Source organism: Brassica napus, chromosome C4 (genome assembly GCF_020379485.1).
Source record: "Brassica napus cultivar Da-Ae chromosome C4, Da-Ae, whole genome shotgun sequence".
NCBI classification, from domain to species: Eukaryota; Viridiplantae; Streptophyta; class Magnoliopsida; order Brassicales; family Brassicaceae; genus Brassica; species Brassica napus.
This window is the reverse complement of record NC_063447.1, coordinates 4,120,211-4,190,186: the sequence shown is the minus strand read 5'-3', so window position 1 is coordinate 4,190,186 and position 69,976 is coordinate 4,120,211. Positions and strand designations below refer to the sequence as shown.

At 34.7% G+C, this 69,976-nt stretch overlaps 8 protein-coding genes, 1 long non-coding RNA gene and 1 other non-coding gene across 12 annotated transcripts; 5 read left to right on the top strand and 5 right to left on the bottom strand.

The window, feature by feature from the left end:
- Window positions 1–9,425: 9,425 nt before the first annotated feature.
- On the top strand, window positions 9,426–9,995 carry LOC125585044. The gene is made up of 3 exons (XR_007321904.1): window positions 9,426–9,525; window positions 9,605–9,817; window positions 9,898–9,995. It is a non-coding gene; the product is annotated as an uncharacterized LOC125585044 (long non-coding RNA).
- Window positions 9,996–21,072: 11,077 nt separating this feature from the next.
- LOC106392555 (UPF0725 protein At1g19060-like) lies at window positions 21,073–23,396 on the bottom strand. Its single transcript, XM_048754080.1, has 6 exons — window positions 23,362–23,396; window positions 22,773–22,932; window positions 22,618–22,684; window positions 21,906–22,030; window positions 21,734–21,826; window positions 21,073–21,646 (listed from the first exon to the last, which is right to left on the bottom strand). The coding sequence occupies exons 1-6, from the start codon at window positions 23,394–23,396 to the stop codon at window positions 21,389–21,391; spliced, it is 738 nt and encodes a 245-aa protein (XP_048610037.1). The 3' UTR covers window positions 21,073–21,388.
- Window positions 23,397–24,373: 977 nt separating this feature from the next.
- LOC106395804 (VQ motif-containing protein 18) lies at window positions 24,374–25,982 on the bottom strand. The gene has a single exon (XM_013836156.3). The coding sequence runs from the start codon at window positions 25,925–25,927 to the stop codon at window positions 25,385–25,387; it is 543 nt and encodes a 180-aa protein (XP_013691610.1). The 5' UTR covers window positions 25,928–25,982; the 3' UTR covers window positions 24,374–25,384.
- A 6,360-nt stretch (window positions 25,983–32,342) lies between these two features.
- Window positions 32,343–32,424, top strand: TRNAS-GCU. The gene has a single exon. It is a non-coding gene; the product is annotated as a tRNA-Ser (tRNA).
- Window positions 32,425–34,566: 2,142 nt separating this feature from the next.
- On the top strand, window positions 34,567–37,315 carry LOC106396192 (non-specific lipid transfer protein GPI-anchored 14-like). Its single transcript, XM_013836524.3, has 2 exons — window positions 34,567–34,955; window positions 36,893–37,315. The coding sequence occupies exons 1-2, from the start codon at window positions 34,619–34,621 to the stop codon at window positions 37,147–37,149; spliced, it is 594 nt and encodes a 197-aa protein (XP_013691978.2). The 5' UTR covers window positions 34,567–34,618; the 3' UTR covers window positions 37,150–37,315.
- Window positions 37,316–37,729: 414 nt separating this feature from the next.
- On the top strand, window positions 37,730–41,221 carry LOC106396191 (major facilitator superfamily domain-containing protein 12). 3 transcript variants are annotated; one of them, XM_013836523.3, is made up of 12 exons: window positions 37,730–38,303; window positions 38,454–38,664; window positions 38,768–38,837; window positions 39,007–39,203; window positions 39,303–39,378; window positions 39,450–39,613; window positions 39,701–39,827; window positions 39,894–39,953; window positions 40,031–40,081; window positions 40,165–40,323; window positions 40,627–40,759; window positions 40,850–41,221. In XM_013836523.3, exons 2-12 carry the CDS (start codon window positions 38,495–38,497, stop codon window positions 41,026–41,028), a joined length of 1,386 nt encoding a protein of 461 aa, XP_013691977.1. In that variant the 5' UTR covers window positions 37,730–38,303; window positions 38,454–38,494; the 3' UTR covers window positions 41,029–41,221. The 3 variants fall into 3 exon arrangements, with proteins under 3 accessions (XP_013691977.1, XP_022557916.1, XP_022557917.1); XM_022702195.2 differs by having other exon boundaries at window positions 37,742–38,303; window positions 40,835–41,221; XM_022702196.2 differs by lacking the exon at window positions 37,730–38,303 and adding an exon at window positions 38,345–38,368 and having other exon boundaries at window positions 40,835–41,221.
- A 400-nt stretch (window positions 41,222–41,621) lies between these two features.
- On the top strand, window positions 41,622–44,061 carry LOC106391227 (cytoplasmic tRNA 2-thiolation protein 1). The gene is made up of 10 exons (XM_013831836.3): window positions 41,622–41,845; window positions 42,032–42,146; window positions 42,215–42,357; window positions 42,678–42,797; window positions 42,876–42,988; window positions 43,074–43,166; window positions 43,273–43,313; window positions 43,426–43,492; window positions 43,563–43,674; window positions 43,766–44,061. The coding sequence occupies exons 1-10, from the start codon at window positions 41,741–41,743 to the stop codon at window positions 43,934–43,936; spliced, it is 1,080 nt and encodes a 359-aa protein (XP_013687290.1). The 5' UTR covers window positions 41,622–41,740; the 3' UTR covers window positions 43,937–44,061.
- Window positions 44,062–47,234: 3,173 nt separating this feature from the next.
- On the bottom strand, window positions 47,235–49,765 carry LOC106395217. The gene is made up of 7 exons (XM_013835728.3): window positions 49,333–49,765; window positions 49,153–49,239; window positions 48,785–49,027; window positions 48,539–48,700; window positions 48,404–48,457; window positions 47,942–48,088; window positions 47,235–47,787 (listed from the first exon to the last, which is right to left on the bottom strand). Exons 1-7 carry the CDS (start codon window positions 49,480–49,482, stop codon window positions 47,416–47,418), a joined length of 1,215 nt encoding a protein of 404 aa, XP_013691182.2. The 5' UTR covers window positions 49,483–49,765; the 3' UTR covers window positions 47,235–47,415.
- A 10,684-nt stretch (window positions 49,766–60,449) lies between these two features.
- LOC106392552 lies at window positions 60,450–64,491 on the bottom strand. The gene is made up of 7 exons (XM_048753368.1): window positions 62,459–64,491; window positions 62,015–62,101; window positions 61,664–61,891; window positions 61,359–61,523; window positions 61,224–61,277; window positions 60,993–61,139; window positions 60,450–60,911 (listed from the first exon to the last, which is right to left on the bottom strand). The coding sequence occupies exons 1-7, from the start codon at window positions 62,615–62,617 to the stop codon at window positions 60,528–60,530; spliced, it is 1,224 nt and encodes a 407-aa protein (XP_048609325.1). The 5' UTR covers window positions 62,618–64,491; the 3' UTR covers window positions 60,450–60,527.
- Window positions 64,492–65,290: 799 nt separating this feature from the next.
- LOC106392385 lies at window positions 65,291–67,717 on the bottom strand. Its single transcript, XM_013833201.3, has 7 exons — window positions 67,506–67,717; window positions 67,314–67,400; window positions 67,005–67,229; window positions 66,749–66,910; window positions 66,583–66,636; window positions 65,920–66,066; window positions 65,291–65,790 (listed from the first exon to the last, which is right to left on the bottom strand). The coding sequence occupies exons 1-7, from the start codon at window positions 67,653–67,655 to the stop codon at window positions 65,419–65,421; spliced, it is 1,197 nt and encodes a 398-aa protein (XP_013688655.1). The 5' UTR covers window positions 67,656–67,717; the 3' UTR covers window positions 65,291–65,418.
- Window positions 67,718–69,976: the final 2,259 nt, after the last annotated feature.

The window sequence follows — 69,976 nt, the reverse complement described above, 5'->3', positions numbered from 1 at the left end:
CCATGAACACTCACCAGACTCGCCAGCAAGGATTTCTACCTGGAAAATCTGACCAAAACCCCAAGGAGGCCAAAGCTATCACCCTTAGGAGTGGTAAGCAGTTACCTCCTACAACCCTCACCAGGGATGCTGAGAAACTAGGTGAAGAGGTGGCCATCAACTTAGATGATGAAGTGGTGATTGTTGATGAGAAAATCAATGATGAAATATTGGAGAAGATTGTGGAAGCCAAGGGTAAAGGAAAGGTTGGGGAAGTGAAGAAAACAGTGAAATATGGTGAAGTTCTTGCTCCAGCAAGTGAGAAGTCTTTTGTTCCTCCTCCCTATGAACCCAAACTACCATTCCCTGGTAGATTCAAGAGGCAGCTGCTAGAGAAGTACAAGGCTTTGTTTGAGAAGCAAATGAGAAGCTCAGGTTGCAATGCCCATCATCGATGCTTTCATGTTGATTCCTCAATACAACAAGTTCCTGAAAGGTGTTGTAGCTGCAAAGAAGAAGGAAATGGAAAGCATGATGATTCTTACCCATGAGTGCAGTGCCATCATCCAAAGGCTTGATGTTCCAGAGAAGTTAGAGGATCCAGGATGCTTTACACTACCTTGTGCTCTTGGACCTATGGTATTTGAGAAATGTCTCTGCGATTTGGGAGCTAGGGTCAGCGTGATGCCTTTGTCTGTTGCAAATAAGCTTGGATTCACTCAGTACAAGAAGTGTAAACTCTCTCTGGTGTTAGCTGATCGTTCAATGAAGTACCATGTGGGCATCTTAGAGGACCTACCTGTGAAGATTGGAAGGTATGAGATACCTACAGATTTTGTGGTGCTTGAGATGGGTGAGGAGGCTCAGGACCCATTGATTCTTGGAAGGCCATTCTTAGCTACAGCAGGAGCAATTGTTAAGGTGAAAGAGGGCACGATTGATCTCCATTTAGGTAAAGGGCATGTTCTCCACTTTGACATCAAGGAGAAAATGAAGAAACCAACTGTGTTCGGGCAAGCCTTCTACATTGAAGAGATGGGCACTCTTACTGATGAGCACCATGAAGAGTTACCACCTGAGGACGACGAGGAGGGAGCATCTCCCTCTACTCATTCTCCATAGAAGGTAACCCACTACTTTCCCTTGTATATACCATTTCGTTTTTGCATATTAGTTTTCTCTTTTTGGGTATCTCTCTCTCCTTGACAACACAGAGACTGTGTCATTTAAGTTTGGGGGAGGTACCAAGTATTTGATCACGTTTTCTTTGATGATTTTGAGTCTCATGCATTGCATTATACATATATATTTGCATAAAAAAAAATCATTTAGTTTGCATCATTGATATTTCTAGGAGAGTCTAGAGCATATAGGTTGCATTGGGAGCAATGATTTGAAATGCCTTGTAAAGAACATTACTTTGCACCTGAATAGCTTATGCACCTCTCAAAAAACACTTGTATGCTTCGAGCCTTGAAGACTCTTCCTGAAACTTGTTGATTGCCGAAACTCAGTCTTTGAAGCCAACTACAACCTTATTTGAACTGAACGAACTTAATACTTCTTGCTCATGGTCCCTTGTGTACTGAGTCATGGCTATACACACTTGAGTTGTCACATCCTTTATGCCAATCTTATTTTGACAAACTCTAGTGGTAGACCACTCCCAAAACCTTTCCCTTCTTTTATGCTTTCATTGTTTGATGAGTGAGGCCTTCTTCGGAAAGTCTTACATGTGCATAATGTTGAGAGTATCGGGAACGACAATGCTTGATCTTCATTCTTCCTAGATTGGGCACTCTATTGTCTAACTATAGGTGGGGGGTGAGAGTTGTGATTATGATTTGGGAGCAATGAAAAAGGAAAAGAAATGACATTTTGTGTTTAAGTGAATTGTCTTATTGGGATAAGTAGAAAAACCTCTATCTCAAGTTATGAAAAGTCTTGGCCCCCATCTAAAAAAAAATAAAAAAATAAAATATAAAAAGAAAAGAAAAAGAAAGAAAAAGGAGGCTAGCAAAGTTGTTAGGAGCTAAGTAATGTTTTGAGGTTGTGGAAAATCCCTTGTAGATTTCAAAGAGAAGGAGTTAAAGTTCTTAGGATCTTTTGGTGAGAGATGTGAGTTGGGTTTGACATTTGGGAATGATTGTGTAATTGTATGATTGAGAAAAGGGTAGAACAATGGAGATTGAGCATTGTATGCATGAGTTGATCCATTTCTTAGATATATTATGTGCAATGTCAAGACTACTTGTTTTGAGAGTAAACCACTTTAAAAGATCATGGATTTTGAACCTCTTGACCCACTTGAATAAAAGCTTTCCCTTACTCAACCAAATGATTTGGACCAATTGACCATTTGCAAGAATTCACTTGATGCTATGCTTAATGAACTTGAGAGTTGGCTGATTTGCATGTGTGAATGCATGATGATGAGTGTAGGGATGAAAAGAGTTGAATAAGCCTAGAGAAGCTAGAGTATAATAAGAGAGGGTGTACTAATGCTGAATTTAGATGTTGGTTTGAGTGCTTTGTGTGTTTCTTTTGGCTATGAGCTCTCACCTTCAAACCTCTCTCCCTATGAGTTCTAGAAAGTTCACTTGTGGACAAGTAAAAGAACAAGTTTGGGGGAGTTGATATCTTGCATATTTCCATTATCTTATCCATTCGTCCATGTGCATTTTGATCATATAGACTAGGATTTAGCCATGTTTAGGTTGCATTTTGCATACATGAGTCTCTATTAGGTACTGGAGTACCACATGAGGTTATTGGAGACATTCGAGTGCATTTGGAGCTCAAAAGAGGTGAAAAGGTGACCATTGGACTAACCGAGCATGGGAGCGACCTCCCGGAGCGACATCACGAAGTCGCTGTGTCCCACTTCTCAGAGCGACCTTCCTAAAGCGACGCCATGAAGTCGCTCGCGTTCTCGTTACTCCGAACACACTACAAGAAAACACAGTTTTAGCAAGGAAATTTAACGAGGAAAACTATTCCTCGTGAAATTACGATGACTTAACGATGAAATTGCGAGGAAATAAAGTTTCCTCGTAATGGCCTTGTAAAATACAGAGTAAAGCTTTTCCTCGTAGAATCGTCGTAAGTTGACGTGGTTTTTCCGAGAAAAATGTGTTTCGTCGCAAATTCGTCGTAATTTTAGCATGATTTTTACGAGGAAATTACTTACGAGGAAAGAACGAGAAATCCACCAACTTAACACGTTTTTTTTGCCACCAACCTAATTTTTCGTCGTAAATTCCTAGCAAAATTCAACTACCAGATTCGAAAATTTTCTATATATATGGAGGTTTGAACATAATTTTAAGCACACCAACAAGAAAAAAAACGTGAAAAAAATGTCGGGCTTGGGAAATATTTTCGAGTTGCGGAGGTGGATGTATATGCATAGAGATGCTAACGGGAGAGTGACGAAAGAATATCTTGCTGGGTTGGAGCGTTTTATGCATCAAGCAGATTCTACACCGCTCGCCCAAGAAAGCGGTAAAATATTCTGTCCTTGTAGGAAATGTAACAATTCAAAGTTGGCAAATCGTGAAAATGTTTGGAAGCATTTAGTAAATAGAGGTTTCACGCCAAATTATTATATCTGGTTTCAACATGGAGAAGGTTATAGTTATGATCAGAATGAAGCTAGTAGTAGTAATAGCAACTTTCAAGAAGAACCGGTTGATCATCAATTGCATAATGCACATAGTTACCATCAGGAGGATCAGCCGATGGTAGATTATGATAGGGTTCATGATATGGTAACTGATGCATTCGTAGCTCATGATGATGAAGATGAAGAACCTAACATAGATTCAAAAAAGTTTTATGAAATGTTAGATGCGGCAAATCAACCACTTTACAGTGGTTGTAGAGAAGGTCTCTCTAAATTGTCATTGGCTGCTAGAATGATGAATATTAAAACTGATCACAATCTACCTGAAAGTTGCATGAACGAATGGGCAGATTTATTTAAAGAGTATTTGCCGGAAGACAATGAGTCTGCTGATTCTTATTATGAGATTCAGAAACTGGTTTATAGTCTTGGGTTGCCTTCGGAGATGATAGATGTTTGCATCGACAACTGCATGATCTACTGGGGAGATGATGAGAAGTTGGAAGAATGTCGATTCTGCAAGAAACCACGATTCAAGCCGCAAGGAAGGGGACGTAATAGGGTACCGTACCAAAGGATGTGGTACCTACCAATTACAGATAGATTGAAAAGATTGTACCAATCGGAGCAGACTGCTGGAAAGATGAGGTGGCATGCCGAGCATACTCAGACGGATGGTGAGATGACTCATCCATCAGATGCAAGAGCCTGGAAACATTTTAACAAAGTACATCCGAATTTCGCTAGCAATAGCCGGAATGTGTACCTCGGATTATGCACAGATGGATTTAGTCCATTTGGAATGTCAGGGAGACAATATTCATTGTGGCCTGTCTTTCTTACGCCATACAACCTGCCACCGGAGATGTGCATGCAACAGGAGTTTTTATTCTTGACCATATTAATACCCGGTCCGAAGCATCCAAAAAGGTCACTTGATGTTTTCCTACAACCACTGATAAAAGAGTTGAAGGATTTGTGGTCAACAGGGGTGAGGACGTATGACTGCTCAACGAAGAAGAATTTTACGATGCGAGCTATGCTTTTGTGGACCATAAGTGACTTTCCTGCCTATGGGATGTTGTCTGGATGGACTACACATGGGAGATTAGCTTGTCCATATTGTAATGGAACGACAGATGCATTTCAACTGAAGAATGGTAGAAAGACAAGTTGGTTCGATTGTCACCGTCGATTTCTTCCAGTTGGCCATCCGTACCGAAGAAACAAGAATTTGTTTAGGCACAAAAAGGTTGTGAGAGACACTCCTCCTCCATATCTAACTGGAGAACAAATTGAAGCGCAAATCGACTACTACGGAGCTAACGAAACAGTTCGCTGGGGTGGTAATTGGCATGTCCCTCGTAATATGCCTGATTCTTACGGTGTTCATCACAACTGGCACAAGAAGAGTATATTTTGGGAGTTACCATATTGGAAGGATCTTCTTCTGCGCCACAACCTTGATGTGATGCATATAGAGAAGAATTTCTTTGAGAACATCATGAATACAATATTGAATGTCCCAGGGAAGACAAAAGACAACATAAAATCGAGGTTGGACTTGCCGGATATTTGCTCAAGAAGTGAGTTACATATAAAAAGCAATGGCCAAGTTCCCGTTCCAATTTTTAGATTGTCTTCAGAAAAAAAGTCGGTTTTGTTCAATTGGGTGGCATCAGAAGTGAAGTTCCCTGATGGGTATGTTTCAAATCTTTCAAGATGTGTTGAAAAGGGTCAAAAGTTCTCCGGGATGAAGAGTCATGATTGTCATGTCTTTATGCAACGACTTCTGCCATTTGCATTTGCGGAGCTACTTGCAACAAACGTACATGAAGCACTTGCAGGTAGTTTACAATAGGACAATAATATTAAATTGGTTTAGTTTACAATAATAGTATTTGACTAACAATGTGTTTAATTGTTTTTGGAATAGGCATTGGAGCATTTTTCAGGGATTTGAGCACACGCACTCTTAAAGAAGAAGTCGTAGAACAGCTTCAGGAGAACATTCCTATCTTATTGTGCAACTTGGAGAAGATATTTCCTCCAGGCTTTTTTGACGTGATGGAGCATCTAGCTATCCACCTCCCATATGAGGCATTGCTTCGTGGACCGGTACATTACGGATGGATGTATCAGTACGAGCGAGCCATGAAATATTTGAAGGGAAAAGCAAAGAACCTCGCCAAAGTTGAAGGTTCTATAATTGCTGGAAGTTTGACAGAAGAAGTTTCTCACTTCACATCGTACTACTTTGCGTCAAAAGTACGTACCCGAAGAAGAGCTCCAAGAAGATATGATGATGGTGGCGTTGCGCCCACATATGCAGTTGTTGGTGTTCCAGAAATCTTTAGCCAGATTGGACGACTTGGTGGGAAATCAAAACAGGTTTGGTGGTCGAGTGAAGAAGACGCTCATAGTGCACACACCTATATTCTACTCAATTGCGAGGATCCATTGATGCGTTATTTTGAAAGGTAACTTAAATTGAGTATACATTATATAATTGAGAGAGATTAATTCATGTAAAATGTGAATTTACAGCATGTTTGTTTCACAAGTCAAAGAAACATTTCCTGGTATATCCACAAGTGACGTAGACAAAAGAAAAGATCAACACTTTGTTAAGTGGTTGAAGAATCAGGTATTAATCAAATACTTTTAAAATTTTCATACATGAATGATTTGTATTTCAACGTTCTTTTTATTTTTAAATAGGTTGATTATGACGACGATGCAGATTATCCTAAGTGGTTACACGAAGTAATTCAATCTCCACTTGTAAAGGTCACCACATCACAGATGTATTTCACACGAGGCTATACTTTTCACACATATGAGTATGGTAAACAGCGGGCAACCAGTAACTATGGAATTTGTGTGAAAGGAGAAACAGATTTCTACGGAATCTTGACGGAGATTATTGAAGTCGAATTCCCAGGGATATTGAAGCTAAAATGCGTCCTCTTCAAGTGTGAATGGTTCGACCCCGTCGTCAATAGAGGTGTTCGGTTGAACAAATTCGGTGTAGTAGATGTCAACGGTGGCCGGAGGTACAACAAATTCGAGCCCTTCATCTTAGCTTCACAAGCAGACCAAGTTAGCTTCCTTCCATACCCACGGATGAGAGAGTCGGGTATAAATTGGTTAGCCGTGATCAAAGTTACACCTCGAGGACGAATCATCGTAGGAGAAGAACCACCATTGCAAGAAGAACAAATAAATGAAGTTCATGAACCTGAACAAGAAATTGATGACATCCTTCTCATTGATCCGCATAATCACGAGTATGAAGATCTTACCGAAGATCCCACGGAGGAAGCTGTTGAAGACGAGTTTCATGTAAATGATGATGTTTCAAGTGATGACGAGAATGTCGATGAATCCGATTAATGTATTTCATATTTGTATGAGTTTGATTTATTATATATAATTAAAGATAATGGGAGTTTATTTATAAATAAGATATCGACATTAATTATAAGTAAAGGAATTGTGTTTTTATAATTTTCGGTTTGGATTAGAATGAATTGCTTGAGGTTAAAGGATAGAAGTGTTTGATATATGAAGTAGAAGATAAAGAAGATGTGGTTTGGGATTTGGGGTTTCGTTTTAGGGGTTTAGAGACAGTCGTCGTACTTTCCACGTTATCTCACGGGAATTTTACGACGATTAATAATACATTACCTCGCATATTCCACGGTAACAGTAAACGTCGTAAGAGCCTCGTAACTTACGTGGACTAAGCGACGATTTATAATTAAAAAAGCGGACCTCGCTTATTCCACGTAAGACCAAAACGTCGTAAGAGCCTCGTTAACTTACGTGGAATGAGCGAGGTTAGCTTTTTTATTTTACTTTTCGTCGTTAATTCGTCGGTAAATATAAACCCTAAACTAAAATGAAACCCAAATCCCTAAACCCCAAATGTGCAAACCCTAAAACTCCCCATCCTACTTCATATAAACTAAAAAAAAATTAATTTTCAATTTTATATAAACTTAAAAAAAAAAGAGAAGAAAGATATTGGAAACACATATGACGAGATACGTAAGTGTAGCCCACATAAATCTACATCATTTGTATTCAAATATCTTCTTCTCTTTTTTTTTTGTTTTTAAACCTTTCATATATGATTTGTAGCGTGTGTTTGATTTGTTGTGTGATACGTCAAATTCAAAATTTGTAAAATTGTTTTCCAACGTATTAAACCTTTCAAATTCAAAAAAATATATATATTGAAGTTAAAGGGTTAGAAATATATGAAGTATTAGATAAGAAATATAAGAAAGATAGGGTTTGAGGTTTGGAGATAAGAAAGATAGGGTTTGAGGTTTGGGGTTTAAGATTTTAGGGGTTAGCAAAAAAAGCCTCGCTATTTGCACGTAAAATCGATGATAAAAACAAAAATCGTCGCAAGAACGACGTTAAATAAAACACGGGCCTCTGTATATCCTCGTTAATTTGCTTGGGCCTTGCGACGAAACGAAAGACGGGCCCACGTAAAATCGATGATAAAACAAAAATCATCGCAAGAACGACGTTAAATAAAAGACGGGCCTCTGTATATCCTCGTTAATTTGCTTGGGCCTTGCGACAAAACGAAAGACGGGCCTCTGTCTTTCCTCGTTATTTTGCGACGAATTTTCGACGAACACTAATCCTATATATAGGCGAAACCGCAGCCCTCTTCATTTCCTCTCTAATTCCTCTCTACAGCCTCTCCATTTCCTCTCAACATGGTAACTCTCTTTCCTCTCTAAGTAGTTTAGGGAATTTAGATTAGGTGGTTAGTTTAGGGAATTTAGTTTACGAAATTAGTTTACAAAATTTAGGTTTCCTCATTTTATTAATTACGTAGTTAATACTGTTCATAATTTTTTATTTACTCTTGACTTTAATTTAGAAATTTAAATTTTGCAGACTATTCGTAGACACCAGCGTAGTGCTCACTACTCGCAGATGTTCGGTCCACCGGGTAGTCGGTTAGACCCGCCTTCACTTCCCGGTTCTTCTTCAGCTCCCGGTTCTTCGGGTCAGCAGGAGACCGTCCCCGAGACTCAATCTTCTCAGAGAGTCTCGCCTTCTTCTACGGCATCGCCATCAGTTCCTCATGTGCCTCCTCCGGTAGCTCCTCCTCCGATGCCAGCTCCTCATGTGCCTCCTCAGATGCCCGCCCATCAGGTTCATGCTGATTTGATGGTGCCAGCGAGTTGTCCTTACTCTCAGTACACTGTTGAGGACATTCTCGGTTTGCCAGGCAGAGAAGGCTTACCGATCATAGACCCCGACCGACCTGAAGGAACACTTTGGTATGTATGTTACATTTATTTTTTAAAATTCATTTGTGACTTTAATAAATATTTAAAACTTTGAATTTGTTTTTTTTTTCCAGGTTTGGGGTTGATAACTGCCTTGCAACAGAAGTAACCGAGACGATTAAAGGTTACTTCTCCATGGCACATCCCAACTGGAAATCCACTCCGATCTACATCAGAAGGACGTGGTTCAAGATTTACGCTGTAAGTTTTTACAATTTATTCCTGATTTATATTTTTTTAAATTTTATTTTTCTAAACTAATTATTAATATTTTTTTTTTTTCAGCAAAAATTTAATTGGTCCATGGGGGTCACTGAGAAGGTGCGGAAAGAGTTTATCGACAAGGCGAAGAAACGTTTGTTGGACACGGTCTCCAACTGGAAGGGTGACTGGATCGTGAAGGGCTATGAGCGGGGCAAACCCACAACCATCACCACGGACGTGTGGGATGGCCTCATCCGTTACTGGAGGGATCCTGATGCCATGAGAGTCGCCCAGTCTTGCTCCGCCTCCCGTAACTCGGTAGATGAGCACGGCCACAGGGCGATGCAACATAGTACGGGCCAAAAGCCACACGCCCGCGTCCGTTTGGAAATGGTACGTAATTTAAATATTTAACTTTTTGATTTTTAATATATATATATATATTAATAAAAACTTTCTTAACTATTTTTAGGCCAAGGAGTTGGGACGTTTACCGACTCTTATGGAACTTTTCGATCGGACCCACAAGAACAAGGCGGGCGCATTTGTAGATGAGAAGTCTGAGAAGATCTACAATGATGTGGCAGCTCGTATTGACGAGCGTGAGACCCAGCTGGCGCAGTAGTCCACCGACGGATCACCCGTCGTCTTATCCACAATAGAAGTGGATAGAATTTACGAGGAGGTAAATTTTATATAAATTTTTTATTAATTCCATTTTACATTAAAATTTAAATTTTAATATATATTTAATTGTTTTTTAAGGTCGCTCCCAAGAAAAAGGGACGTGTGTTGGGGATTGGTTCCGTCAACGATGTTCCGAGAGCGACTTCCTCTTATGGCCAGAGACGGGATGATGAAGTCTCTCAGCTGCGCGACGTGTTGGAGACGACACAACATCAGCTGTCGTCGACACAAAACGAGTTGGCCTCGACAAAATCGTCGTTCACAGCTCGTATGACTGGTCTCGAGAACTTCCTTGACGTCATAGCGGCCACAAATCCGGAATGGGAGGCCATGTTCAGGACCATGAGACAACAAAACCCCATTCCAGGCGAGACATCCGTGCAAGTCAACGAGGAAGATCTCTCGAGAAGGAGCGAGGAATTCTACGACGCGGCAATGCAGCATTAGTTTTTTTTTTTGTTATTGTATTTTAAAATTCAAAACTTATTTATATATTATATAATTTCATTTTAATTCGGCCAAAAAAAATTTTTCTATTCGATTTAATTTCAATTAAAATTTTATTAATAAATTAAATAAATATAATTTTTATTTATAAATTCAGTAAATAGAAAACAAAGTAATTGCGTCGCTAATTCCCGATGTATTAACGAGGAAAATTAACGACGAAATATCGAGGAACAATTAACGAGGATTTTACGTGGATTTAGTTACGATTCTATTACGACGAATTGTTTTCGTGTTCCTTACGTTTTTATTACGACGAATTTATTTAGAGGTTTTTGCGGGTCTTTTACGACGAATCATTTACGAGTTTCTTACGAGGAAGCACAACGACCGCGTTACGTGGAAACCCCACGTGGTCTTTACGACGAAAACTTAATTCTTCTTTACGAGGAAAATATAACCTCGCTAATTAACGAGGAAATGGCGACGAATCTTCTCTTACGACAATCATATAACGACGAAACGCCTTTCATCGCCATTTCCTCGTAAGCCTTCTTTTCCGAGGAAATAACGACGATTTTGGCCGTCTTGAAATTTGTGTTTTCTTGTAGTGACAGTCTTAGATGACCCTGGAGCGACCTCTCAGAGCGACCTACCAAGGTCGCTCCTGATCCAGAGCGACACACCAAAGTCGCTCAGGACCTCTCGCCCGGAGACACCAAAAATCGGCCCTGGAGCGACTTTCCGGAGCGACACCTGCAAGTCGCTCCGCGTTATTTTGCTGCCGAAAATCATGATTTCTCAAGGACCTTTTTGCAATTTATTTTGGACGTTTTGCACTTGGAAAAACCTTTGTTTTAAACATCTTTGGTAGCCGGCAGGCAGATGATCTTTGGATCTATGGAGAAATACACAAAAACTCTCTTGAGAAGTTCATCTCTTGGATTTTGATTGTTATGTTCTTGTGTTATTGTTGATTTTTTATCTATTTCTCTACATGATTAATCTGAAATCCAATATGGGTTTAAGAGGAATCATGGGGAATAGTGAGTAATCACCTTTTGAATTCATGGGTTAGGGAGATCAAGGGTGATTAGGTTAGTTCTAGGATGTTTTAGTGTAGATCATTCTTGTTCCTTGCTAGTAGAGTATTCATAATGCATCTTCTGAGTTGGCCACTCAAAAGTTGATCAATAGACATTTCCCACCCAAAAGGTGTTTGATGAAATGCCTGAGACAACTCTCCTAGGCTTTTAGTATACATTGCCAAAGACATTTGTTGTTAAAGGTGCTAAAATAGCTAATAGACTTGTTCATAATGATTGCTTTCATATTATTCAACCAAAGACATTTGATTATTGAGATATGTTAGCAAATGAGCATTCATCTAGACATAGAGCTTGCTTAGAATTGTGTCTAGGCTTAAGGTCGATAGTTTGATTGATCATTTGTCATCCTTAGTTCGAAACTTGATCACCTAAGGTCTAATCCCTATGCCCATGAGTTCTCTTTTCCCTTAGTCAAGAAAGTATCATTCTGTTATTGCTTTTTAGTTTTAGTCATAGCTTAAAACTCATCTAAATCATTGGTTGCACTTAGATTAAGTGAGTACTTGCATTCTCGGTGCTTTGATATCCCTCAGAACTGGTTCGACAATCACTATAGTACAACATTTGTCTTAGGAACCTTGAAAACTCCTAACATCAACAAACAAAATAGACAAAGTGATACTAAAACAATGACATCCAAAAGATCGCACTCACTATTATTGATGATAAAGAACACACCAACCCCCGTGCTTGTGCGGGGTTTAGCCACCTAGTATAGGATACTATCTGGCATATTTTAATACCCTCCCTCAGTCTAATCGTCGGGTGCTCGGACGGAGAGACTGTGTTTGAATTCGTTGAATAATGACGTAGGAAGGCCTTTGGTGAATATGTCGGCATATTGATATGATGATGGTACGTGCAGGACTCGAACCTGTCCCATGGCTACTTTCTCACGGACAAAATGGATGTCAATTTCGACGTGCTTAGTCCTTTAATGCTTAACCGGATTTTTGGACAAGTAAACGGCACTAACGTTGTCACCATACACCAAAGTGGCTGCGGCTATTGGGACTTTGAGCTTGAGCAAAAGATTTCGTATGTAGCAAGTTTCAGCAACAGCATTGGCCACTCCTTTGTATTCCGCCTCTGAGCTCGACCTTGATACCATGTCTTGCCGCTTGGAGGACCATGAGACTAGGTTATCGCCGAGGTAGATGCAGTAACCAGACGTCGATCTTCGTGTGTCAGGGCAGCCGGCCCAGTCCGCATCCGTGTAGGCAATGAGAGACGTCGAGGAGGTCTTTTGGAGTTGCAGGCCATGAGACAAAGTGCCCTGGAGATACCGAAGCACTCGTTTCATAGCAAGAAAATGTGACAGTCTCGGATCATGCATGTACAAGCACAACTGATGAACCGCATATTGAATGTCGGGACGTGTCAGAGTAAGGTATTGGAGAGCGCGGCGATGCTTCTATATAACGTGGGATCTTTAATCTTGTCACCGTCTTCAGCAGAAAGTTTCAACTTCAGGCCTACCGGTGTTGAAATTGGCTTGCAGTCCTGCATACTGGCACGAACTAGAATATCTTTAGCATAAGCCAATTGGCTCAAGAAAAGACATCTCGAACTCCTGTTTTAGAAGAGTAATCTACTTTAGTGCCGAGAAAGTAAGAGAGGCATCCAGCGTCAGACATCTCGAACTCCTGTTTTAGAAGAGACGTTATCGACAGTGAGAAGGATGTCGTCTACGTAAAGAAGAAGATATGCACGTTCTGAACCGTTATCGTACACATAGAGAGAGTTGTCGCTGCTACTCATTTTGAATCCCAGTTTTTGAACGAAGCCAGAGAAGCGTGCGTTCCAAGCTAGCAGTGCTTGTTTGAGACCGTAAATGGCTTTCTCTAGTTTCCATACGTGATGTGGCTTCGTCGAATCCACCATGCCCGGTAGCTGATGCAGATATACCTTCTCGTCTAATTTCCCATGGAGGAAGGAATTCTTGACGTCTAGATGGTGGACCTCCCAACTATTCTGCAATCTGAGATGTAGGACGGATTGGATCGTGACTAGTTTCACCACGGGGCTGAACGTCTCATCGTAATCCAATCCTGCTTCTTGTGACTTCCCATTCGCGACAAGATGCGACTTTTGTCGCATAATCTCACCATCTGCACCTGTCTTATGTTTATAAAGCCACATGGAACGAATAATATTAGCATCAGGAGGCCTAGGTACTAGACTAAACGTCTTATTCTTAATCATGGCACCATACTCATCAGTCATAGAAGGGTTCCAGTTCGGATCAGAGAGAGCTTGAAGATGGCTTTTTGGTAAAGGTGAGATCGTGGAAGTATAAAGAGATAAAACAGATCTTTGTTTCCTTGTGCCATCTTGGCTCCTAGTAGTCATTGGATGTCTTGGAGGACAGACTGGAGCAGCGTATGTTGCGACAATGGGCGGAGTTTGAGCCGGTGTAGGCGACGTTTGAAAAGGAGTTTCCAAAATCTGTTTAAACAGAGGAGATGGCTCAGAATGGTCAAGGAATTTGTAAGTTACCGCCGAGTTTGCTAGAGATTCAGCGGCTGGGAAGATAGATTCGTCAAAGACCACATGACGAGAGATAATTTTCTGGTCTTAAGGTTTAAGCAGCGGTATCCTTTATGATTTGTTGGATAGCCGAGGAAAAGAGATGGTGCGGAGCCGGGTGCTAGTTTGTGAAGGGAAGAGAAGTTGATGTTTGGGTAGCAAAGGCAACCAAAGGTTTTGAGATGATCATAGGTAGACTTTTTGTGGTATAGTTTCTGGAAAGGAATGGCGTTGTTAATGGAGGTTGATGGAAGAATGTTGAGAAGATGGGCTGAGCAGTGGAGCGCTTCAACTCAATATATTGGTGAGAGTTTGGCTTGAAAAAGAAAAGTGCGAATGGTGTTTTTTATGGTTCTTATCATTCGTTCAGAACGGCCGTTCTGCTGAGAGGTGTGAGGACATGAGAAGCGGAAGTTGATACCATTCACAGAGAAGTAGTTTAAGAATTGGTAGTTGTTATATTCTCTGCCGTTGTCGCATTGGAAAGATTGAATTGTTGTTTTGAACTGTGTTTTCACAAAAGGAACAAAATGAGTGAATTTTGCGAAAACTTCAGACTTCTTTCGTAATGGGTAGACCCAAACGAAATGAGTGTGATGATCCAGAAAAAGAACATAATACCGAATACCACTTATGCTTGGAACAGGAGATGTCCAAACGTCTGAATGAATTAGTTCAAAAGGAGCTGAAACAATTCGAGTACTTTCATGAAAAGGAAGTTTACGATGTTTACCCAATTGGCAAGCTTCACAACAAACTGGAAACTCGCTTTTATTACAAGCAATAAATTGAGAAGAAATCAAAGAATGCAAAGAATTATTATTGACGTGGCCAAGTCTTTTGTGCCACAAAGAAGGATTGGCAACGAAAAAACAGAGGGTGAGTTCGTCGGTTTATTCAGAAAACAAGGAATGGAGTAGATATCTCCTTTGCTCTCACTGCGGAGTAGCGTCTTCCTGGTGTTGAGATCCTTAATAGAGAAACCAAAATGATCAAATTCAATCGAACACCAATTATCATTAGTAAACCGACGAACATAGATAAGGTTTTTAATAATGTTAGGAGCAACAAGGACATTATTCAAAGAGAGAGAACGAGATGGTGATGAGAAAGAAGTAGAACCAGTATGAGTGATTGGAATGGATGAACCGTTACCAACTACAACAGAATTTCCGGTGCTATGTTTAAGAACAGAGTCTAGAATACCTGAGGTCGATGCTAGATGAGCTGTGGCCCCTGAGTCCATATACCAGTTTGCGGCAGCCGGGTCTCCAATGGTCATGGTGTTAAAGGCTCTCGCAAAGTCCGTAGTTGGCTGCAGCAGATTGCCAGCAATGTGGGCTTGGTCTGGACGTGTAGGCGCCGGGCCTAGTACTCCGCGAGGGTTGATTTGAGTCCAAGGCGACGGGTAATGCTGCCAGTTCATCAGCGGCGGTGGAAAGAGAGGTAGTTGATACGCTTGATTCTATTGTTGAGACCAGTTGTTCCATGGTCGCTGATTGCCGTAGTTCCCCCTTCCACGTCCTCTATTGTACTGTTTGCGGTTATTTTTGTTGTTGCGAGGCTGAGGTTTCTCTGTGTTGACCGTGAGCGCAGTTGATGAGGATGGAGTGTCATTGTTTGACGGTGTTTTCTGGTTGCGCTTGAGTCTGTTTTCTTCATTGAGAAGCATTGACTTAGCATCGTCGAAAGTAGGGAATGGATCCTTGTGCTTGATCACATTGATGATGTTATCGTACTTCTTGTTGTGGCTGTTGAGAAGATACCGAACAAGTGTGCGATCGTTCACCGGGGCGTCGAGGTTAGCTAGAAGATCCGAGGTTGATTTGAGGGTCTGACAGTAGTCCTGAATAGAGCGATCGCCAATCTTTGTTGTTCTTAGGTCGTGATCGAGCTGAAGAGCCCGTGCCTCTTTGTTGTTTCGGAACTGATTCTCGATGCGTAGCCAAATGTCCCTAGCAGTGCCTCCTGTTTTGAACACACTACGGAACAGCTGTTGCTCTAGAGTTTCGTAAATCCATAGTTCCATCACGTTTTTGCCACGGTGTGTCGTTGTCGTTTGCAGGAACAGAAGTGTCGTCGACATGTCCGAGGACGTCGAAAGCTAAGCAGTGAGTGAGAAGCAATTCTCTCCAAGCATCATAGTTGTGATCTTGGTAATCAAGAGTAACCGGGATGTGATGTTTGATGTTTGTTATCCCAAAAGCACGCTCAACAGGATTTTGAGCAGCCATTGAATCGTAGAAGAGAAAGAAATTTGGAGGAAGAAGAAAGAGAGATTTTCGAGAGAAGAAAAATAGAGAAATGTCTCAGAAGCTTTTAAGCTCTGATACCATGAAAGCAGGTGAATTCCCTTGCCTTTCCATTGATATCATACATCGTATAAATATACAGAGTTTGGTAAACTTGTTACGCTTTACATGGGATTGATCTCTAAGAAGATATACACTCCTAGAATATAGGATAGTATTTGGCATATTCTAATACTTCTCATTATATTCTTTTATATAACTATACAAATATAATAAAGTGAAAATTCCAGGATTAGATTCAGATTTTTCATATCATCTTTATTTAGTTTGAAGTCACATGTACGACACTTACATATTCGGATACAAATGAGCTAATTCATCTACACATGTCTGACGTGTGAACGCATGTATATGCCATGGTTCACTAAACAAAAACAAAAATCTATTTTCTCGTTGATCTATTTTTTAATTATCTGGCTATGAAAAGTTTTTGCACCGAGAAGTTGACCTTTTTTTACAAAAAAAAAAATGACATAAGCAAGCACATAAAATAATAGTTGACTTTTGTTTTGCCAAAGGAGTTAAATAAGGGCGACATGGTAATATCAATTGCTCTCGGTAGTAAAGGCTTTGCAAACGTTTCCCGTTTGTGTTTGTGTGTTTGACAGACGATGAGATTGTACCGGTGTTCCCTCGCTAGGACTCTCATAAGATTGTATACACAACTCCATATGTAACAAAACGTTTGACTTGTAACAAAATAAATCTTAATAGTAAAAAGAAGTATTAGAAAATGGTTACAAGCCGCCATTGAGAGTACAATATATAACCAAATCAAATCCATATTTATCTCAAGTCAAAAGGAGTTCCATTCTCATTACATATGAGTGTGGCATATTCCCAAACTTTCATGTTGAATTTTACAATTTCATTACTGACCTTTTTTTTTTTTTGCTAAATTTCATTACTGACCATTTAGATTCAAGAAAGAAACAACTTTTGTTGGATGCTACTGAAGGAGCCAATGATGAATGTGAGCAGCACATTGAGTGGCTTGAACTACCTAAAATCTTTCCCAACAAGAGATCTAAAAATCACATTTCATTTTTAGTCACTTCTCTGGTTTGGAATCTTGCAAATTACATTTTGACCGTGCTTGCATGGCCTCACGGTTCTACTTTTAGTAGTTAGTAACAATAACTCACAATGAAAACAAATATATTCTTATAGAATCTGAGAACAATTTAGAATATATTAATATATATATACAATGATAATGTAATGTAACTAATCAATTTTATGTATTTGTAAGACTTAGGTTCACCCCTAGGGTGAACCTTTAAATTCACCTCTCATTTTATTACCAATCAAAATGTCACCTAAATTAATAATAAAATAGATTAATTTTATTTAAAAAATCTGAAATAATTGAAAAAAAAATAATAACACCAATTTTAATGATACTAACGCCACTAACTAAACCCTAAACTTTAAATCTATACTCTAAACCCAAATCTTAAACCCTAAACTCAAACCCTATATCCTAAACCCAAATCCTAAACTCTAAACCCTAAACCCAAACCCTATATCCTAAACCCAAATCATAGACTCTAAACTCAAACCATATATCCAAACCTAATCCATACACCCTAAACTCAAATCGTAAACTCTGAACCCAAATCTTATATCCTAAAGGTTTGGGTTAATGTTGACGTTGTTTCTTTAGGGTTTAAGATTTGAGTTTAGAGTCTAGGTTTGAGTATAGGTTCTAGGGTTTGAGTTCAAGGCGTAGGGTTTGGGTTTAGAGTTTACGGTTTAGGATTTGAGTTTAAGATATAGGGTTTGAGTTTAGAGATTAGAGTTTGTGTTTAGAATTTAGGGTTTAGGTTTAGATTTATGGTTTAAGGTTTAGAATTTAAGATTTAGGATTTAGTTAGTGGCGTTAGCGTCATTAAAATGAGTGTCATTATTTTTTTAATTTTTTTTTTTTAAAAATAATGTATTTTATTATTAATCTATGTGTCATTTTGATTGGTAATAAGAAAAGAGGTGAATTTAAAGGTTCTCAACCTAAGTTTTGTTCTTTATATTATAGGACGAGTATTTGAGCCCATATTCACATGACGGTTTTGGTTATCTGTTTGGGCCCAAACCAATAAGCTCAACATTTTCCTATTGTTTTACAAGATACTAGGTGTTTTCGTGCTGGTGCAGTAAAATTTTTTTTAAATCTAACTTATATTTAAAAATAAATTTTATTAAATATTATAAATTTTACTATTTTCTTATTAATATTTAATATAGATTTGATATATATTAAATCAATTTGTATAAAACTAATAAAAATAATATAAAATTGAATAATTATCAAATATTTAACCTAAACAATATTTATAAAATTTGTAGACATATAAGACTAATGATCTTACGATTAGATATTTAAATTTTTAAAAAATTGTAGAAATTTTAGAAAGCTTTATTAATACAAATTGTATAAGTATACAAAATAATAATATTTCGAAATAATAATATTTTGAAATTTGAAATGTTATATATAAATATATTTATTTTACAGATGATGTATGAGCTATTACCATAGTTAAAAAAGTTTACCAAAAAGAAATATCCATATTAAATGTAATATATGAACTGTTTCCATATTCTAATTAGTTTGCCAAAAATATAAATCAACATTGAATGAAATTATCCATGTCATATTTTTTCGGAAGCCATGTCATCAATTTCAGTAACCATGTCATATTTGTTTTGTGAAATTGATTGTAGAAATGATATGTGACAAAATCACTTCGCAAATATACTATACGGGTTTGAAATGTTATATATGAATATATTTTTTTTATAGATGATGTATGAGCTATTACCATATTTTAAAAAAGTTTATCAAAAATAAATATCAATATTAAATGTAATATATGAATTATTACCATATTCTACTAAGTTTGCCAAAAATATAAATCAACATTAAATGAAATTATCCATGTCATATTTTTCGGAAGCCATGTCATCAATTTCAGCAGTCATGTCATATTTATTTTGTGAAATTGATTGTAAAAATGACATGTGGCAAAATCACTTCGCAAATATAGTCTAGGGGATTTTTGCTTATATACACTTAAAAAAAAACTCCTAAATACAGACAATTATATTAAAATTCCCAAGTATATGAGGTATTACGAGATCTATTTGGTAACATTTACAAAACATATTTAGCCAATACCAGCTTTTATCACCACTACATTTTAGATTTATTGAATTGTTGGAGTCAAACATTTCCAAGATTTTATAAAATATTTTCCTTATATATCCTATTCATATAAAAAATATCTTCTCAAATCTCAAAATATAGAAAATAATTTTTAAAAAAATATTATTTTCTAAGCTTGTAAACTATAAACTTGGAAACAATAAATACAAATTTTACCATATCTTTAGTCAAAAATAAATTTTGTCATCAAATCTAATAATTGTTAAAAATAAAATAAAAAAAAATCTGACCCATTTAATTCTTTAATATAAATATTTTTAAATATAAATATTTTTAAATCCGCTCACTAAAGATAAAAATACAATGTTTATGATATGTTTTAGTTCAATTAGCCAAGGATCATGTTCATCATGAGGAAACCCAGTATATCGATGTAAGATGCCATTTTCTAAGAGATGAAAAGAGGATTAAAGTGAAAAAGATAGGAACAACTGGTAATCTTGCGGACATGTTCACTAAGCCGGTTCCTCACAGAAAGTTCAAGCATTGTCTTGAGTTGTTAAGTATCTCAAGTTGTTAAAATTTGGCCTTGATGGGCATCTAGCCCTAAGGCGCATCTGGCTCGAAAGAGTATCTGGCTCGAAAGAGCATCTGGCCTAAGTGAAGGCATCTGGATATGAGTAACATCTGGTTCTGAGGAGCGTTTGGCATCTAAGTTTGACGGAACATCTGAGGCAAAGAGAGAGTCTGGTACATCTATATTTGAGCATGAAGAAGTGCATTTTGGTACATCTGATTATGGAAGATTTAAGTTAAGGTGGAGATTTGTTGAAATATGCCTTGAATTTGCGAGTTGATTGGCGTAGACCAGTCGATCTAGGAGTCATGGAACGACCGATCTGCGGTAGGAATCGAACGGTCTCTACAAGGAGGATCAGTAGATCCGTGCATGGATCAAACGATCCGCAAGACATGGATCGAACGTCCGCGACATGGATCTCGAACGATCCATTTCCAAATCTGAGGAATATGAAAGTTTCATTAAACGCTTTCATATATATATATATATATGTGTGTGTGTGTGTGTGTGTTCAGGGTTTTTCCCTATTATGTAGCACGAAGTGTACTCTGAAAACCCGCCTCTATCAATAAGTACTCTCTTTGTCCATGGACGTTAGGATTGAACCACGTTAAATCTCTGTGTCTTTCTTTATCGTTTATCCATCTGTTAATCTGTTTCTTCTCGCATCCGTCACAATAGTACATTTATTAGCAATGAATAATATACAAAGGTTTTTTTTTGTCTGAGTTGAATCGGAGAGATCCGAATTGACAAGGGTGACTTACAATTTTTTTTCTGAATTCATATATTACAAAGTGAGCGGCAATTAGGTAAAAACGCGTGGATGGTTAGAATCCATAACCATGAGTTCCAGTGCACGAGATCTTGGCAAACACCAAAACGAAACAAAAGTGTAAGTCATTCTTGCTACATTTACACTACCAAAATGAATCCAATGAAGGTAAAAGAAAATAATATGTACCAAAAAGTGCAGCCAACAGAGCACATATCAACTGCGGTTGAGTATTGGGTTGCTCCAAGGACTTATGGAGCTCTATAATTTGACTTTGATGACTCTAGGAATTTGAAATTTTTCATCATCGTGGAAATATACCTCTTTTTTTTTGGGGGGCAAAAGAAATATACCTCATGTGTATACTTTTTCTTTGGGAGAGCGAAGGCTCAGGCTAATCCAAGATAGGCTATTTTGAGCGTCATTTTCTGCCGGTCCATCAAGAGAACGTGAGGCTTAAGAACATTGGTTCGTATCCTTAGATCATTTTGCTTGAATTGTTTTTGTTAACTTAAATGCTTTGAAACCAAACAGTAAATTAATAGCTCATTGTTATTCAAATCCAAAAGCAAACACAGAAATAGTTATATTATTACACCAAATAATTAAAAGAAAAAAAAAACAACAGATACTGGAATAAGAGACGTCTGCCTATATGTAAGCAAACTTGAAGTACTCTTCCGCACTCATAGGAGTTTCTCGGTTGCATAAGATACCCTGGAGAGCCAAAGATCCTGTAAGCTCGTTGAACATGCTTTTGATCACAGCTTTCCGTTCAACTGACTCATCAGTACCATCAATAGCCAGTCCTCTAAAAGCTATATAGAGGACTGAACTTTTGGCCTGGAGCGGAGTCTCATCGTCAGTTTCTATAGCCACCTTCACAAGCTCCAGACTGGAGACTTTGTCCTGCAAGAAAGGAGAGGGGGATACTTATGACACATCATTATAGTGCAAAACAAAAAAAAAGATAAAAGAAAAGAAAATAAGACTTACCTCTGAAAAGTTGCCATAGCCATATTCAATGCAAAGAACAAGCTCGAGGTACAAAAGAATCCAGTGGGTGCTCAGCAACTCTGATCTATCTACCTAGAAACACATATCTCACACTTGTTTTAAAAATAATTACGAGCAAAACAAAAACTTATGCAAAACTATACACTATTACCGTGTAAAGTCGTTGGATCTCAGCATCTGAAGGCCAATTAGGCAGTGCTCCATCCACTGAATCATAGATTCCTGGTGGTGCGAACACACCAGTTGTCTCACTAGCACCACCAGTTGTCTCACCACCTATGAAAAATAATTTTAAATTTTACAGGCAAACTGAAGTTGTATATAACAACAATAAAAGAAAAATTCAGAAGAGTAAGTTACCTTTAATACGGGCAACAGAACAAACCACATTCAGATAGCCAAAATCCCTTTCATCATCACAAACCTTTCAGGTTTGTAACGGACCGCGGGTAACTGTATCACGATCCTCCAAAGTGATGTAGAAAGAAGAAGCACCACAGTACCGCATGTTGAATTTGATCAAATCTTGTAGTTCGATGAGGAAATAAAGATAATTTCATATTAATAATTAATTTTCTTTCTGGATTCTGCGAAGTAACAACAAAACGATGCGTTTTATAATAGTCATGGAAAATTCGTAACAACGAAATTGCCTCGAGTAAGAATTTGTGTTCATCTGGATTACAGTCTTAAAAATAAGGATTTTTAATAGCATCTTTGCCAGTATATAGACATTTAATAACGGATGTTAGTCTCTGAGATTGTCGCCTGGGCTTGGAAGCTTCACATGAACATTGGTTTAGATGAGGCATCAGGTAGAGGCAGATTCTTCAGCACCCCTTCTTTAACAAAGCTTTGTGTACCTGTGAAGAGAAATGTTGCCAACGAACGGGATACGATCAGTTTGAGGAGATATAGTGATCCAGCAATCTGTTTTTCTGGTATGAGTCAACGAGAGAAGTCAGTTTTTGTCATGTTTGATGAGCATTAGAGAAGTGCGTAGGATATAAAATTGTACCTTGAAGAACTTGATCCAGTCTCCTCCTCTGCTCAAGGAATTTAAGCTGTGAACTCCGTGGTTCCATGCAGCTACGATATCTTTGCTAAGATCTCTCACTACAGACTCCGATATCTCGAATCTCCACGGAGGTATTTTCTTGACTCGAAGAAACCCAAAGCTGTCGTAAAAGCAAAATTTGTAAATTAAATGACAAATTATTTCAAAAGAGAAACATACGTTCTAGTATCACAACACACGTTCACTGTTTTCCAGAGTGGTTAAGGGAAAGTCAATATTTGGAACCAGAACTTACATCTTTGACGGCACAAAAGAGAGTCCATAGAGAGCAACAGCAAGTACAAACAGAAGTTGGGCTGCAGACGAAGTAAATGTGCTTCCAGAAGAGAAGAACCAGTAATATAACAAGTTGAGGACAACAAAAGAAACAAATGTATTCTTCTCATTTCTCCACAGCAAGATGTCTGCAACTGCATATACATAAAATTAAAAAAAAAGAGGTCAATTTACAGAGATTATTACTTCCATAGACAGGATGTGTGCATTGAGTTTAATTATGCATTAAATCATATGGTTAGATACTAAATACTCCTCCTCGTTGAATTCGACCCCAAAAGACGCCATTATCGCTTTCGTCAAATTCTGGATCGATGGAATTATTTTCTGCGGCTGTAGATGTTTTTCTTTGATAATTTTCTTTGTTGAGCCTTGTCAACCCAAATTTTTAACCCATAACTTTAATTATATTTTTTGACAATTTCTTTTATCATTTACTTTCGTCTTTTAACAATTCTGCAATAGAGTTACTAGGAAAAATCCCAAAAAAACAAAAATTAATAAAAAATCAGAATTTTATTAGAAAATATTTACTTATATATACAAAACAAATTGAAAAAGTAAAATTAATTTAGATATATTTCTATAAAATAATAATAATTTATCAAATTTTAATAAGAATTAAAAACATAAACTCATCATCTAGTATCATATATTTCAAAAAAATAATTACATAGATAATTATGTTATCTCCTTTTAATTAAAATTTAATTAACATTTAGCTTCAATTTCCATTTCAACAATATCACATAAATAATACAAGTACATGTTTATAAAATATAAAAAGATAGATTATATGTAAACGAAATTTATTTTACTTTTCTTTATATTTTCCCAAAAATCATAAACAAAAAAAATAATTATCAATAAATTTTAAAATATAAACTTCTACTCCATTTTATCGAAAACAACATATATCAATTTATGAATAAATATATTTATCAATTTAAGGAAAACCTGAACAAAATCTGATTAACAAAACTATTCTTATTATTTCAATCTAATTATAACCAAAAATATCATGGTTCATTTCAAAAAAAAAATTCTTATAACCCAATATAAATAATGAAACCAATCAAAATATGAACAAAGAAATCAATCAGTTATTATGATATATATATTATATTTATATATATATATTCTTCCTCTTGGTTAAAATGGTATAAATTTTAAAATATTAAAAGTTATATTTATTAATTCATATCCTATTTAATATTTTTTTATTTTAAACAAGATATATCAAACTAAAAATTATTATAAAATATATTTACAAATATAAGATGATAAATTGAATTACCTACTAATAAGAAAATTTTACCACAAGTAAGAAAATTATCGCCAATTTAAAACAAATAGATGCAACTCAACATACCAAAATGAATACTTAAACTAATACTAATATTATATTTAAAATCATATATATAATTTGATGGAAAAATAATACAATTTCGTATTTATCATACGTACAAATTACAAAACTACTATGTATCTTTTATTATCGCATTGGATATCTCATGTATTTATAACAAAATCTTTGTCTATTTTGTATTTTGGAAAGTATAAATTTTAGTTTAAATGTTAAATTTTATATATTTTTGTTATTGACAAAATAAAATACAAAACAGAACCAAAAATAAAATAAAAACACAGCAATAACTAACATTGGAAGGAGAACTAACATATCACTAAGTAAGAGCACAAAGATATACGACATCATCATTCTTAATTGAGTAACCAACATATCATTACAAGGCTGAATATTTAACAAAAGAATCAGTAAAAACCATTTTAACCAAGAGGAAGAATTATTATACTGATAAAAAAATTATTATACTGTAAAAACTGTTTTACTCAATCTTCTAAGTGCCATACAAACTTTTCTTCAAAAAAATACAGCTGACTAATCAATCACATACACGCGCCAAAGAATTTTTATTACACATCCAATATATAGTAGCACATCAATGAAGTTACAAACCAAAACAACTAGGGTTTTTTGACCCACAGGCACCACTTAATTAGATACAGTCACTTCTCTGGGAAGGGCTGCACATAAATTAAACTTTTTATTACAACCCCCAGCCTTGGCAAAGTCAGTCTACCAAAAACAATCCAGTTGTCATTGTACGTACCCATCAAACTCAAAATATAACTTCTATGCCTTTGTTCCTAAAAAACATAGTCTTCTTCGTTTGCTTTCATGCCTCAAACGATTATAACTCATCAAACCAATGCGATTGCAAAATCAGAAAACTCTAGAAATTAACAGTCATTATTTATGACGAATTATGACCCTTTGCATCGAAGTTGTTGTTGGTGTTGTGGTTGTTGTTGAAGATGAAACCTTCCACTTGTGAAGAAGAAGATGATCTCACGGGAAACGAAGAGAAGTAATCTTCTCCTACATCTTGAATCAAACCTTCTAGGTCAAAGTAAGTGTTTGTGTTGGAAGTACGCTTATGATCACCAGATCCCCATTCTTCTTTCACCTGATGGTTTCCTCCGTTTGCTAATAAACCTGTGAAACCCGTTAGCCGATTAGCCGGCTGATGATCTCTGCAAACCGGTTCTTGAGACGTCGAAACTCTCGGGTTGGCTCTCTTTTTATCGGTTTTAACTTCTCCGGCTGTGGGTTTTCCGGTTAGACTTTGGACGAGTGAACGAAAATTCTTGACGTCAGTCTTGATGACCTCAGGAGCGAATATGTGGATGATGCGAATCTTGGGCTTGATCTTGGATATTACTTGTGAGTTCTTGTTCATGGAAACCCTATAACTCGAACCCTCATTAAAACTTTGATGATATGGAGTAACCTCCATGGATTCTTTGAGAAAATATTTGATCCTTTTTTCTGAGATGTATAGTTTAAACAAAAATAATTGGAATGCCGTGGAATAATTATCCTTATGAGACGGTTGGTGATTATATATATAGGTAGTTATGTAAATTTTATTGTTGGTTAGTCAAAAACATTTAATTAACAACAAAGTTGAATATCAAAATGGTAAAGAAGGTGTTGGACGAAACAGCGGTGGACCTGTCCTCCATGACACATACAATTTGATTAAAATAACGTTTTGAGTGTACATATCATATTATTTACATGAGAACATTTTAGTTATATTTTACGAGTGATTTGTGATCAACCAACCAACTGACCAGAAATTTAAATCATAGTGTTATAAAATATCATATAAATTGTTTAAGTACCCTAAGCACTGGTTGCTAGCCGTATATCTCTTTGGTCACCAATTTGGATTTATTTTAGGGGAGAGTGTAAAAGTGTTAATTGTCGGCATGTTTGTTCTTCTATGGTTTCTGGGATTTGGAGTTTCCTATAGTTCATGTAATAAACTAATTAGTTATGATGTTTAGATTTTAATACACACGTATATATATCAGTATAAGTATATTTCTTTCACAACTATTATTCTTGTCTAACTGTACTGTGATATAAACGCGTTTCTACAATTTTTTTGGCTAATTAATGACACATCGTATGTAGAATTTAAGTTTGTCATAACTTATGGCAATATTAGTATATGAAAATTCTAATCATACTAGATTTTTTTCCGCGCTACGCGCGGATTAGTGCACTAAAATATTTTTAGATATTTTGTTTTTATATTTGATTTTTTTTTACATTTCTTTTCTCTCGAAATCATAAAAGGTTTAATAGAAAAAAACAAAAAAAATAATAACTCAACATAATTTATAGTGATTTTTTTGAATTGGTGAATTTTACTTTGTTCTTTATTGTGTTTATATTAAACTGTAGATATTGCAGGTTTCTAGATATGAAAGATGTTGCCTTGGCTCATGTTTAAGCGTTAGGGACGCCAATGACAGATAAACAACAATAAGAAAACTATGTGTAGATTATTTCAAGATTTGTGTATTGCTGATGCTGTGATGCATGAGTTCGATCTTTATCACCGTTCTTACTACTTTATCATCGTACAAAGTTCATAAAGTCAATCAATTCAAAATTTTTTTCAAAAAATCAATCAAGAGTTTAACCAAAAATTTAACACTGCTTGACTTTGTTGTAGATATAGAGCAGGTGAGATGGAAGGAATCATTTATAAAGTATGTAAGAAGAAAGAGGAGAATATGGGAGATGAGTTCATTCCACTGAAATAAAACCTTAGAGACACTACATATGAGATTGATTAGCCTCGAGGAAATGTCTCGTATGAGAATATGATTATGTTGATATATGTAATTATATTTTTATTTATTTATTAGTATTACTGGATATATTTAAGTAAGATGGCTGATTGGAATATTTTGATTGGTTACTTTTTGTTAAATATTTTGGCTTATGTTGAAGGTCCTCTTTGAAAGATGTTTTTATCTTCTTCTTTTTGTTTTTATGTGTCATTTTTGTTGTTTTCTCATGTTTTAATTTTCCATTTTAGATTTTTATTAGTATGAATAATAATTTATTTTAAAGTATAATAGATCATTTTTTATTATTTGATTAGTGTTTTTCTACTTAGTTATATCAAAATTTTAGGAAATTTTTTCTAAACTGCCACATTCTAAATACAACTTTTTATGTTTATCTTAACCATATTTCTCTCACTTTTAAAAAGATAAATAAATACTTCTAATAATATGGTTAATTAATCTAAAATTAGGGTTTAGATTTGAGGGATAGTGTTTTGGAAAATGGGTATATGATTTTAATAAATATATAAATAAATACTTAATATTTAAAAAAATGAAAATAGTTTCAAAAAAATTTCTAATTTGAAAACAAAATCGAAAAAATAAATTTTGACCAAAAAAGAAAATTTGAAAAAAAATTATAAGAAGTTTCAATTTGAAAATGTATGATTCAAAAATTATAAATTTATTATTAATTATTTAAATTTGAATAAAAAGTTTCAATTTTATATGTTTTTGTGTATCTTAATTTTTTAGTTTAACCATATTTTATTTTACTAAATTTCATTGTTTTATTATTTCCTTTGTTAAAATAACTATATACTATTAATTGTCTTCGTCTTATTTTGTTTTCTTATCTCTTACTTTTATTCAAAATATATAAATACATTAATCTTTACACCTGGTGTTTTCATATTTTTATATTAATTTTAGATTAACACAGAATTAATATTTTTGTATATGCAGTATACAATATATTATTGTTTTTTGCTGTAACTTTACAATATATTATTGTTAAGTCCGCTTAGGTGAAGAATCTGTGATTGTGATGCTTTTATCGCTTTTTCACAGCTTTAAAATTGTTGATGAAGCACAGTTGTTGCTGTTTCATTGATTCCTTCGTTTTTTTCAACTACCTATATCTCTAGCTCATCATATAAATGTGCAGTTCCAGATTCTATGAGTGTGCAGCGCCTGCAAGTATATCCCCAAATATTTTTTAGATTACATGCATTGAAGATTTTTATATTTTATTGTGATTAAAGAAAACTGTTTACCATGTTGCATACTGAAAGCAAGATGAGTAGTTTAAGATATGAGGTAATGGTTTAGTACTAAAAGATCTTCTTTGAGCTCAAATACTAAGGAAAAAAAGGAAATAAGGAGAAAAGAGTAACAGAGCACATCCCCCATATAGGAGCTCCTAAAATCACATTTTTTGTTCTCTTTATAATTTGAGCATCCTCACCTTCCACCTGAAATTCAAAATTTTCCACAGGCTAAGGAACTCACATTCACAATGTAAAGATTTTGTTTAAAAAAAAGAAAGACTATGTTTTTAGAAGATCACAAACATATTTGCCTTTGTTTTTTTTTTTTGCAAACAATGAGACACTAAAAGAGAGATAAGCTTGAGAATCCAAGGCCTTGATTGTTGTCGAAGAACCAATATAATTTCTAACAAAAAGTCAAATCTCAGATGAAACTAACGACTAATTCTGTCTGAAGATCTGTTACAATTTAGGAGAATGTAAAACACAACTCCCACAAGGCATAACTTTTTCTTGCAAATTGTAACCAAAAATTATAGCAGCTTCTAACTAAAGAGAAAGTTTGTAACACAAAAGTTAACTTCTTCGAGTCAACCACAACATTCAACGTCATATTTTAAACCAAATCGTGTCTCCAACTACATACTACTTATGTACTGTACACACCCCAAAAAGATCATCCATGTACTTGGCCTTTATGGTTTTTGCTCTGTTTTTGAATCTTTTGCAGCAACTTTTCCTTCATTTGTTCAACATAAGGAACAAACTAAACTTATTACCAAATCGTTAGCAAAAAAACCTTAAGGAAATAAAAAAGAGAATAATAACCAACACTTTCCTGCAACTAAAGCGTGTTGCTGCCGTACGAATAGAGGTGCGTCTTTTTGAAAGAAAAACATCATGTAGCACCTTTCCATCATTGATACTACATTTATATTGTGCAACCTAAAGGGATGTTTTTCCTAACCCTGGCTTGAAAAACGTTTTTCCTTGATCAATCTAGCCAATTCTCAAAGGGATATTACTCTTACCTATAATATAATCAAATACAACAACTGAGTGATTTCATATCTACAAAACAAATTCTACTTGATTCCAATTCAGTCTTAAGAATTCTGCGTTAACACCTTGATCAAGGCTGGTTCTGGCCACAACTATTCTCTGCTCTTAGCATTTTAGCTTCATTTGTTTCCTTAACAACAATCTCCATGGACTTTGATCAAACTGTGCATCGTATCCACCTTCTGTTAGACATAAGAAAACAATATTAGCAACATTGCACAAAAACAAATCTACTAAAACCAACTGAAAGATCGACACAAACCTGTGCGTAGTAGTGATTGTCACCGAACGTGTCAAGATTCTTATTGCAGGTGTCAACAAAGAAAAAAGAACCAGCCTTGTAAGGACCTAAAAAAACTGATGCAGCAGAGAATCTAGCATACAACCCTTCTGCTATGGAAACTACCTTGGACCATACACTTGTTACTATAGAAACAAACCAAAAATCATATTTTAAATCTAGATATTAGAAGATGGATAAATAAATTGAAGCTTTTAGGTAACCTTACATACAAACATTAAACATATAGAGAATATTGTAAAGATTCTGAGAATCAGTAAGCCATCAAATACAAAGATTCTGACCGGGTTCGAGGTATTGCCCTGAAGTTTCCAATTGCTTCCGTACAAACGTATCTGTAAAACATGGCCAGAAAATATCATAAGGTATATGGACGCAGACATTAAAAAGATGTGTCAAGAATTTCAGACCTATATCAAGGATATGATCAGGACCGGAGAGATAATGGCTACTACAATGATTTTGTTCTTTCACGTTGAGTAGGCTTGACTGTCTCGGGGGAGAGGAAGGCTTCTCATGGGATTAGGGTTAGACAGAACTATGACTCCTATAAATACAAAATATGAGAAGAAACCGAACCAGTTTTGTGTGTGCGATAAATGCTTACGTTGGGAGGAGGAAGCTGAAGAAACTAAGAACGTGAACTGATGAGATGATGTGGCTTGTGATTATAGTTATTGAGAGTTGACATGGCACAAACTCATATTCTAAGTGGCTGATTTAATTTGCTGAGGTGGATAGGCTCAATGGAGCTCATATCCCCCTTTTAGTATAGTATAGATGGAACGTTAATATCGATTTATATAGCTTTTGGGAGTCAAAAAGTAACCCAGGAAACTGCTGCACTTGAAAACTAGCCCAGTTCTAATCCTACGTTTTAATTAATTTGCTTCGATTTTTATGATGTTTTATATATATCCTACTTCTTATTATATTCTTTTATTTAACTATATAAATATAATAAAGTGAAAACTCCAGTTTAAATTCAGATTTTTCATTTTTTTTTGTCACAAAGATTCAGATTTTTCATATCATCTTTATTTAGTTTGAATTCCGACTTGTTTAACCATAAACACTAACAATTTAACCAATTAAAGTCACCTATAGTACACTTACATATATTGATACAAATGAGCTTATTCATGTACACGTGTCTGAGGTGTCAACGGATATACATGCCATGGTTCTTAAAACTAAAACAAAAACAAAAATCTCTTTTCTCGTTGATCTATTTTTTTAATTATCTGGCTATTAAAAGTTTTTGCACAGAGAAGTTGACCCTTTTTTTTACAAAAAAAAAAAGAAATGACATACACAAACCTGCAAAGCAAGCATATTAAATAATAGTTGACTTTTGCTTTGCCAAAGGAGCAAACAAGAGCGACAGGGTGGATTTAACCTCCGTTGACTTTACTTAAGTTGTGATTCATTTTTCATAAACCCTATTTTGGTCTTATGGAAAGTCGGATTGGTTTACGGATTTTATGTGTCGCGATGTCTTGGAAAACTCCCCACTTTATTTTTGAGTCGTTACAAATAATTACAACACATATGCGTATCATTTCTACAGAATAAGTTAACAAGAAATCTCTTAAAGTCTATCAACTTTCACTATGTCTTTGCCCTAATTAGTGTGAAGATTTAGCTTCTTTTGTTTTTTTGACAAGAAATCTCTTAAAGTGTGAAGCTGAAGACTTTTGCTTTTATTCGTGCAATACTACTATCCTGTAGTTTGACCCTGATTTATTATTTTTTTATAAACAATAGCCTATGATTGTAGGGAGAGCTCATATTAGTTCTAATTTCAGAGTTGGTATAGTATTTTTTTTAAAAAATTGAAATGGATTTAAAAGTCAAAGAGTATTTAAATCCATCTATAGAGAAAAAAACCATATTTGATATTGACGCGTATGGGTATATAATATCACTGATTCGACATTTGTGCAGATAATTGCTGTCTTTTTTTTCTAAATAACATTAACTTAGTGGGGGAATGAATTTAGGGTCATTATTTTGTGCTCTTACGCGGACTTGAAGACTTGTTCTATGCCAACATAGAGAACAAATGTGCAAACTGCAAAGTATATGCATCGGGCCATGAACTAGAATCATACCATCTATCCATGTAAATATTTAGAGAGAAAGAAAGTAGAGTTCATCAATTTAGTTCTCTCACTCCATATGTATGTCCAATTTCATGGATATATAAGTACAATTTTTTTAATGAGAAACAATTATTCATTAAGGAAATTTTGCTTTTCTTCACAGAACTAAAGCATTTTTATTACATCTTTATGAGTACTATAACAAAGTTTCGTTTATTTATGAGAACTTCTATATCCCAAAGAAAGCATATACGCTGATAGTAACGGTATTTCTTTCCATATCTTTGTTTTAATATTTTAACGATTCAAATTATAACAGAAAGTCGCTTTGGCCGAGTGGTTAAGGCGTGTGCCTGCTAAGTACATGGGATTTTCCCGCGAGAGTTCGAATCTCTCAGGCGACGATTCATTTTTTTTCTCAACAGTTTATTTCCAATTCCGTATTGGGCCTGTATAAAACAATTTTCCTCATTTGAGTGCTGTATAAAATGGGCTATAATACTCTCGTATAAGTTATAAGGCGAAGCTAGTTCTCTAGCCTTTTTTTGTTATTGGTCTTCTATTGAAAAGTTGAAAACGAATGAAACGAATCCAAAACCGGAGGAAGAAGAAATGGTTTTTAGGCAGACTGAAGTGACGTCATAAATGACACCATGGATTCGTAGCTTAATGGTTGTAAAGGGCTTAGAATGCGCCAAGTGTCGACGGAGACAAATTAAAGTCAATTCCACTGAGTCGACATTTCCACTCAGTGGGTTTGGTGTGAAGTGGTGGTCCTCTTTCTCATCTCCACTTCTCCTCTCAGGCTCTCATGCATGCCCGCAACTATTATACTGAGGATTTGTATAAATTTCATAAGTACAAAATGAAAATTTTTAATATAGAAAAGGCCCTCTAGTGAAAGAGTGAGCTCTTATTGAGAAATGAATTATGAACAAAATAGCATTATGAGAACAAAAGTATCTTTATTAACATTAATGAGCATACTTTATTTTTTTGGTAAACTAATGAGCATACATACTAATTTACAAATTTTACATTTCTTCCTTTTAATTATAACTCTTATCATTTTATAATTTAAAAACCAAAACAGATGGATTCAGTAAAATGAATGTAAGATAAAAAAAATCCGGTTTAAGAAATTATATATTCCACAAAATAAAAGAAGCTGAAAATGATATGAAGTATATATTAGATATATCCATTTGAGACTGTGAGTAATTTATAGTAGAGCAATTGGCGGTATGGAGATAATGATGTTGACATTTGAGATACTTGTTCGTTCCCATGTATATGTATAACAGGGTCACATAGGACGACGCTCCATTGTCTCACAAATAAAAAGAACTTCGACGAGCTTGTCCACACGACAACGCATACAATCATCACATAACCAAATCTTCTATATTTTAAAAGAGAAACATTACAATATTTTAAGTAGTCACGTGTCATCACCATAATGATTTTTAAAATCTGTAGAAAATTACGTTGGTCCATCTAAATATATAATAAACTTTTTATTAAACTAACCATAAATTAATTATTAATGTTCTTTATTCTTTCCATAAATACAAATTACGGAATTGCCTAATATGACTAAAGTATATATGACAATTAATGATTTTGAATAATAAAAATTTGATAAAAAAAATAGTGTATTCTCTATCATTTTTCAATTTTAACTTATTAAAATAAATTAAACAACCACATTAACCATATAATAAAATTTAGATTTTTTTGTATATGTGATATTTTGAATTTTTAAAAATGACTATAAATTACTAAAACTGTTAAAAGTCTCACATTAAATTTTTTGTGAACCATGGTTTAAATTTTTTTATGACAAAGTATAAATGATTACAAAATCATATAGATATAAAGAATCATTTAATAAATATTGCGATTAAATATATGTATATATATATATTAATATCGTTTAAATTAACTATATACCATATAAAATATTTAAATATTTAAATTTTGAAGTTTTATTTGAATAATTTTTTTGATAAAAGCTTTGAACAAATATTGACAACTTAATAGTTAAATTTTAAATTTTGCATTGATTTTATTAAAAAAATTATAAATTGAAAAAACTATTAAACATCACAGAATGAAAAAAAAAATTATCAGTAATTCAAAGTTTTTGTTATAAGAAGATACAAATGATCAAAAAAATATGAGTAGAAAAAATGATTTAATAAATATCAATATTAAAAATATATTATATATCTATGTAAATATCATTTAAATTTAAATATAGACCATATAAAATAAAAAGTGTGTTTGGATTAATAAAATTTATTTATATGTTTGCATCAATTTGATAATATACATAATAGTCTCTGCTTTTTTAATATTTAATGTATATTTATTATTTCATAATGTGTAAAAAATATATAATACGTAAAAATAATTTATATATAATATTTATCCCACGCAAGACGCGGATCTTAATCTAGTAAATAAGATAAAGAGAAGTTTGAAGAAAAAATAAAAAAGAAAACCCTAAAATAAAATATGCCAAGGTTGCTATATAAACTGTAAAGAGTACAACAACATTAAGGGTTAAACCGTTCATGAACAATAAAAAAAATAATGGAGTCTTGGAGGATTAGTTTAGTGGCGATAGCAATAGCATTACTAATGGCTACGTTGGTGTCAGCTGGTGAGGATAAGGCGAAAGATAAGGAAGAGTGTACTGAGCAGCTTGTGGGTATGGCCACTTGTCTTCCTTACGTGCAAGGACAGGCAAAGACTCCGACGCCGGACTGTTGCTCCGGCCTAAAACAGGTCCTCAAATCCGACAAAAAGTTTCTTTGTGTGATCATCCAAGACAGGAATGATCCTGACTTGGGTCTCCAGATCAATGTGTCTCTCGCTCTTGCTCTTCCTTCTGTCTGTCACGCCGTTGCTGACGTCACTAAATGCCCTGGTTCGTACCCTTGTCACTCTCTATACAGTTTCATGAGATACTATTATATTGCATAATTGTGGTTGGATAGCTGAATATTCGTAGACTCCAGGATCTTTTGATTACCATTTGTTCTATGTATGTGTATTTACAAATATTTTGATCTCTTGGTAAACATTTGGACTGAAGCTGATTTGGTGGAATTTTACAGAAAACATACAAAATCCACCACAAAAGTTAAGCAACTAATTTTTTTGGGTTCATTTTGTGTTGACATTTAATCCAAAAACAAAAACAAAACATGAGAGTGATGTCTAGTACATTTAGTTTATTTAAGTCACGCACGCCACAATCATGAGAGACTTACATAAAAGGACACATTGTGAGTTTTGTTTACTCTATAAGACACAAAGCAATTTTGACACACTTTTTCGTGCCAGCTGTTTTTATTAAGACAGAAATGACCTTGGCTATTACTAAAGAGAAAGATGCTTATTTTAAGGAAGCAAACCGAAAAAGAACCAGTTATCTTGTAATTGCAATAAAAGATAAAGCAATAAAACAAAAAATTAGATATATGAGTTTATGAGAATATATCGTGGACGTCAGATCATTTTGAAGAAAGCAGATCCAACGATCCGAAGATGTGTTGATTTGTGGACGAGTTTTTGTGGACGAATTCTCTTGGACAAGGTTTCTCGTAGGCAATTTGTGGATACTATATATGTGGACAAACAAATTGGTGGACATGAAAATGTTACAAAATTTTCTGTGGATACCGTATTTACCACCACCTTCTCCTCCTCATGTCTTCCACCTCATATTCACATCCACCACCACAACATCCACCAACACGGCATCCACCACCACTTCCTACTTCTCGCATCTTCCACCTCTACCTCTGTATCCACATCCACCACAACAGTATCCACAGCCACGGCATCCACCACCACATCCTCCTCCTCACGTCTTCCACCTCCGTATCAACATCCACCACCATAGCATCCACCATCACGGCATCCATAATCACCACCAGCTCTTCATCCTCACGTCTCCACCTCTGTATCCTCTCGAGTAGCCACCTCCACCACTGTTTTTACCCTCATGAACCAAGATAAAAAATCAGACCTGATAGATGAATCTGTTAGATATATTTATGAAATTAGAAACAGAGAGTCATGATTGAGAATGGATTGGAGTTTCTGAATTCATGGTGTGACTCACCAATGGTCGAGTATGAAGAGCTGGCGGAAAATTTTCAGATCGAACAAAAGCTAGAGGTGGAGACAGAAAACTTGAACAAAGTGACGGTTCCGACGCTTCACCAAAGACGCCACGATGTCGAATTTGAGAAAGTGGATTAGGGTTCAGATCGATCTGTGGTTTTAGTAGAAGTTGGTGAAGAGCCAAAATTAGGGTTCATGTCTGGGGGGTAATCGATTTTGAAAAGGGGATTTGTCTTACAAAAGTGAAAAAAATTTCATTATATTTCGAATTTTTTTATTTTCCTCGCTAGTTTTCTAATCGTTATAATGAAGATGAGAAAATCGGTTGGTTCAATTTCTTGGTTTTACGATCTAGTTAGACACTTATCCAATAGTTACTCTTTACATAGATAAGGGGTAGTTATGACAATTTACTAAGAGAAAGTGTCTATTTGGACCAAAGTGTCTATGAGAGTAATTCATAATTTGAAATATGTCTCTGAGAGTAAATTTCTCCACAATCATATCTGAGTAAATGTTACGAGTCTTGTGATACACGATTAGTACATTCTACCATTATGTTGTATGTCTTGATTTAGAGTACGATAGTATATATATGTACAACAATACTTGACAGTTTTGCACAAAAAAAATCTATACAACAATACATTAGAAAAAAACAAATTTAGATAATTTGATTATATAATTAAGTTTGCCAAACTCATATTGTTCCCTTTGGAATGAGTGTTTCAGCTTTGCTTCACATGGACCCAAAATCTCAAGAAGCCCAAGTGTTCTATCAGCTAGCAAACGGTTTAAACAAATCTGGCCCCGGTTCGGCCCCTGCGCCCACCAGCATATCTCCAACCGCAGGATCCGAGGATGGTAACAACAGTGGTCGGGCGACCTCTTTGCCAAGCAAGAACCACGCTCAGAGCTTTCGGAAACGATGGCTAGTGCTTGAAGTTGCTGCCTATCTCTTCATAATATCATTTACTATCACCTTATAAAAGTAATATTGAAAAGTAAATTTGTGCGCTTGCAGTGACGTTGATTTTGTGCAGTTACTTTCGTTTCGTGAGAACTCTTCTCAACTTTTTTTTGTATGACGCAAAATAAGACACGAGTTACAATTTTTGTATTGTCTCGTATGCTTTTATCAATTTTTATTTTAAATCTTGCGCTCTAAAAATATAAACTCAAGAATCTGCATACACACGTCGTAAATTTCATTTACGGTAGATTTGTGTATCAACTTCTTTGTTAGGATGTCGATAGCAAATGTAAAAGGTACAAAACTTAAGCCTCTTTGCCATCGTTTTAATTGGGATTGATCTTATGTCTCTTCTGAAACGTGTCATCTCAAATTTTCACCTTACCAAGAAAGAAGAAATCTGCAACAAGAGCAATATGATCCACAAGAAAATAAAAGGAAAAAAGAGATAAGACACAACTACAAATTGAAAGCACCATCTTATATACTGCCAACTACAAATTGTATATCAAACTTGATAACCCACCAGTGCCCTTGAAAAGATATTCTTTCAATAAATTTGATATTTTTTCAATAAATTTGATATTTATTAGAATTTAAAACACCATGTAAAGAATTGTTTGGACTTGGCAAAAGCAAGTAGGAACACAAGACACAGAGAATCTCTAATATAATATTCAAACTACATCTAAATTTCAAAGAGGATTCCATTTATCTCAATAGCTGGAGGGAGGTTGCTATTATTATAATCATCCAGAAAACAAATCTCCTCCATACCCAAATCCACAGAGCAACCACATGACCGCACAACTTCCCAGATTATCTTCTTCTCTATCTATCATTCAACATCTCTGAATTTTTCTATTATTATTTTGTTATAACGCTTGATTTTTTTTTATTTTTCTAATTGACTCCATTAATATCTAAAATCAAAATCCCAGAAAAAATATAGAATTTCACGTCTTTACGCAACATTATTAATCGTTTTAACAAAAGATTCGTGTCATATGCAAGACATCAACTTGTACTAAAACAGGGATGCAAGTTTCTCGTTGAGCTCCCACAGACTTTTCTTTTGGGATATTAATAATCCCTCGAATTGATGATCTCTTAAGGGTCTGATTCAAATTCAATTCTCTGATCGGAAGCTTCCTCTGTTTCACTCTACGGGTACGAAAGTCTCTTCCTTTCTCCTTCTGAAAACCTCCTCTGTTTCATATGTCTTCAATCTGAAAGTTCGTATTTTTAGATACTTTTAATCGATTATACGTTCTGGGTCTTCCAAATTCGTTGATGGGTACTCCATGCACGCCTTTGCAGATTCAAATCGTTGAGGCAAAAAATTTGAAAAAACAGAGTTGATGACGTCATCCGTGATTGTTGGAGAGGACGAAGAGGATTCGTTCACGAAACCGCTTGGGAGATTGTCTGTGTTTTACTATGGAGTTGGGCATATGCTTAATGACATTACCGCTTCTTGTTGGTTCACTTACCTCCTCTTGTTCCTCACCCAGATTGGTCTCTCCCCAAGGTTTAATTATAAAAAAAAAAAAAAAAAAAAATCTCCTTTTGAGTTTTGTAAATGTCTTCACTTTTAGTGAGTGAGGTTTTGCTGTTGTTGTTCCTTTGTGTAGGGATGCTGCAATCGTCATGCTCTCTGGTCAAGTTGCTGATGGCTTTGCCACCATCTTCATTGGTGAATTGGTAACTCCTTTGTTGTCAGAACTCGTCTTGGTGTTCAAGCAACTCTTTTTAGACCTTTAGGTTCTCTTTAGTCTCATGTCACTTAAGTCAAATCTAGATTTTAAGTTACAATGGTCTTGTTCTATGGTAATGATTCTTCACTTCCATCTCTGTCTTCATCACATAACAGATTGACAGATTTGGACATTTCAAAATCTGGCACGCTGCAGGATCTCTATTAGTTGCCATCTCGTTTTCCTCAGTGTTTGGCGGTTGTTTGCCTTGTTCAATCCTCCATAGCACCTCCTTAACGATTGAAACATTATCATACAGCACCTTTGCAGCTATCTTTAACATAGGATGGGCAGCTACTCAGGTTTCCCACATGTAAACCACTCTTTTCTATTTTTAATTTAATTTGATCTTCTCTGTAAGTTAACCTCATATTGAGTCATTGAGTATTCATTAAATGTTTATGTTCTTTAGGGCTATGGTAAATTGCATTACACTGAACTCAACAAGCAGAGTAGCACTAACAAGCTCCCGGAACGCCTTTAGCATGGTCAGCTTCTCTTCCCCCTTGGTCTCTTAAAAGATGTCTTCTTAACTTCTCTGTCAACTGTTTGTTCTCAGGTTGCGAACTTAGGCTTATACGCAATTGCTTTAGTTGTATTTGGTGTTAGCAAAGCAGATACAAAAGAAAACACTGAGTCACAGTATCGTTGGATTGCTTATTCATGCATCACCGTTGGTTGCGGCTTTGTGATCATATTCCTTATGGGGACAAAGGAACCACGGTAGCACACAACACTTATCTCTAAAATGCTTTTAACTCAAACCCTTACCAAAGTCTCATTGACTTGATTCTCTTTGATTTTGAAAAGGCTGAGGATAAATCTAAGAGAAAGTAACCGAACGAGAATACCATGGGCTTACTGGTTCCGCAAGATTCTATATTATCAAGTCGCTGTGGTTTACCTCCTCACACGACTAGTTCTGAATGTTTCACAGGTTAGTTTCTGTATCTTCTCTTGCTTCTTGGATCAGTACTTATGGTTACTTTCTAATAACTCTCAGGCATATCTTGCATTCTTTGTTATTGACGATCTTCAAATGGCTCAATCCGCTAAAGCTCTCGTAAGTGACAAAAGAGTACCTTTTCTCTCTCTATGATCATTAAACTTTGTCCTAACCAATGTTTTCATCTTTTTCAGATTCCTGCAATAATCTACATCTGCAGCTTTGTTGTGTCGGTTATGCTCCAGGTATACAACAAAGTTCAAAACGTCACTTATGTCTTCTCCTTCTGTAAAAAAAAACTTTATCCTTTTTGTTTTCTGTTGTGTAGGAGATTCCATGGAATGGGAAACGTCTCAAGGCCTATTACTGTGCTGGTGGCATTATTTGGATGTTCTGTGGTGTATCAATCCTCTTATTGCCTAGAAGCATTAACTCTTTCATGTATGCTATCTCTGTCTTTATCGGTATCGCAAATGCCTTGATTCTGGTTAGACACTCTCCCTCTGCTACATAAACTATACTCCCTCCTCCGTTTCATTTTAGAAAAAAAAATTGTTTCACAAAAATAGACTCTTTGTATTTTCTATGAAAAAATTGTGATATTCAAGAAAATTAATTGATTTTATTGAATTACTATTGGTTAAAAAATATTAAAAATTGAAAACTACAGAGTATAATGATTTAATGTATTTTCTAAATATGTGTGAAAACACTAAAAAATTCTATCTTTGCGAAACGGAGGGGAGTACTATATCTTTTTGGTAATTCACATTTTTTTTTTTTGTTATAGGTGACAGCAATTAGTATGCAGAGTGTGTTGATTGGTTCAGAGCTAGGTGGATGTGCTTTTGTCTGTGGGTCCTTAAGCTTCTTAGATAAAATGTCATGTGGGCTTGCTTTGTATGTTCTTCAGTCACACCAAAGTAAGTTTTGTTTCTTTCTTACTTAGAAATGTAATGATTACATTGTTGTTGGTGATTGGATGTGTGATTTGGAAGAAAACAATGGTGCAGGTGCCACTTCACCACAAGTTGATGTAAACATACAACATAGTTTTAACTTCTCGGTGACGAGATATGGGTTAGGACTTGTCCCAGCTGTGTGCTCTTTTATTGGAGTCGCTGTCACGTATTTTATGGAGCTAGACAGCACAATACTGAAGCCTCTGTGTCAACCGTTGCTACTCGAGTGAAAGTCTGCAGCATTCTTCGTTTGGTAAGATCATTTACACAAAGTGGGGATGTGAGTTTAACAGTGTTTATATGTTTCAGTCTGCTGATTTGTTTATGTTCATAAGGGTATAAGTTATAGACCACAGTGAGAAAGAAAGCATTTGTTGTACAAGAATTACTTTATGAAAAAATTAATGCAAGTTGATTCTTTTTCGTTGCTGTCTACTCTTATTTGCTGTTTTGTTAAGTTCTTTCATTTGGGTCTTATTCCCTGGCATAATGAGATCTGGAAGATGAATGCTGATGTAGTATAATCAGTGAGACATAAGGATATGTTTACTCAGATAAACATAAACAGAGCAGAACAAAACAGAGCAGAGAAACAGAGTAGAAAAGCAGAGCTCTGTACCTATAGATCACAAACAAGAACATTTTATTAAATTTGTTCAAGATGAATTGTTCATTAAACCACATTCAACAACCTTTTACCTACCTAACTAACTGCTATACAAAAAAAAAAAACTAACTGCTATACAAACTAAACAGAGCAAAAGGGTATATGCTGAATTCTCAAGGCCCTTTAAGGCCCATCGATGTACAAAACGCCGCCGTTTTCGTTTTTCTTTTTTCTTTTTTTTGAAACAGGACTCCGAGTTTAGGTCGTGTTTCACCGGCGGCTTGTACTAAATCCCGGAAAATTTCATTCTCATGAGCTGAGCTCCGGTTAAAAAAATGGAAGCAAGCGAAGCAAAGAGCAAGAAACAAGGAGCCTCTCGCCTCTGCTGCTTATGTAACCAGAGACGCCCCGTCCTCAAACGACCCAAAACCCTTCAACAGGTAAGCTTGAAACAACTTCAATTACTGTAAAGTTTCGATCTTTATGAATCCAAAACCCTTCCATATGTATGTATTGTGATCTCTATAGAGGATCTAATCAAATTAAAATCGTTCTGTTTAGTTGGGAGTCTACTGCAGAAAGTGTTATAATCTTTAGATTCTAAGTCTCTCTGTGTGTGTTTAAAGATATGCAAGGATTGCTTCTACGAGGTCTTTGAGGAGGAGATTCATCAAGTCATTGTTAAGAATGGTTTATTCAAAGCCGGTGAACGTGTTGCTATTGGTGCCTCTGGTGGCAAAGGTAATCTCTTTAAAAAACTGTTTGTGACTTCCTCTGTTGTTCTGGTTTGATGCCTTTCGTTTATGCAGATTCTACAGTACTGGCGTATGTGTTGTCAGAGCTAAACAGACGTCACAGTTACGGGCTAGATCTCTTTCTCTTGTCCATAGATGAAGGGATCACAGGTTACCGTGATGATTCTCTTGAGACCGTTAAACGAAACGAACTCCAAGTAAGTTTGTTTTTGGAGTTTATGTCTATTAAACAATGTTCTAAATATCTGTCTAGGTGCCGAAACAATTTTCTTAAAATCCGATTTGTATCGGTCTAAACCGTTCTAAATCGGTTAAAACTGTTCTAAATCGATATAAATTAGTCTAAATCTGTTAAATTAATCAATATTGTTAGTACAAATCCATACGAATAATCTGCCTAGTCGCTAGTCATTTATAAAGCGCATAACAATTTCTTGAACGTTGATATTAAGTGATTGTTTTATGGTGTTTTTTTTTTTTTTAATTTGATGCGTTGTTTATGTGTGTTTTCTTCCAGTATGGGTTGCCTCTTCAGATACTTTCATACAAAGATCTGTATGGATGGACAATGGACGACATTGTGAAAATGATCGGTCTTAAGAACAATTGCACCTTCTGTGGTGTCTTCCGTAGACAGGTTAGGGGAGCTTTTGTTGGTTCTACAGTTTGGTAATAACTAACTTTGCATAAGAACAACAACTACTTTTGTTTGAAGGCGCTTGATAGAGGAGCTGCGTTGTTGAAAGTAGATAAGCTAGTAACTGGTCATAACGCAGATGATATAGCAGAAACCGTTCTCTTGAACATCTTGCGTGGGGATATCGCTAGGTATCTATTTGTTTTGAATGATATTGAAAAATGGAGATATAACCTCAGACTTATTGATCTTTTGTAACGTTTTGGCTAACTGTAGATTAAGTCGGTGTACATCGATAACTACAGGTGAAGATGGTCCCATTCCAAGATGTAAACCTTTCAAGTATACATACGAGAAGGAGATTGTCATATATCCTTTCATTACTGAATCATTTTCATCTATAGTTCTTTTTTGTGTTTATATCGCTGGAACTTGTCAACTAAAGATGTTGTGATTACCTTAACATAGTACACACGTATGCTTATTTCAAGAAGCTGGACTACTTCTCCACCGAATGTAAGTGTGCATTTTCATTAGCCTTCTTGAAGTTTCATGACAGCAGATCTCGTGTAATCTTTATTTGGCCTCTCTCCAAATCCTTGCTGAAGTGATTTAGATGAATCTTCAGGTATATACTCTCCTAATGCGTATCGTGGCTTCGCCCGTGAGTTCATCAAAGATTTGGAGAGACTAAGGTCTTCTTGCTCGACCTTTCTTTATCAAATTAGTAAACGTAAGAGATGTCTAACTTATACAAAAATGCAGGCCAAGGGCGATTCTAGACATCATAAAATCTGGTGAAGATTTTAGAATTGCAACAACTACAAAGATGCCTGAGCAAGGGACTTGCGAGCGGTGCGGTTATATCTCTAGCCAGGTGAGAAGACTTGCAAACAAAAGACACTCTCTCTTATCACATCAAGGAATGTTGTTAATGTTTGCTTGTTTGGATTACAAATGAAATGCAGAAATGGTGTAAAGCTTGTGTTTTGTTGGATGGACTGAACCGTGGTTTGCCTAAGATGGGTATTGGAAGAGCGAGAGGAGGCGTAAATGGTGATCATAAAAAGGAAACAAAGAAACCTGCATCTGCTGCAAGATCTTTAGAGAGCAAACAATGTGGATCTCTTGATTTCTAAGTTTAGAAGAGAGAGAGAGAGAGAGCTATGAAACTCATATAAGTCATGATGATTGATTCTATAGAAAGTTTGAAATCCCTTGTTGTACAAGTTATGCCTTCAAGAGAATTTTTTTTTTTTTTTTTTTTTTGTCTTTTTGCAATGTTCAAGAATTATTAGACGTTAATTAGGCCTTTTCAGCGAATTTATTTTATATATTTTTACATTTATATAAGATATTTTAGTTTTGGCTTAATCTAGGCTCATCATGAACAATGAGGATTGCGACCAGGTAGAAAAAGTAAGTTCCCCACCGCTGGCTAGAGAGCCAACTTGAAGGTTATAGCTCTCAGACCGAGTCACGTATCTTATTAATTTCTTAAAACAGTAAACCTAATATTAGTTAAATGTACTAACTATTTTTTTTATAAATATAAGTAAATTATCTAATTTAGCTGTTTATCGAAATTGAACTTAATAGAAATATACACCAGTTATAATAAAAGATCATGAAAATATAATATTGGAAATATGTGAGAATATTAATTATCTCTACATATATGTAAACAGTTTCATATAAAATACATGAATCATACAAATTAGAAAATATATGTACATGATATTTGATGCCAACATGGTTGGAAGATCCATCTAGTGGAATACGAAATGAAACTTTTCAGAAACAAATCTTGCTCATCTACTAAATCACCTAGGGAAAACTCCAAAAGCAACATTTCACAAACGAAAATTTTGAAAGAATTAATTAAACTCCAAAATCCATATACACATGTGTATGTATGGATTCGATCTCCACAGGACGTTGTTGTTGATTCTCAAATTGTCCTTTTTGTGTGGTAAAGTCAAAGATGGCTACTTTACTTTCTAATATTCTTAATACTAGGTTAATATCCGCGCTATGCCGCGGGATTGTTATATATTGTTATATATATATATATATTTTTTTTTTACTACCATAATATTGCATTTAGTTTTGATAGTATAATTTATATAATAATGGTTTATTAGGTAGGATCATTATCTAGACAAATAATAACTTTGTAGGATTTTATTTTTAGGTAGTATAACTTGATATTATTATATGCTCAAACTATTTTAGATGGAGAAAATATAAAGTAATCTGTCTTTTTTTTTGTCAACCAAATATAAAGTAATTTTTAATTGCTGTAAAGCTATTCTTTATTTGTTATATAAAATCAGTTACTATACTTTAAAGGTAAATAGATTATTTATTGGCAAAAAATGTTTTATTTAATTCTGATATATATTTTTTACCAATGTTCAAAGGCAAATATTTATGGGAACAAAAAACTATTCTTATTATTTTTTTCTCTCTCTAAGGCCAGTACATCTTCAACGAGCAATCACTCGAAAGTTACTTGTGAATTATTATACTGTTTCTTCTAAAATTAGAGCGAACAGCTCTATTCTTCATTTCCCTTGCGTACGCTGCCAAAACCTCTCCAATTTAATAATCAAAACCGCAATTTTTGGATTTTTACATTAAAGCCACTAATTATCCCAATCGTTGATAGTTATTATTAGGACTTCATTCAACTTCATAGGACATCATCGTTGTTAAAAAAAAAAGCTAAGCATGGCTGAAAGTAACATTACTGGAGGTTGTATTAAGTTATAAGACACATGATAAGCATAAGATGACAACCATCATAATGAAAGAAGACAAAGTATGGTGTTTATAACATTTTTCCTCTTTCAGTTTCTCAACCTTCTCTCCCATCAACTCTTTCTCTTCCGCTATGTGCTTTACGTCCCCAATCTCCACTATTTCTCCTGCACCTTAACACTACCCAAAAAAAAAAAACAATATAAACATAATGAATCATAATATGGTAGTAACACACATGCTTAAAATCTCAGAGAGTTTGAACTTTGCAATTTGATAAAGTATGAGAGAGAATAGAATTAATGATAAAAAGAGTGAAAAAAAGATATAAAATAGTTCAAGTGAAGTACCATACTTTTCATTGTGCTCTTCTTAGCTTCTGCATACTCTATAGACTGTTTATGCATGGAGCTCAAATCAACTTCATTACCCTGAGAAGAAACATAATCAACATACCCTTTATATATACTCTTCTGTCTTCTATCTTAAGGAAAGGGTATCTCGTACTCACCATATCCAAATGAATAAACTCCTCAATCTCGGTTTCAGAGGCTAACCTATTCAGGTTAAGATGAGAATCGTATAACTGAAAATGTTATATTAAATCACAATTTGTTAGTCTAACTGAAAACATTTAAGGGACGAAGTGACATACTTTTGATAAGCACACCGCACAAGTGTGTTCTGTAGCTAATCGATTGATGAAGTTTCTCGGTTGTAGACGCTTCATCATAGTCAACAGCTCCAAATATAAACACGTTTTTCTCAAGCATTTGTTTCCCCACAGCAGTAGCTATCTCTACACCTTTGTCTTTGGCCTCAACAATAAGACCCTAATAACTTCTGCAAGATGAGAACCATGCTAGTTAGCTATGATTATAACTGGTAAAGATAGATTCAACAAATGGTAAACACTTACAAAGAGAGATATAAATCCGTTGTTAGATCAATATCTTACCAACACATCCACCAGGAAGATAAGGATTCCCTCTGTAACCAATATTATTACAGTAACAGTTACTGTAACCACACCTAGGATTCCCTTTGTCGTTCGATTATATATGATGTTTTAGAACCTTTCACGTAGATTAAGGTAGTTGATACAATACATTTTCTATCCTTTTGGTTATATATTCAATGCTGACAATTTATTGTAAATCATTATTATCATCACTATTTAGTCAAATGTAACTGATTCCAATTTCTATTTCTTAATCATTCCGTGGTTTGAAAGAATAAAAATAACAATTGTGCTAATACTATTAATTTGTTTCTTCAATTATTAAATTGTTAATTGACTTGAAATTTCCATCTCTCATAAAACACATAGAGTACGTGTTGTTTCATTTGAAACTTAAGATTGTTGACCGAAATGTATAATAACAATGCAAGAGTAAGTAAAGTCATTTACCATTAGATTTTGCATTGATTTCTGAAAAACGTCAACTATTTCAAAACAAAAAAAAAGTTCTAAAAGGTCATGTAAATAAAAACGGAGGGAGTAATATTTCCTACTATCCTCGTGAAATTGATAAGGGCCCTTTGATTTATAAAACTTATAGAATCTCTGATTTATAAAACCTACAGCTTCCTATCAGGGTAGGGTTTGGTAGAAAATATTTATCCTCGTATATAAAAGCCTCATAAGCAGATCAAGAGCAAATGAACTGAAGATCTTGTCAAACATATATATTATTATTATTTAAAGTACAGACACGCGAAATTCGAAAAGCTTTTTACACACATATTATTAACTTCTATGACGTGAATTATTTTTCTTACTCATACGTTCATAGTCAGATACATGCAGCCATGTACGTAAAATACTAAAAATATTTGAGCACACAGATCCAAATCAAGGGCATCTCGCGTTCAGGCCAGGGCCACCGTAAAAGAAATAAACCCCCCAGGTAGTTCCAGCATCTCCTGCCTTAACGTTGTAACAGTTAGAATTGGTAATCTGGGGGTAAAGTCCTTGTGCTTCTCTCAGAGTATTGGATCCATCGACCGTCATAAGACTCCTGAAAAAGCTCGCTTTCCCAAAACCTTCATCTGCAAAATGTCCACTTCCCATGTCCGTGGCAGTGTGTTGCCCACCAGTCTTCGCGTTAATGATTTCACCTCCCCATAGAGCTCTCGTAGCTCCACTTCCTATAGAATTGAATAACTCGCCAGGCCAGTACCCGACGAGCTCTTCACCTATCCGTAGCCACCAGTTTCCGCTGTCCTAGATATAATCGACAATCCATTTTGGGTTGAGATGCAGATATCATATAACGTACGTATAGGGGAAACTCAATTATATTGTTATAAAAATGAGAAAAAGACATTATATATGTTTTTTTGTAGAAAACACGTTATATATGTTAGTTCTTTAGTACCTTCCATATAAGCATGGAGAGCTCGTATTGATTTCCGTTGTATTCTGAGACGGTGGTGTAGGCTCCACCTACTGTGACAAGACTGCTCCTTTGAACGAAACCTGGGCAGTCGGTGTTGTAGCACCCTGTCCTTTGGTATCCATCGGCCTATTTTCAACAAAAAAGGTTAAATTATGATTATCATCTTTAATATATTCGTGAATCTGCACGCATAAAAAAAGAGACACTCTTATAACAAAACTTGTTTTTTTTTTCTAAAAAAGTAGCATATATTTTATACTCCAGATCTAAATTTAAATGCTAAACACCATTAAAAAATGCTAAACACCGGACTATAAAACCTAAGCTCTACAAAATAATTATTCAGGTTTAAAGTCGAAAATTAGCTAAAACTAGCTACTGAGCCGTTTAAATGTTTTAATGATTAGCTTTAACATGTTGAGGTAGAGAATGAGAACTTACCGTCCAGTAAACAAATAATCTTACATTATTATCACCATATTTTCCTGGATAAACCTATAGATTACGGAAAACAAATGTAGTGTTAATTAAGATGTTTTGCATATGAATGATGTAATATACGGACTACTGCAAGACCTGCAAACCAGCTTCAATTGTGTTAAGAGCAGTGCCAGCTCCAGACGAGAGCCAAGTCTGAGCCAAGCTGAACTCGTTGCGAACTTGAACTTGTGGTTTCCAGATATTCACTGAAAATTGTGTCCCGAAATACAATCCGTTCATGGCATTCATGACCGCGTACTAAACCAGCTCCAAAAAGAGAACAGTGTAAATAAAGCCGCAAGAGAGACTAGAGAGTAATTAAAACAAGAACAATAAGTGTACCTCATGGCCTATACTTGGATCATCTTCAAGAACACTACTTGAACCATATAAAAGGATGCCTGGAGTCATCGTCTTTTTCCCAAAATTCTCAATGGATTTTGATCGTAAGATATCTTCTTTCTTTATTCTTCTTATCGGAACTGTATTTATAGGGCATCTTCCATTTTTGTTCCATACCTGAGTAGCGTTTATCTTTTTCTTGGTGTACGTAGATGTACTTTCCGGTATAAAGCTCGGTCTCATCTACGTGCAAAAACTTGACGTTTCAACATCATCATGCATCAAATTTTTTTAAAACTTAAGCAAATAGAAAACATCATCATGCATGCATATATAAACAAAAGATGGCTTGTAAATGAAAGTCAAACCTGGATGGTGTGATTTTTAAGTAGAGGATGATCAAAAGCTGGTTGACTATGTATAGGAACACAATCTATTATATCACCATCTTCGCTCTTCACAAACATTAAAGTGAAACATTCAGTAAAGTTTTCCCACGAATAATCAAAGCATTGAGTTTATGAATATGGAATTTGTACAATATATACATTAATGGATATAAGAGCATGCTTGTTGAGCCGCTTCAAAAGTCTTTGTACTTTGATTTCCTGGTGATCGGAGAACTCTTTTCCATAGAGACAAGGAGAGATAATCACTCCTATCATCATCAGTGCTACTGTGTAACCGGCCATTCCCATTATGGTTGATTGTAATCCTTAGAATTGAAAGTACTCCAGTAATTTTTAGAATTTTCTATCAACTATCAATGAAATTTATAGGAGTAGATTGCTCATATATTATATAAATTAAGAAATTGGATAAAAGAAAAACATTAGTGATTACATTAACACTATTAATGAATATAGACTCATGACTTAAACATCATCACAGCCCCACATGATTTTAAAATCCATGAAAACTGACTCAAAATTAAACGCCATCGAAGCAGGCAAGTTTCTCTTGTCATACAAGTACACAGCTTGACTTTGTTTTCCATTATCTCAAGTAATGCTCCAGCTACAGAATACTTCTATATATAAGATGACATTTTCTGAATTAAATTTTATTATTATTTTGAATATATTAGATGACTTTTATGTATTCATGATGATACACGTAACATGACCAGGCAAATTGTTGTCAGCAGACAGCAGCGGGCACAACTAAGGAAGTGTTATTGGATATATATATAGTAGATTAAATTTAATTCTGTAGGTTTATAATCTAGTGTTATTCATTTAACTGATTTGAAAATTTAATTAAAATATATTGTTATTACTTGTTATATTTAAAAGATTTTGAAATCTATTGTTATTGGTTCTTGTACTTACGATCTTTTATATATTGTTATTCAGTTTTTTTTTTGAATGAGTGTTATAAAATTTATTCATCAAAAACCTTTTTGTACATCTAAAGGGTAGACTACTTTCCTACGCTAACTGTTTTTATATTCTGTTAAACCAAACGCTCAATCCTTCATCGTACTTGGTCTCTACTTAAATCATATGTTATTCATATTTGATAGTGTAGAAGTGTCATCAGATCTTATGATAAAGACTCTATATCCGACATAAGGTTTACTCAAGTTAAATGATGTGCGTGTTATAGGGAAAAAGGGCCATTTTCGACCCCTAATTTTCGCGTGCTAAATACGACGGAAACTAAAAATTAATTTGAATTATAGACCTGAACAGTGAACTCTAAACCGTTTATATAAAACCTACCTTGACTAACATTGCGTCAGTCAACCGTTAAATTGAACAAAATGACAGTCGTTTTGTAACTGAGGAAATTTTATAAATTTTGCATTTATGGGAATTAAACCTTGGTCCTGTAGATATAGTATGGATGTAGTTACCACTTTGCTACAACGCTTCCATTGTTTGCTTATTAGATTTAAAATATAAGTACCTTTTATCGGTATATCCTAAGGAAATAATTATTTTTGTTTACAAATTTTATTTATTACAAGATATAATTGAATCAATAATTTATGAACTTTAAGTTTTTTTTACACTTTTACACATGTAGTCAAAACTAAAATGACATTTTATAAGTTATTCAATCTAGTTTTAAAATGACATTTCTCAAATAGTTATCTAATTTTAAATTTAAAAATCCATATATAATAGTGATTATTACTTTTTTTCTTCAAAATCAAAACTTAAAATTTCAAATAAAAAGTGTAAAAAAATCTAAATAAAATTTTAAATACACAAATTTAATTTTATTTAGATTTGTGTACACTGTTTACGTATTTTAAATTTAATATAGATTTGTTTACACTTTTTATTTGAAAATTTAAGTTTTTATTTTTAAGAAGTATTATATATGGATTTTTAAATTTAAAATTAGATAACTGTTTGAGAAATATCATTTTAAAACTAGATTGAATAACCTATAAAATGTCATTTTAGTTTTGATTACATTTGTAAAAGTGTAAAAGAAAAACTTAAAGTACAGAAATTATTGATTCAATTATATCTTGTAATAAATAAAATATGTAAACAAAAATAATTCTTTCCAAAGGATATACCGATAAAAGATACTTATATTTTAAATCTAATAAGCACCCATTGGTAGCATTGTAGCACAATGGTAACTACATCCATACTATATCCACTGGATCAAGATTCGACTCCGAGAAATGTCAAATTTTTAAAATTTCCTGAATTACAAACAATGTCGTTTTGTTCAATTTAACGGTTGACTAACGCAATGTTAATCAAATATAGATTTTACATACACGGTTTAGAATTCAGGTGTATAATTCAAATTAATTTTTAGTTTAGGTCGTATTTAACACTTATCTTTTGTTTGAGTATAAAAAGGCACGACGCGAATAGTAGGAGAGGAAAATAGTCATTTTCCCGGTCTTATATGCACGTGATGGAGTCTTTGGTTAAAAGTTAAAACTAAGTGTCAAAAGGGTAATTAGCTGGTGGAGCTCAAGATATCTTCATCGTCGTCTTCCTCCTAACGATTCTGTTACAGAAACAGAAAGAGCGAGAGTTCGAGATGAGATGAGAAAGAGAGAGATTGGGTTGGTGAGAAATAGAGATAGAGAGAGAGGAGCTTCTTGGTGTATCTAGTCTCATTTCCTCAATCTTATAACTCGGTTTAGAGATGAGTATTGATTTGAGACTGCAGGATGAATCCTCAGGATGACTGAATTTAGTTTTTTTTTTTTCAGACTGAATTTAGTTTAATGTGTAAAATAGATCGATCACAATATGATAGACATTTTTATTATTAGATGATAGTACACATAAGTAAAACAGAATCTCATTGAATTTTTTCAAAAAGAAAAATCTAAAGATTTTGCATTAGTGACAAATTAACAATTGAAAACAATGAGCCTACATCCGTAACCATTAATTTAATTGAAAACAATATCCCATTAATTATTTTAAAAATGAGACAATGAGCCTACATCCGTAAAATTATTAGAGACAAATTAACAATTGAAAAAATGAGCCTACATCCGTAACAATTGAAAACAGTGAGCCTACATCCGTAAGCATGAGACAAAATCTCTAATGCAAGATTTTAATTGTTAAATTATTTATTTTTTTAATTAAAACAGAACCCAATTATTTTTAAAGCTATAGCCCTAACTAGGCATGAGACTTTTATCCGAGATCCGATCCGGATCCGATCCGAGATCCGATCCGGATCCGATCCGAGATCCGAAAATCCGGATATCTGGAAGGGTCGAATTCGGATCCGGATAGTAAAATGTTGGATCCGGATATCTTAATTTTTTAGTCCGGATATCCGAATCCGTAAGTTTTATTAATAACTATTTCAAAAATAGTTATATCTATATTTAAAAACTAATTTTATTTAATAGATTTTTATTTTGATAATAGTATATATATAAATTTTATGTAAATTTTGTAATATTATACATAGAAATAATTAAAACATTATATATATATATATATATATATATTTATTTTTAAATTATTGTTAATATTTTATATATATTAATATTTTTATTTTTATTTATATTTTAAGGATCTAGATCCGAATTCGGATATCCGCCGGATATTACAATTTTTAGAAGGATATCTGACGCCCAGATATCCGAGAACCCCGGATCCGGACAAGAATAGTAAAATTATGGATCCGCCGGATAAGGATCCGGATACCTTAAAATTATCCGGATACCCGATCCGTTTAGCCCTAACCAATTCAGCCAACATTGATCAATACATGTAACAAATTAACAATTGAAAACAAGATCAATGTAGGCTTAATTAGTTATGGCAGTAACTTTAAAAAAAAATTCTGCAGAATTGAAGCTATAAGATTTTATGCTGTAGCTATAAGATTTTATGTTGTAGCTGTAGTATTGTAGCTGTAGAATTTTTTCTGTGAGTTTCTTAAAGAAAATATGATTACCAGGTATTATCTATATATTTATTATAATATGAAATTAAATAGAAATCAAAATTAATTTGAGAAATATTTACTCTGTTTCAAAATGATCGAGGTTTTAGAGTTTTTATGCATATTAATAAAATATACTAAATCTGAACTAAATATATTATTTTTGTGATTAACTATTTTATATAACTTTTAACTAATAAAAATTAATAAATATAATTATTTTTAAAGTTTACAATTTACTGTGATTTCTTATTAAAAATTATTAAAAATAGAAAAATATATTTTTTTAAACAAAACCTTTTAAAAAACATAAATCATTTTAAAATAGAGAGAGTAGTACTTAATCACATTTTATGAACTGATTAATTATTATACAATTATCAAATGCTTATTTTAAGTAAATGAATATAATAGTCAAGTATCATATATAATCAACATATGTGAGATTTTATTTATATTTATGAAATTTATAGTTGTATAACATATAAGTAGATATATATATATATATATATATATATATGTATGTATTCTCCACATTAATTGTCATACTCTTGAGTTATACATGTAAATATGTATTAAATTATATATATATATATTACGTATACTTTAGAAAGAAAGGATAACATAAAGAGGAAAATTATTATTGAAAGCAATTGAGGTAGTGCTCTAGAAAACTTGCTCTCTAAAGCCATAAACTAAAATAAAAGTTTGTTGTCGCTGTTTTAAAATGAAAACTAAAGTTTGAATGCTTTTATTTTTTTACTGTAGATAAAAATATGGTTGTGTACAGCTTTTACAGCTGTTACCAATCATCACCGTAATGAAGTTTTGTTGTGTTACTTATTTACAAAATTTTATATAGTTTGGTGTTTTTGGAATCATATTTCAAGTTAGAATCATTTTTAAAAGGGCTCAATTATGTTACAAAAATCAAATGATATCATGTTAAATTCATAAATACAATGACACCTATTTAATTTTTTTCTAAATCATATATCTTAAATTGTATTTGACCAAAAAAAATCTTAAAGTATAAATGAATCAATTTTTTTTTAAAATGATATATATATATATATATACATTTTAGCATGTCTTAAATTGTAAGTGAATCAAAATTTCAAATTCTAATGGAGTTACCTTCAACATATACAACCAATAACACTCTAAATGATATTCTATGTGTTTATGAAAAAAATGCATTTTGGTGTTTTGACACATTAAAAACAAACTAAATTTTGACTATAACCATATTCCTTATAATTTCAAATTAATAGAAATTCAAAAAAATACAATTAATTTTTTTTTACAATTTATCATTATTAACTAATACAATACATAAAATATATCATATATTTTAAACAATATTTTTAGTAAATATTAATATTTCAAAAACAGATACATCCTATTTGAAAAGAAAACAAATATATATATATCAATCGTAGTCAATACTTAAAACAAAATTACGGGTAACATACATTAAATACTGAAATTACTGGTCAGATTAGAATTATTAAAACGGCACAAATTCAACTTGGTTTACCCGTTGCTTTTTCCTTTTGTTTTGAGTGCACGCTAGCTGTTCTATATTTTTGTGTCACTTGTAAAGTTTCTAATTATTGTATAGATTTAACCAAAAAAATTGGTTTGTAGAACAAAATTTTTGTGGGATTTTAATTATAGTTTTGACTAAACTTAAAACGTAATCAAACCCCGAATAAAAGTTTTACAGGTAATTTACAATAGGGGTAAAATTATTATTTAATATCCCTATCCGATTCTGAAAATTCTGGATATTTAAACTGACAGATTCTGGATTCGGATACTAAAATCTTAGACCATCTCCAATGTGGGTTTTTTCCAACATATATATCAAGAACCCCGATGGAGGTTCTTCTCTTATATCTTGATTTTCAAGTTTGGATATCCGAATTCAGATCCAAAAAATTTTAAATATATTACATTTTTTTTTTAATAATTGTTATACAAACTAAAGAGAGAATGAGTTCTCAAGGCACTTAAACGCCCATGTATGTACATAACGCGGCCGTTTCTCTATCACTCCGAGTTTCACAACGGCCACTAGTAGTAAAAATGGAGGAAAGCGAAGCCAAGAGCAAGAAAACAGGAGCCTCTCGGCCCTGCTGCTTATGCAACCAGAGACGTGCAAAAGACTCAAAACCCTTCAACATGCAAACTCTTTTAAGTTTCGTGTGTTTGTGTTTTATCTAAGACTTGGAACAACTTCATTACTGTAAAGTTTCGATCTTTATGAATCCAAAACCCTTCCATATGTCGGTGTTGTGATCTCTATCTCGAATTGGATCAAACTTATCGTTCTGGTTAGTGTTGGAATGAAAAACTTTGTAGAGACGGAGAAAGTGTTTTAACTGTTTGAAGAGAAAGAAACTTTGTGAAGAAGAAAGATTTTATAACTTAGAAGAAGATTTTTATTACTTGTTACAAGCTTTGTTTTTTTTTCTTGGTGATGCAAAATGAGAAGAGAGTGGAAGTATTTATAGCCTCCATTATAAAAAAATATCCATTATAAAAAAATATCTCAAATATTTTAATCATAAATCTAGATAATTCTAACATAATATCTAGATTATTTTATCCTAATTTTCTAGATAATTCTATAAGAATATCTAGATTTTTATTTTAGATTTTTATTTTAAGGAGGTGGATGATTTTTCTAGAATTTGGGCTAAGTTTTGGATCAACACATGATTAACCCAATAATGTTTGATCCAAATCAAGTTTATTTTTCAACACCCCCTCTTAAACTTGATTTGGTTACTCCGAGTAAGCTCCTCATCTTGATGAAGTCTTCTCGCTTGAGTGGCTTAGTGAAGATATCAGCTACTTGATCATTTGTCTTCACATACTTCAATTGCACATCCATCTTGGTAACACAATCTCTTATGTAGTGATAACGAGTATCGATGTGCTTACTCCGATCGTGGAAGACTGGATTCTTTGCTAATGCTATTGCCGACTTATTATCCACAAAGATCTTCGTTGGCTCCTCTTGTGGTAGGTTCAAATCCTTTAGCAAGTTTCGTAACCAAATAGCATGGCAAACACATGAAGTAGCTGCCACATACTCCGCTTCACAAGTAGAAAGAGTGACAATTGGTTGCTTCTTTGACATCCATGTGAAAGCGGTTTCTCCAATGAAAAACACGAAGCCACTTGTGCTTTTCCGGTCATCTATATCTCCACCCCAATCGCTATCGCTATATCCAATAAGCATGTAATCTTCAGAGATAGAGTAGTACAAGCCAAAGTTGATTGTACCTTTGATATAGCGTAGGATCCTCTTAGCTGCCTTGAAATGAGTTGTTGTTGGATGCTCCATGTATCGACTCACAACTCCAACTGCGTGTAGGATGTCAGGCCTTGTGCACGTTAGATAACGTAAGCTTCCAACTAGACTCTTAAAGAGTGTTGGATCCACACTTTCTCCTTCTTCTTCCTTTGATAATTTGGCTCCACATTCCATTGGCGTGCAAACTGGATTTGAGTCATTCATCTTGAACGTCTTAAGCACCTCTTTAGCATAACCTTCTTGAGTAATGAAGATTCCACTTTCTTCTTGCTTTACTTCAATGCCAAGGTAGTATGACATTAATCCAATGTCGGTCATCTCAAACTCCTTTGTCATCTCCATCTTGAAATCTTCAAACATAATCGGATTGTTGCCAGTGAATATCAAGTCATCAACATATAAGCATGCAATCAATATATCATTGTTTTGAGTTTTGATATAAAGTGAATGCTCATATGGACACTTGATGAAGCCTTTCTCCTTGAAGTACTTATCAATCCGAGTGTTCCATGCTCTTGGTGCTTGCTTTAATCCATAAAGCGCCTTCTTCAGCCTTAAGACTTTGTCTTCTTCTCCTTTGACTATGTAGCCTTGTGGTTGCTCAATGTAGACTTCTTCCTCAAGGTCTCCATTTAAGAAGGCTGATTTTACATCCATTTGATGTATCCTCCAACTCTTTTGGGCTGCCAATGAAATGATTAGTCTAACCGTTTCTAAGCGAGCAACTGGAGCAAATACCTCATCATAGTCGATCCCGGCTCTTTGACTATAGCCTTCTGCCACCAATCTTGCTTTGTACCTTTCAACTTCTCCTTTAGAGTTCTTCTTTGCCTTGTACACCCACTTCACACCAATTGCTTTGTGTCCATTTGGAAGTGAAGCTAACTCCCATGTATCATTCTTTTGAATCGACTTGATTTCCTCATCCATTGCACTTCTCCATGACTTTTTTTCTTGGGCTTCTTCAAAGTTCATAGGCTCGCAATCCGCAAATAGACAAAATAGAGTAAGATTGTCTTGATTTTTTGGTTACCTCGTAGATGTCTTGTAGACTTCTAAAACGTGGGGTCCTTTCACTTGAGCTTTCATCTCCTTGAGAACTTGTTGTTGGTGAAGTTGGTGGTGTAGCTGGCTCTTCTCTCGGTTGCTCCACATTCTCTTCTTCAAAGGATGGAAAGAAGTTGTAGTCTTCATTATTTGATCTCCAATCCCATTCTCCTTCTTCATCAAAGATGACATTCCGACTAATGATTGTCTTCTTTGTTTCAGGATTGTAGAGCTTGTAGCCTTTGGAGTTAGCGTCATACCCAATGAAGATGTACTTTTCACTTTTGTCATCTAGTTTGCTCTGCTTCTCGTCTAGAATATGAGCGTGAGCAATGCTTCCAAAGACTTTTAAGTGCGACACACCGGGCTTCCTTCCGCTCCAAACTTCTTGTGGTGTCTTTCCTAAAACACTTTTTGTTGGAGATCAGTTTGATATATAAACCGCACAAGCAACTGCTTCCGCCCAAAACTCCTTTGGTAGCTTCTTACTTTTGAGCATGCTTCTTGCTATCTCAAGTATTGTCCTATTCTTTCTTTCCGCTACTCCATTTTGTTGAGGGGTTCTTGGCACCGTCAACTGTCTCCGGATGCCATTATCTTCACAATATTTCAGAAACTCTTTGGACATAAATTCTCCTCCTCGATCCGATCTCATGGACTTGATCTTAAGACCACTTTCCTTCTCAACATGGGCTTTGAACTTTTTGAAATTTTCAAACACTTCTGATTTTTGTTTCAAAAAGTAAACCCATCTTTTTCTTGAAAAGTCATCAATAAAGAGAAGGAAATAGTTACTCTTACCAAGTGAACTTGGTTTGATCGGGCCACATACATCTGTATGTATGAGTTCTAGTGGCTTTCTTGCTCTTATCTCCGACTCCTTTGAAAAACTCATCTTGAATTGCTTTCCAAGTAAGCAACCTTCACACACTTGATTTGGATGATTGATGCAAGGTAATCATTTCACCATTTCTTTCTTGGAAAGTAGCTCTAAGCTTCCAAAGTTGAGATGCCCAAATCGAAGATGCCAAAGCCAAGATTCCTCCTTGTAGCACTTCTTGAGACATCGTGCAATGTCATTTTGAATGTTTAGGACAAACATTCTATTGCTTGACATTGTCACCTTTGTGATGAGATTATTTGCATTATCTCTTAAGGAAAGGCTTTTATCTTTTAGTCGAATGTCATAACCTTTCTCTATGAGTTGTCCTAGGCTCAAGATGTTGGTCTTCATGCTTGAAATGTAGTAAACATTGGAAATGAATTGATGATCTCCATTCTTCAAGCGGATGAGAATATTTCCTTTACCTTTCACCTCCATCTTCGATTCATCTCCCAAAGCCACATTGGTTTTTACCGATTCATCGAGCTCCACGAACATGCTTTTATTCCCACACATATGGTTGCTTGCACCACTATCAAGGTACCACTTGTGAACCTCATTTGGTTCATCCTTCTTGTAAGCCATCAATAGCATATCTTTTTCTTTACTCATTTCTTCAACATAGTTGGACTTCTCTTCAACTCTATTGTTGTTTGGAGTTTTGCATTCAGAAGCATAATGTCCAAACTTTCCGCAACTATAGCATTTGATGCTTGATTTATCGTACTTTGATTTTGGGTTTCCTCTTCCACGACCTCTTGATGAATTATCTCCTCTTTGGTTGAAGTTGTCTTCATATGGTTTCCAACCTCGTCCATTTACACCACGACCTCGTCCTCGGAAATGACCGCCACCACGTCTTAGATTGCTTCGGCCACTCATCTTGAGAACTTGCTCCACAATATCTTCTTTCTTCTTCTTCTTTTCTTCATAAGCTTGTAGTGATCCAAGAATTTTCTCCATCGTCATAGTCTCCAAATCCTTTGTCTCTTCAGTCACGGTGACAATATGCTCGAATTTTGAATCCAATGATCTAAGAACTTTCTCCATGATTCTCACCTCATCTAACTTCTCACCATTTCTTTTTAGGTTATTAGTAACCGTCAAGACTCTTGAGAAGTAATCTGAGATGAGTTCTCCTTCCTTCATTTGCAATGCTTCAAATTCTGCTCTTAGAGTTTGAAGACGTACCTTCTTAACTTGTTCCGCTCCCTTGTAAGATGTCTGAAGCTTCTCCCATGCTTCTTTGGACGTCCTTGCACCAGCAACCTTCTCAAATGTATCTTCATCTAACCTCTGATAGATTAGACAGAGAGCCTTCTTGTCTCTCTTCCTTGAATCTCTCAAACCATCCTTTTGAGTTTGAGAAAGACCACCATCATTCTCCGGTTCATTGAAGCCTTTTTCGACTATCTCACACACATCATGTGCTCCTAGGATAGCCATCATCCTAAGACTCCAATTGTCATAGTTGCTCTTAGTGAGCAATGAAACTTGGAAGGGAACACCATTGTTTGCCATCTTCAAAAGGAACTTGTAGCTCTGATACCACTTTGTTGGAATGAAAAACTTTGTAGAGATGGAGAAAGTGTTTTAAGTGTTTGAAGAGAAAGAAACTTTGTGAAGAAGAAAGATTTTATAACTTAGAAGAAGATTTTTATTACTTGTTACAAGCTTTGTTTTTTTTTTCTTGGTGATGCAAAATGAGAAGAGAGTGGAGGTATTTATAGCCTTCATTATACAAAATATTTCAAATATTTTAATCCTAAACCTAGATAATTCTAACATAATATCTAGATTATTTTATCCTAATTTTCTAGATAATTCTATAAGAATATTTAGATTTTTATTTTAAGGAGGTGGATGATTTTTCTAGAATTTGGGCTAAGTTTTGGATCAACACATGATTAACCCAATAATGTTTGATCCAAATGAAGTTTATTTTTCAACAGTTAGTTGGTTTTGGATTTTGATGCGGAAAGTGTCAATCTTTAATTTATGTCTCTTGCAGGTTTTTTTTTGCTAAACGAATTTATTTTATATATTTTTGACATTTATATAAGACATTTTAGTTTTGGCTTAATCTAGGCTCATGGACAATGAGGATTGCGACCAGGTCCACCATAGAAAAAGTAAGTTCCCCACCTCTGGCTAGAGCCAACTTGAAGGTTATAGCATTCAGGCCGAGTCACAGTAGCTTCAAGATTTTGTGGAGAGGGTGTAATCGGATAGTTAGAAGTATCTATGTACTCTAAGCTATTGAAGTAAGCAGCCTTCCTAAACCCTTTCTCTGCAAAATGGCCACTCCCCATTTGCGTAAGCGTATGTGTCCCCCGGCCACTAGTGTAATACACAATCTCACCTCCCCATGCGATCTTTCGTGCCGAGGCTGCTAGCTTGGGGACTATAAAGCTTGGCCAGTATCCGATTAGATATGTCTCAAACTTCAACCACCAAAGTCCAGTTTTTTGATCCTAAAACGTGTTTCAACTTAATAAAAAAATGACCCTCTTTGTGAAAATGTTTAGTTAATATCTCTTCTAAATGAAGTATACCTTCTCAATGGTTAGAAGGAAGTCGTATTGTTCACCGTTGTAAGTTGAGAAAGTGTTGAGAGCTGCACCAAGGGAGATGTGTCTGCTTACTTGAACAAAGCCTGGACAGTCAAGATTGTAACATCCGGTTTCTCGGTATGTATCGCCCTAAGTTTTTTTGGTGGAAAAGTATTATTAGTATACAACGTCGTCAATTAAAAGATTGATATGAAAAAAAAAAAGAGAACTTACCGTCCAATAAGCGAAAAGTCTTGGGTTTTTGTCACCATACAAAGCATGCAAGATCTTTTTTAAAGCAAGAAAATGAAGTTAGAACTATTAGGTTAACAAAATGAACCGTGACCTCAAAAAAAGAATAGTAGTTACCTGCCAACCAGACTCCAAAGTGTTCAAACCAGTGTCCCAATCTCCATTAACAACCCATGTTTGAGCCAAACTAAACTCTCTTGTCCTTAGAACATTTGGTTTCCATATACTTATACGGCTCTTGCTGCCATGGAACTGACCATAGTCCACGTACACACACGTATGCTACAATTGAATTTGATTAAAAAACTATGTTGTTCAATCTCAACGTATATATTCAATACTTCTCTTTAAATTGGAGCCTATTGAAATATGTCTGGCCTAAGCTCTCTTTTTATATTTGAGCCGGGCCAGTGTATACCAACCTCATGAACTTCCTCGGTCTGAGCACCTTCAGTATGATAAATAGTTGGTGGTGGACTCTTTCTTCCATACTTTTTGATGGAACCTGATCTGATAAGATCATCTCTTGTTGTTCTTCTGATGGGAATAGTGTTCTCAGGACATTCACCTTTTGTTCGCCACAATTGGTGTATAATGTATGTCTTATTACCTCCTGTTTTGTCCCTTATCGAGTTACTTCTTGGCCTCCTCTTTTAAAGAAAAACGGTGCAACACGTGAAATGTTAAGACTACAATATCAACTTTTAATGAGAAAAGAAATATGTGTGTTCAAAAGAAAAATGAGAAAAGAAATATAAAACTGTATTAGCAACCTGAATGGTGTGGTTTTTGAATAAAGGATGATCAAAAGCTGGTTGGTCGTAGATCCATACACAATCAATTATATCTCCATCTGGACTCTAAAGAAATCAATGCAGGAAGTTAAAAGCAATTAGTCAAAATAATCTTGCAAATTATTTTTTTCTGTACTCTTATCTAAGTTTTAGTGAAACCTCAAAAATATTTAAAAGATAAATTTTATATTTTTATATTTGCTTACATTATGATTATAATTAATTAAAATCTATAACCAATCCAACCCATAGTTCAACAGTAGTACTAGCTACGCAGGGTAGAAAGAGACAAAAATGAATAAATCTAATTTTTGCATAGAAACTTACCAATCAAATAAAGTAAAACAAAACAAAACTACTAAGATGTATTACAAAAGAGAACAAAGGGAATAGAAAATTAGAGATAAATGTTTTTCTCAATACATGGATGGATTTAATGGCCGGTTTGTTGAGTTGTTTCAACCGTAGTTCGATTTCCTGCTCATGGAAATCGGAAGGTTTGCTCTTTCCTGGAAAAGTTCCGACTACAATTGGTATGACCATACGGAGAATTAGGAAAACCATGATCTTATTAAGCATCATTGCATAGGAGGGTTGCAACTAATATTGAACTATTAGTGCATCTTAAGCATTTGAAAACAATTTTTGGACATAATTGGATTAGTATATATAATAACTTGTAAGAAGTAACATTAATAACCCTTTTCGTATATGAAAAAAACATTATTATAAGTTTTTGTCAATAATCTAAGATTTAATTTTACTAAGGAAAAAGACTATTTATATTATTATGCAATTCCCCCCCATCAAAATCTAAATCAATCATATAAACTAAAATAGTATCGATAAATCTATAAAATCATAAATCACAAAAATTACACGATATAAATATTAATTGTAAAAAAATAAATATAAATGAAAATGTTAACTATTTTCTAAAATATATATGTTATCTTTTGAAAATAAACTGCAAGCAATATAAATAAGTCTACATATAAAAATCATTGAAAACTTATATAAGTTTCCTGGTTAAAAATAAGCTTACCAAACTAACAACAAATTATAAAAGTAACAAGTATATATAGTTTTTGACAAAAAAAAACAAGTATATATAGTTTAAATTCATTTAAAATATATAAAGACCAATAAAAAGTAAATCAAACCATAAATAAAATTAATTTGATAGAAAATAAATCTATAAAACCATAAAAGAACATCATTTCTTTCCAATGAATGAAATACACTCTCTTACAAAAGAACATTTAAACGTATGTTACGTTATTAATTTCTTAGGAAGTAAACCTAATATTAAATAAATGTAATAAATAATATATATATATATATATATATATAAATATAAATATAAGTAACAATATCTAATTGAAAGTCTTACTAGATGTTCCTCAAAACTGTATTGTAAACTGTTGTCTCATTTTGGGAGATACATGAATGTAAAGTGCAGTTAAAAAAATAGAAATATAAAATAGTTATAGTTATAGTAAAAGATCACGAATATTGTATACTAGAAATATGTGAAAATATTAGTTATCTCTCAATATATATGTATATAGTTTCATATAAAAGTATAGGTACATAAATCTTACAAAAATATATGTCAATGATATTTGGTGCCAACATGGTTGGAAGATCCATCTATTAGAATAAGAATGAAAATTTTCAGAAACAAATCTTGCTCATTTACTAAATCACCTAAAAACTCTAAAATTAGGGAAAATTCACTTTCACCATAAACTTTATAAATAAATAAAACAATTTTGGTCCCAGTTAATTAAACATAATATGTTGCAGGATTGAAGAGATAGAAATATAGTAAATAGTTGATGAGATATATGTAAAGTACCGCTTTGGATTCGATTTCTCTTGGCCACCCGTAGACACCTTAAATAACAAGAAAAACCGGATTTCTATGGGTCTCGTGGTGATTAGTCTTTGGGTATAGAAAGTTTTTGGGATTACACCACGGTTATAAAAAATATATATATGCAAAGTAAACATTGTTATAATTTGTTGTACTCTATATTATCCTATCAACATCTTAGTAGATATATATGTTTATAAGAGTTGATTCCTCATATTTTTATAAACTAAGAAAATAGATAATTTCTAGTGGTTACATTTGCAACGAAAATGAAAACTGACGCATGACAAACTTAAACATCATCACAACGCGTCATAAATCAAAATCAATGATAAGTCATTCATGATTTAAACATCATCAGAGCAAGCAAGATTCTCTGGTTGTACAAAGACTTAGTCATAATGCGTTGCATCCATATATCCATGTGTATGTATGGATTCTATTTCCACTCAATATGTCTATTTTTTGGTAAAGTCAAAAACAAGTCTATTTTTTGGTAAAGTCAATTATGGCTACTTTACTTTTTTTTTTTTGAATTGAAATACTACTTTACTTTCTGATATTACGATATTCGTTGTGGGGGGGTTTTTGGCGAACTTTGTCATGTAATGCTCCAGTTAGGGTTTACATTGTGATGTATTAGCTCTGTCCAGAAGATTTCAGGTTGCCTTTTAGTTGATTTTCTGCTAAGCATGTATATATTATTAGAAAATAAAATGTTTACGCTTTACAAATTGCTTAGTATTTGCTTACCGTGTTGTATTTATTATTCTGATTGTGACTTAGTTGTGAGGTTGAACGAATCCCTATTATGATCAGATGGCATTTTTTATTATACTTAAGTGAAGTCTCCTTCCTTTAATCGAATCATAAAGACCCGAGTAGTCATACTGACCGGTATGAAGTCATGGCGTGTATCAAGATCTAAGGAAATCGAAATGTAAGAATTTGAAATTTTAATTAACAAAAAAAATCAAAAACATTTTCTATTGTTCTTTAATAAAGGCACACAGCGTTTTAAGTATCAGAATACCTTAGAATGTTGTTCAATTACTAGGAAGTTTAATATTACTTATTATTGATTTTAATTAAAAATATTCATCAGTTATTCTATTTTTCCATTCTGAACACAAAAAAAATTGGTCTAACCCAACGACCATAAAAGAGTCAAGTTTGATTTTTATATCAAAAAGGCTTTTGTGTGTTAAGAATGAACAGAGGTTCCTTATTAATATGACTCAAGATAAATAAACCATTCTTTGAACAAAAAAAAAAAAACAAGCCATTCTTCAAAAATGCACTATAACATATAAATAAGATTATAGGTAAAAGGTATATATATATTGTCTTATATAAAAGTCTCGTAGGCAGACAGATCAAGAGAAATTAATTATTATTCCACTTATACACACGTTATTCATGGACACAAGTACGTTCATATTCAAATACAAACAAATATGTAAAATCCTCAAAATATTTGAGCTGTTGAGCACATAGATCCAAATCAAGGGCATCTCTCGTTCTGGCCAGGACCACCATAGAAGAAATTAACCCCCCAGGAAGTTCCAACATCTCCTGCCTTAATGTTGTAGCAGTTATCATGACCTGTCGAGGGGTAAACTCCTTGTGGTTCTGTCAGAGTATTGGTTCCATCAATTGTCATAAGATTCCTGAAATAGCTCGCTTTCTTAAAACCTTCATCTGCAAAATGCCCACTTCCCATGTTGGTGCTCGTGTGTTTCCCATCGGTCTCACTGTTAATGATTTCACCTCCCCATTGAACTATAGTAGCTCCATTTCCTAGAGAGTTAAATAACTGGCCAGGCCAGTACCCGACAAGCTCTTCACCAATCTGTAGCCACCAGTTTTCGCCGTCCTATAAATACTCGACAATTCATTTTGGGTTGAGATGCAGATATAATATAACATAGGGAGCAGCTCAATTACATCTTAAATCATTAGTAAAATAAGAATTTTTTTTTTTATATATGTTAGTACTTGGTACCTTCCATATAAGTATGGAGAGCTCGTATTGATCTCCGTCGTATTGTGAGACGGTAGTGAAGGCTCCACCTACAGTGAGACGATTGCTCCTTTGAACGAAACCTGGGCAGGCGTTGTTGTAGCACCCTGTACTTTGATATCCGTCGGCCTATTTTCAAAATAATTTTTTTATTATGATTATCGTCTTTAAATTCGTAAATCTGCGCGCATACAAAAATTTAGGAGATACTTTTTTTTGAAAATTTGATAAATTAAGAGATACTTTTATATCATTTTTTCTCAAAATAGAGACTTAAATTTAACAAACCGTTTAAATTTACATCTTAAACATCAGATTCTAAACCCTAAGACCATCTCCATATTGTGGGGATGTTGATGAGTTTTCCTCACTAATATAATATTGAACTGTACACTACCTTGTTCATTAAATTTATTATTTACTTTTAATTAATTAAAATAATAATATTTTACAATTCGGATATTCAGATTAAGTTTCTAATTAAGTGATGGCCATGTTCTAAACGCTACAAAATAAACAGTCAGGTAGGCTTAAACTCTACTACTAGCTTTTATTCAAAAAAAAATTCTAATACTAGCTAGTGAGCCGTTTAAATTTTTATATGGTTAGCTTTTTAACATGTTTAGGTAGAAAATGGGAACTTACCGTCCAGTAAACAAATAATCTTAGATTATTATCACCATATATTCTTGGAAAAACCTATAGATCAAGGCAAGCAAAGGCAGTGTTAATTAATTAAGATGTTTAGCATATGAAAAAAGACTTCGAATATGAACAAGATGTAGTTAAGGATGGATAAGAATTACAATACCTGCAACCCAGCTTCAATTGTGTTACGAGTAGTGCCAACTCCAGACACGAGCCAAGTCTGAGCCAAGCTGAACTCGTCGGGAACTTGAACTTCTGGTTTCCACATATTTACTGTACATTTTGTCCCGAAATACGTTCCTTGCATGGAATTCATGACCGCGTACTAAACCAGCTCCAAAAAATGGGAAAGTGTAAGTTAAGCGACAAGAGAGAGACTGCAGAGTAATTAACACGAGGACAATATATAAAAGGTGTACCTCATGGCCTCTACTTGGATCATACGTATTATCTTCAGGGATGCTTGGATTCGTCTTTTTCCCAAAACTCTCAATGGATTTTGATCGTAAGATATCTTCTTTCTTTATTCTTCTTATCGGAACTGTATTTTTAGGGCATCTTCCATTCTTGTGCCACGCCTGAGTAGCCTTTATCTTTTTCTTGGTGTACGTAGACGTACTTTCCGGTATGAAGCTCGGTCTCATCTACGTGCGAAAACTTAACGTTTCAGCATCACCATGCATGTATATATAAACAAAAGATATACAGATCGTAAATGAAGTTAAAACCTGAATGGTGTGGTTTCTAAGCAGAGAGTGATCAAAAGCTGGTTGATTATGTATTGGAACACAATCTATTATATCTCCATCTTCGCTCTGTCAAAGATTAATGTGAAACATTCAGTCTCAGTAAAGTTTTCCTCCGAATAACCAAAGCATTGAGTTTATGAATATGGAATTTGTATTATTGTATAAACTAACCTTAATGGACATAAGAGCAATCTTGTTGAGCCGCTTCAAAAGACTTTGTACTTTGATTTCCTGGTGATCGGAGAACTCTTTTCCATAGAGACAAGGAGAGATTATCACCCCTATCATCATCAGTGCTACCGTGAAACCGGCCATTCCCATTTTTTATGGTTAATTATAATCCTTAAAACCTACTCTTTAGTATTTTATAAATTTTTCTGTTAACTACTATTGGAATTTATAGGAGTAGATTGCTCATATATTCTATAACTTAGGAAATTAGGTTGAAAAAACTAGTGGTTACATTAACACGTTAATGAAAATTGACTCATGACTTAAACATCATCACAATCCCTCATGACTTTAACATCCATGAAAATTTACTCATGAAGTAAAGGTCATCAAAGCAAGCAAGTTTCTCGTTATACAAAGACTTTGGTTGGCGTTGTTAATCCATTACCCTTCAAATGCATATATGGTCATAGATAGACATGTCAATTAGGGCCGCAACCCGAGTGAAAGGCCCCGACCCGGTTTTCCTTACCGCCAGTACGATCCCAGTTCACTTCCTTCGATCAAACATGATCCATAACCGATTTTTCCCTAACTTAAGATTTTTATTACAGTTTTCCTCTATGAAGTTCAGATCAGTTCCCAATGTTCACTAAGCCTAACCAGCATCCTAGCAAATCACTAAGACTGACAGTATAAAAAACATGTACCTTACTGCCCTGGTGCTTGTTTGTCTCATGGTCCCTCCACGTTCCATCCTTGATGTCTCCATGCTTCCCATCTGTCTTATCCAGCCAGCTCGATCAGATACTTAACCGAACCCCCTTGTTCCTTAGTCACTTAGCCAACCATCCCCACATGACCAAGAACAAAGAGAGACGGCTTGGTCTCCAACCAGCCATCCAGAAGAATCAGTACGCCAGCCATGCTCAGCGTCGTCCCAGAACCAGTCACTGATCACTCCCAGATCAGTCATCACGTATTCAGCTCTACAGTCCACTATCCAGTCAGTACTCCTCACAGCCATCATGCTCATCAGTCTATCTTGTACCGTACATCACCAGACCTGATCGCATCCATCACTCCAGTCAAACCTATCTCATCAGTACCGCGTCCTTCCATAGCTCGGATCATCTCATAACTCAGTATCCAACCCTTCCTTCAGTTCTTTAGAAAGGTCCTACAGCATAACCCATCGTATCCACACACACGCTCACGCTCCAGTCTGCTCTCAGTTCATCCCGGACTGCACATACCAAACCATAATCCACTTCTGTGGGCACCACTGCTCGATCCAGTATCCAGTACCCAGTCGGAATTGATCCGATCAAAACATAGAACCCTTCAGTACGTTGCCTCCACACCAGCGACCATTACCTCTCGATCATAACCGCCACAGACTACAGTATCGTCGCGATTCATCAGTACACGGCTCTAATCAGAACAGCCTAAGCAGACAGACCCTTTCCCTTGGCTTGAGAACGGTCCTACAGACTGTAACAGCCGTAACCGCCAGTGCTTACATCGTGAACCATCGCTCCACATCCAAACGTTCCATCGCTTGTACACAGACCCGATCGGAATTGCCATTCTATGATTCGCTCTCAAGGTTCTCTAACTGTAACCGCCGCCTTCACAGATCTTCAGTATGACCAATTGCTCAGTCCACAAGGATCAGTACGCAACTAAACACAGACTCGCGGTCACCGTCGATTGCTCGGATCGGCCTTCCGGCCTTCTCTCTCACTCTCCTCGTCAGTTCCCTCTCTCTTTCGGGTCCTTTCTCCCCTTCCTATCCAGAACCCGTGTGGAAAAAGAGTCGCCTTTCTGTTCTGCGGGATTTTTCATTAAAAGGGAGTTTGGGCGGTTACTTCTCGGCCTTAACTGTCCATAACCGTCCCATAACTGCTCCCGTGCCCCAAACCCATCAGTAACCGCTCTCGGACAGTTTCTTATCAGTCCGTAACCGTCTTTGACGATTTCCCAGTAACTCCCAGCAGTTCCAACTGCTCTTTAACTGCCTTAGCGGTTCGAGAACTCAACTGTTCATAAACCGTCCCAGTCAGTTAAGCAGTCCAGTAACCACCTGGAGCCGTCGTGTAACTGTTCCGGTAACTACTTTGTAACCGTTCCAGTAACTGATCCCGCCATTCTCCTTAGCTAATCAGTTCATGTTCAGCTTAGTATATGTTCCCGTCAGAACGTATACCAGTCAGTCCACACATTGACTAACTGGTCTCAGATGACAAGTCCAGCTGCCTCGTCTGAATCGTTCCAGCTTAGTCCGACAAGCTTGACTGCTATGTTCGGACAGACAATATCGTCTTAACCCGACCTGTACTATCCAGATGACCTGTCCAACATGTCTCTCCCATCTGATTAGTCTGGCCTTGGACTGATCCAGTCTGGCCTTGGACTGATCCAGTCCAGACTGCGGGATGGGGATGCTACAAGTCTCCCCCACTTGGAAT

Bases quoted from the DNA above. Each gene is read 5' to 3' on its own strand.
- LOC106396191 (XM_022702195.2), top strand. From the start codon at position 38,495: ATGACGTCATCCGTGATTGTTGGAGAGGACGAAGAGGATTCGTTCACG. The intron at 39,379-39,449 runs GTCAGCTTCTCT...GTTTGTTCTCAG, and splicing joins CCCGGAACGCCTTTAGCATG to GTTGCGAACTTAGGCTTATA. The intron at 39,954-40,030 runs GTAAGTGACAAA...CATCTTTTTCAG, and splicing joins CTCAATCCGCTAAAGCTCTC to ATTCCTGCAATAATCTACAT.
- LOC106396192 (XM_013836524.3), top strand. From the start codon at position 34,619: ATGGAGTCTTGGAGGATTAGTTTAGTGGCGATAGCAATAGCATTACTA. The intron at 34,956-36,892 runs GTTCGTACCCTT...TGAGTGTTTCAG, and splicing joins TGACGTCACTAAATGCCCTG to CTTTGCTTCACATGGACCCA.
- LOC106392552 (XM_048753368.1), bottom strand. From the start codon at position 62,617: ATGATGCTTAATAAGATCATGGTTTTCCTAATTCTCCGTATGGTCATA. The intron at 61,892-62,014 runs GTTGCTAATACA...TTTCTTTAAAAG, and splicing joins TCAAAAACCACACCATTCAG to AGGAGGCCAAGAAGTAACTC. The intron at 60,912-60,992 runs GTATACTTCATT...AACACGTTTTAG, and splicing joins TCCTTCTAACCATTGAGAAG to GATCAAAAAACTGGACTTTG.
- LOC106395804 (XM_013836156.3), bottom strand. From the start codon at position 25,927: ATGGAGGTTACTCCATATCATCAAAGTTTTAATGAGGGTTCGAGTTAT.
- LOC106391227 (XM_013831836.3), top strand. From the start codon at position 41,741: ATGGAAGCAAGCGAAGCAAAGAGCAAGAAACAAGGAGCCTCTCGCCTC. The intron at 42,147-42,214 runs GTAATCTCTTTA...TCGTTTATGCAG, and splicing joins TGGTGCCTCTGGTGGCAAAG to ATTCTACAGTACTGGCGTAT. The intron at 42,358-42,677 runs GTAAGTTTGTTT...GTTTTCTTCCAG, and splicing joins TTAAACGAAACGAACTCCAA to TATGGGTTGCCTCTTCAGAT.
- LOC106395217 (XM_013835728.3), bottom strand. From the start codon at position 49,482: ATGGGAATGGCCGGTTACACAGTAGCACTGATGATGATAGGAGTGATT. The intron at 48,458-48,538 runs GTCTTGCAGTAG...CGTAATCTATAG, and splicing joins CAATTGAAGCTGGTTTGCAG to GTTTATCCAGGAAAATATGG. The intron at 47,788-47,941 runs GTACTAAAGAAC...GATTATATCTAG, and splicing joins TCTCCATGCTTATATGGAAG to GACAGCGGAAACTGGTGGCT.
- LOC106392385 (XM_013833201.3), bottom strand. From the start codon at position 67,655: ATGGGAATGGCCGGTTTCACGGTAGCACTGATGATGATAGGGGTGATA. The intron at 66,911-67,004 runs GTACACCTTTTA...GAGCTGGTTTAG, and splicing joins ATCCAAGTAGAGGCCATGAG to TACGCGGTCATGAATTCCAT. The intron at 66,637-66,748 runs GTATTGTAATTC...CTTGATCTATAG, and splicing joins CAATTGAAGCTGGGTTGCAG to GTTTTTCCAAGAATATATGG.
- LOC106392555 (XM_048754080.1), bottom strand. From the start codon at position 23,396: ATGGCGTCTTTTGGGGTCGAATTCAACGAGGAGGA. The intron at 22,685-22,772 runs GTACAATTTTAT...CCAGAAAAACAG, and splicing joins ACTGGATCAAGTTCTTCAAG to ATTGCTGGATCACTATATCT. The intron at 22,031-22,617 runs GTACACAAAGCT...TATTTTTCATAG, and splicing joins GGCAACATTTCTCTTCACAG to GTGGTGAGACAACTGGTGGT.